Source organism: Eleutherodactylus coqui, chromosome 5 (genome assembly GCF_035609145.1).
Source record: "Eleutherodactylus coqui strain aEleCoq1 chromosome 5, aEleCoq1.hap1, whole genome shotgun sequence".
Taxonomy (NCBI): Eukaryota; Metazoa; Chordata; class Amphibia; order Anura; family Eleutherodactylidae; genus Eleutherodactylus; species Eleutherodactylus coqui.
Genome location: NC_089841.1, coordinates 4,636,823 through 4,708,911, shown reverse-complemented (window position 1 = coordinate 4,708,911; position 72,089 = coordinate 4,636,823). Strand labels below are relative to the sequence as shown.

The 72,089-nt window shown below is 45.2% G+C and overlaps 1 protein-coding gene across 1 annotated transcript; it reads right to left on the bottom strand.

Moving 5' to 3' along the window:
• Positions 1 to 20,035: 20,035 nt before the first annotated feature.
• On the bottom strand, positions 20,036 to 48,189 carry LOC136627219 (B-cell differentiation antigen CD72-like). Its single transcript, XM_066602149.1, has 7 exons — positions 48,129 to 48,189; positions 42,484 to 42,612; positions 31,650 to 31,739; positions 30,023 to 30,442; positions 27,456 to 27,601; positions 25,693 to 25,790; positions 20,036 to 20,231 (listed from the first exon to the last, which is right to left on the bottom strand). Exons 1-7 carry the CDS (start codon positions 48,187 to 48,189, stop codon positions 20,036 to 20,038), a joined length of 1,140 nt encoding a protein of 379 aa, XP_066458246.1.
• Between the last annotated feature and the right edge of the window lie 23,900 nt (positions 48,190 to 72,089).

The following is a 72,089-nucleotide window of genomic DNA, read 5'->3' as shown; positions in this document are numbered from 1 at the left end:
TGTCCTGGAGTAGAGTCATACAGATAACTAGGACTGTAGGCCCGGTGTCATCCTGTGTCCTGGAGTGTGTGTGTCCAGGAGCGGAGTCATATAGACAACCTTGACTGCAGCCCTGGTGTCATCCTGTGTCCCGGAGTGTGTGTCCAGGAGTGGAGTCATACAGATAACTAGGACTGTAGGCCCAGTATCATCCTGTGGCCCGAAGTGTGTGTGCAGGAGTAGAGTCATACAGACAACCTTGACTGTAGGCCTGGTGTCATCCTGTGTTCCGGAGTGTGTGTCCAGGAGTGGAGTCTTACAGATAACTAAAACTGTAGGCACAGTGTCATCCTGTGTCCTGGAGTGTGTGTCCAGATGTGGAGTCATACAGATAACTAGGACTGTAGGCCCGGTGCCACCCTATGTCCTGGAGTGTGTGTGTCCAGGAATGGAGTCATACAGATAGCATGGACTGTAGGCCACGGTGTCATCCTGTGGCCAAGAGTGTGTGTGTCCAGGAGCAGCGTCATAGAGATACCTAGGACTGTAGGCCCGGTGTCATCCTGTGTCCAGGAGCAGAGTCATACAGACAATCTAGACTGTAGGACAAGGGTCGTCCTGTGTCCCAGTGTGTGTGTGTCCAGGAGTGGAGTCATACAGATAACTAAAACTGTAGGCCTAGTGTCATTCTGTGTCCCGGAGTGTGTGTGTCCAGGAGCGAAGTCATACAGATAACTAGGACTGTAGCCCCAGTGTCATCCTGTGTCCTGGAGTGTGTTTGTCCAGGAATGGAGTCATACAGATAATATGGACTGTAAGCCTGGTGTCATCCTGTGTCCTGGAGTGTGTGTCCAGATGTGGAGTCTTACAGATGACTAGGACTGTAGCCCCAGTATCATCCTGTGTCCCGGAGCAGAGTCATACAGATAACCTAGACTGTAGGTCCGGTGCCATCCTGGGTCCCAGAATGTGTGTGTCCAGGATCGGACTCATACAGATAACTAGGACTGTAGGCCCAGTGCCATCCTGGGTCCCAGAGTGTGTGTGTCCAGGAGCGGACTCATACAGATAACTAGGACTGTAGGCCCGATGTAATCCTGTGTCCTGGAGTGTGTGTGTCTAGGAGCGGAGTAATACAGATAACTAGGTCTGTAGGCCCAATGTCATCCTGTGTCCCAGAGTACGTGTGTCTAGGAGCGGAGCCTTACAGATAACTAGGACTGTAGGCCCAGTGTCATCCTGTGTCCTGGAATGTGTGTGTCCTGGAGCGGAGTCATACAGATAACTAGGACTGTAGGCCCGGTCTCATCCTGTGTCCCGCATTGTGTGTCCAGGAGTGGAGTCATACTGATAAGTAAGACTGTAGGCCTGGTGTCATCTTATGTTTTCTCCCTGACCCCCTTCATTGTTTTTCCTGCACTGATGTGTGAAATTACTTACAGAGAGTTGTAAGCCCGTGTCAAGAAATTTATTTCAAGTAAATCTCCAGTTGTTGACCGTTCCCAGCAACTGAGTGTTATGAAGTTTACCCATGTGTGGACTTTCTTATTTCCCGTCGGATACCCGCGGAGCAATGAACGGTGGCGTTCATTGCTGCACCAGTGTTGCCTGGAGAGGCCTGTCAGTGCCTTGGCTAGGGGGTCACACGTGTCCCTCAGGGGAGGAGTTGGTAGTGCCACCGTGACAACCCTAACAGCTACCCTGTCATCTCCTCAGTGGTGTGCCTTAGGCCTTGGTCACTGCAGTTCTGTCACAGATCCAGTGCCCAATAACGGAAGAAATAGTGCTGCATGCAGAGCTTTTTCTTCAGGCAAAATGCTGGACTGCCGAGTGGAAACCGAACGGACACCATAATAGTCAACAGGGTCCGTCCGGCGCTGTTCAGTTTTGTCATAAGATGGAGCCATTAGGCCATGAAGATTCCCCTTTTCTGCTCCCCGAACAGAGCAGGAAACCGAAAAACCCCCATGCAGGTGTGACAGCGCCTCATAGAGTGTAGAATACCCTGACTATACAATCTGTAGCTGTTGGCAATGCAGACTCTGGACTCCCAGCAACACCGTATCGGCTGCCGGACTCTGTAGAATCAAGGACACAGCAGTCTCTTTGTAGAAACACAGTCTCATAGAACCCTAGAAGGGAGGAGATGGAAGGACAGCGGCTCTTTCACTAAACACTGGGGGCCGATAAAACCTTGGATTCGCAGTGTTTAACCCTTTATGCGCAGCCGTTAATGCAACCACAGCATGTAAAAGGCTGACAGGGTGGGGGCTCCCTCTGTCACCCATTGAACCCCCACAATGTAATTGCAGGATCCTGATGGGCTGCGATGTCACCTGGACACTTGACTATAGCCTCCAGGTCTGCCAGCTACGTTGGCCTCTGATGTGCAGCTTCTGGCTGAGCTTCAAAGTCTTACTAATGTACTACTGTTAAAGGAATGGTATATGGTGATAATCAAGTCCCCCTAGTGGGACTAAAACATTTAAAAAAGTAAAAAAAAAAAAAGTGCCAAAACCCCACATTTCCAATGAAAGAAAAATCACATCTTGTATTGTTGCTCTCGAAATGACCAAGGCAAAAAAGTTAGTACATAATTTAATGCCCACAGCACACAACATGAAAAAAATAGCACACATTTTTTTAAAAATCCAAAACTGTGGTGAAAGTAGCTAGTTTTGCCTGTTTCACCTTACAAAAAACGGAATAGAAAGTGATCATAAAGTCACATGGATGAACGAAAGGTCCCTTTAAAAAGTACAACTTATCCCACAAAAAAGCACATTCACAGAGCTGTTGACAAAAAAACAAAAACTGTTAAGGGGCCGGAATAGGGGGCAGCGATCACCAAAAAATACATCTAAAAAATAGTCTGAAGAAAAAAATCTATATACAGATGCTCCCCTACTGGCGAACGTTCGAGTTACAAACTTTGCTAAATATGAACAAGCCTGTCCTGCAGTATGATGTAATGCCATAGCGCAGCACTGTACATAACTGAGACTACAGGCCTGGCGTCAGTCTGACTTTGCCTCCCTGACCCATTTCTGTCAAGTTGTTCTTCTTCTGCATGTGCGAGGAAACTGTACTAACTGCACTCTCCTTTAAAGCTTCCTCAGTAAAGTTGTAAAGTTTCTACTGTGTGTGGGGTTCATTTATCCGCCGAGGATCATATCGGTGTGGAGGAATGGTGGCGTCACACGTGACAAATCTAAAGTCTTCCACACTTGTACAAGTAACCGCTGTCTTAGCGGTGCCTGGAAGAGGCCTAGCGGTACTCGGGCCGGGGTCCCATGGGTCCCTCGGGGGAGGAGTCTGGTAGAGCCACCATAACCAGTACCAACTCTACCCCGCCAGCTCCTCAGCGTGGGCCTTGTATCTAGATGGCCGCTGGGACACAGCATTGTCTTTACAAAAAAAATGGGCTAAGGCTACCTTAAAAATTAGATAAGTGAAGACGAGAGCTCATCCGCAAACCCAAGCCCCCGTAGCGCTCCGAGGATGGAAAAATAAAACCGTTATGGCTCCTGGGATCACACGATAAAAAACTGAAAAATTAATAGGGTTAATAGCCCTTTCCGTCACTTACCTCCCACCGCTGCTTGCCGCACTCCGGTCTGCTGTTTACAAGGGGATTGTTTATCCACATGACTACTGCAGCCAATAGAAGTCACTGATGACGTCCCGCAGACCTGCCGGGGCTTCTGCATCAGATGGGGTTTACAGGACGGCATCGGTCTTTTTGCCCAGTGACGTTACCTGTCAGATGCTTCAGTGCAGACGGCCAAAGCAGCGGGGAGTAGATTTATATTATACAGCTCTGGCCGAGGGATCCCCAAACCATATGAAATAAATACCTTGGACGACGCCTTTAACTTTATTATATTGCATCATCTACAGTGCAGCTACTTCCAGTGATAGTGATTACAGTGCAGCTACCTCCATGATAGTGATTACAGTGCAGCTACCTCCAGTGATAGTGATTACAGTGCACCTACCTCCAGTGATAGTGATTACAGTGCAGCTACTTCCATGATAGTGATTACAGTGCAGCTACCTCCATGATAGTGATTACAGTGCACCTACCTCCAGTGATAGTGATTACAGTGCAGCTACTTCCATGATAGTGATTACAGTGCAGTTACCTCCAGTGATAGTGATTACAGTGCAGTTACCTCCAGTGATCCCTGGTAAGGTATCTTCTAATCGTCATTCACTTTCCTTTTTCTTATCCATCTGGACCCAGACCACCATAAGGTCTTCTTCCAGCCACATAGTGTCCCTACACACTATTCCCATGCTACTGCTACCCCCCTAATGCTCCTGTCAGCACCCCATACACTGGGGTGTTCATGTATTTTGTGGCCCCCACAATGCTCATGGTAAACCAGGTTTGGGGACATTTGTAGATGAGGGACTGGAAGAAGGGGGACTAGGTGGTAGAACCTAGCACTGTGTACACTATGTCTGATATTGCTAGCAGACATAATGGTAACAGGTGGGAAGGAGACTTAGTAGGGAGAAGCGCCCAGTGAGACTACGCTGCTGGCCAGCATTCTGCATTCCATGACTGGCTGCCTGCGGCCATAAACGGTCGCAAATAACTGATGAGAACTTCCATCTGGGATGGGGAACGTGTTCTAGATTTTAAATGGAACCTGTCAGCACAAAACACTGTGGGGTAGAATAGAACATCCCCGGGCGCACAGTACACCCGTCTGGGGTTCGTGCTGCACATGGCTCAGGCAGCATGAAACTGGTGAATGGTTCACTTAAAAGGAAAGGAGGACGAACATTCTATCCGGCCTCTGCTCCGAGCCATCGGATACATTGTGGTGGACAAGGACAGATGGCCAACTGCACAGCCACACTCAGATACAGCTACTCCAGTGAGCTGTATACACCTGTATACAGTGAGCTCCATCTATTGGGGGAAACAGGCAGCTACAATTCTATCATGGTATGCTCTATGGCTGAAGGGAGGGGGAGGATTTGGGGTTCAGTAAACTAGAATTGCAAGATCGGCACCACCTGCACCATTTTTGATCTGATTGGGGTAGACTCGTATAATCAGTAAACAGCGCCAGCAGTGACTCTCCATGACCTCGCCACTGGAGATAAAGACCTGCAGACCCAACAGTGACCACTGCAGCATGCAAGCGGGGTGCGCCAATGTGGGGGAGACCACAGGGAAGCAAGATGGATGTCATGGGTGGCTCTGCAATCTCTCCCAGCAATGGTGGCAAAGGTGCGTGACTCGGTCACTGCACAGTGGTAAAAATGTTACAGTCTATGAATACTAATGGTGGTTTGTCACGTGACATACATAGTAACATGGTATGGGACATCTGGGACTTCAAGGATACCGGAGAAATAACTGAAACAAGTCCTGGTAGCTTTCATTAGTAAACTGGGGGCACGCAGTTTTACTTCAGCTTAATTTTGCAATTACAACGATAACAATGACAGTCTTGCATAATGACAGGAAAATGACTTTGCAGTAAATGAACTCCGTAGAATTCCCACAGTCCTAGTTATCTGTTGGAGTTTCTCTGGAAGATTATAAGGCAGATAGTGAAGTTGATTTGAATATTCTCTGTATGTTTTCAATGTGTCCATTCATGCATAGCTAAGCGCTGGCTATAATTGGCTGAGCGCTCAGCCAATCAGCACAGCCCTTTCAGGAGGCGGGGATTTTTAAATCCCCGCCTGCTGAAAGTGCTGGACAGCAGTGCAGGAGAGCCAGCCGGAGGACGTGCCTGAGCGGCGGAGAGGTGAGTAAACTTTTTTAGTTTTTTTTTTACCAGTCAATGATGATTTTTCAGGGAAAGGCTTATATTTCAATCCCTTCCCCGAAAATCATACTGTGGGGGCTGCCACAAACCACTGTTTTCAATGGGACCGGCAGCAGCGCTGAGCCTATTGAAAGCAAGGGGATAGCATGCTGGACTTCTGCCACAGCTGTGACATCTGTGGCAGAGGATTCCTTGGTCCCCGCGGTGATGAAGGAAACTCCTGTCACAGCTGTAGCAGAAGGCCGTGGTATTCTCCCTATGGCTAGCACTGCTGCCGCTGGCCCCATTGAAAACACTGGCGATATTACAGCGCTTTTCTTGCACTGCGAGGCGAGTGTTTCCACTTGCTCTCGCAGCGCAAGAGACAATAAATCGCCAGTGGGTGTGAACCCATACTCCGATGTACGGCACCTCCTATGCCTCCTCGAAGCACATAGGCAGCCGTGACAGGTGTGGTGCACTAAGTTTAGCGTCTCTGAAAGAACAGAGTAAAGGTGAGCATATAACCAAAACATAAATGTATTGACCCAGAACAACATCCTGGGCCCCTCCATAAATGGCATACATGTTGGTCCTATGTAGATGCACTGTGCAAAGCTTGTCTTGACATACCAAGTGTGTGTGTTGCACAGCTGCGGCGCTTGGAAGGTTAACTGTAATAAAATCATTGCCTGCATGTGAATGTATCACTTTGTCGTGCCATGTTGTATAGGTGAGGAGATAAATAGGAGTGTTTGAGAGTGGGAAAGGAGCTTCCATCTTGTGTTCACAGAGAGTTCTAGCACAGAGCCACATGGAAGCACCTTCAGCTTCCATGTAGGTTAAGATGGAGGAGGAGAAGAGATTTCTCGTAGCGACTGAGATTTGGATGTGAGTGGAGTGAGCCCCAAAACGTAAATCGAGAGAGCCTTTGTAAGTAATTCTGTATAGAGAGACCCAGTGCAGAGGTACTAATTCAGACACAAGTTGTTCCTATGCAGCCGTCCAAGGTCAGGATCACTGTATAGATGTACTCTACTCAGTCACACCCACGTGTCTCCAGTGCAGGGTGCTTATCCTTAAAGTAAATAATTAATGGCAGAGTGTCTGTGAAGTAACCCCTACCCCCATCCTCCTCCAGAGTGCTCCCAGTCCAGGAGCGGCACCTGACAGATAATGCAGACTGTAGGACCAGTGTCATCCTGTGTTTCCTCCCTGACCTCTGATCTTTCTACCTGCACTGCAAAGAATCGTACCTGAATTACTGTAAATAACTGTTTTTGCCAAAGTTATATCAAGTAAAGTTTATATCGGACCCTAACCATTCCTGGGGACGCTAGGTACGATACACCAGTGTCCGTGTTTATTATCCGCCATGTATCATACTGGTGAATAGGAATGGTTGCATCACCTGTGACAACTACTACCCCATCATCCTGTTTATTGGCATTCCCTATCCTAGGGGTGTTGAAGGTGGCCTACAATCCTGCTCTGGCTGTGTGTTATCCCTCTGGGAAGAAAGCCTGGTAAGTTCCACTGTGACAAGCCCTCACTTTACCCTCCCAGCTCTCCATGTTTGTCAAGTGTCCGGGGTAAACCCCTCTGGGGTGTTGCATAAACAGCAACAATAACTTTTAGGATCATCAAGTAGTCTCTTGAGGCACATTACTTAAACATTGTTTGGTCGCCTCCAGGCTTCTTGTCCAACAATGGGACTGAGACAAAAGGCAGGATGGCTATTTAAGCCGTCACTTGCGAATGGAGGACCAAGTTTTAGGGTTTCGATTTGTCTCTGGCATATTTGGCTGATAGCACTGGTCAACAAAATTGAAAAAATGTTTGGGTGCCGGGAATGTTACAACTGATTTAGTGTATATTTGGCCTATTATTTACGAATATGCAAACAGTTTCTCTCCATCAGCTATAGTTTCGGTGCATGCGCATGGCCAGCCACGCCGAGTCACATCACCAATCTTATTCATACATTTAGTTTGTCCCGACTGGTAGTGAGGAACGGATGTGTACATTTGTCACCCGAGGTGTTGTAGATATACAATCGTTGTGTTCAGGGGCGTACCTAAAGGCTGAGGGTGCAAAAGTTCACTTTGGGCCCCCCTCCTTCCTAAATCGTGCTGCATACAGCTGTAAAACAAATTTCCATACATGATCCGCCCCTTGGTGTAATCTTTGCAAATATGACGCATTTCCTGTGCTATATGAAAATTTGTTGGTAGCCCCTTAGGCCGCTCTCAAGGCCGCTCTCAAGCCCATAGTACTACTAGGGTACTATGTGATCGCTGACTCCTCCCACACTGGTGACATCATCAGAGCTCCTCGAAGCTGCTGTCAGCTCTGCCACTGGGGGTCTGTGTGAGACAGCTGTAAGTGATAGCAGGGGCTGTCCTCTCCTCTCCAGGATGACTGCGGTGATCTTCTGTTGGCATCCCTTCCTCCTCTCCTGCAACAGCTACACACTGCTGACCAGCCAGCCAAGCACTCAGCGTGTGATCTCTATACTGTGGGGACCGCTGGGCCTCCTGACTGCAAGGGCCAGGTAGGAATCATTCCCCCTGCTCCCCCTAGCGGTATGCCTGTGGTTGTGTTGTTTGAATGTTTATACACAGGATGGCCTCCAGTCGGAGAAGTTGTTTAAATCACCCAAATGTATTTTGCTGCAACTGTGGAGAATATACCCGACAAGAAGATAGAAAACCTATATCAGACTTCGTGAAACAGGTCTGCCATGCATACTTTGGTGTAAAGGTTGGTGATCAAGACAAAAGTTGGCCTCCACATGTTGTATGCAAACTGTGTGTTGAACACTTAAGACAGTGGAGTTATAGGAAAAGAGGCAGCTTAAAATTGGGTGTGCCGATAGTGTGGAGGGAACAAGCAGACCCCACTGATGACTGGTATTTTTGTAAATTAAGAATTACTGGACTGAAGTGTAGGAATCGTAACAAGTGGACACATCCTGATGTACCCTCTGCTAGACGCCCGCTCCCAATCTCAGATGATGTACTAATTCCTACTTTTCATGAGTTACCAGATCTTTCAAAGGATGGACTGACTTCAGCTGGTCACTACGATACAGAACCTAGAAGTGACGGTGACTATGTGAACCTTCGGCATGTCCCCAATGTTTTAATCAAAGTGAGTTGAGTGACTTAATCAGAGACCTTAGCCTTTCAGAAGAAGCTGCTGAATTACTTGCTTCTTGATTGAATGACAAGAATGTACTGTGGAACGTGGAACAAACATAACATTCTACCGGATGAGGGGAACAGATTTGCTACCATTTTTCTTCAAAGAAAACATCTAGTATTTTGTAAAGATATTAAAAGACTCATGATAAACGTGAGACCTCCTCAATATGTTCCTGACAATCATGATAACCATGAGACCTCCTCAATATGTTCCTGACAATCATGATAACCATGAGACCTCCTCAATATGTTCCTGACTATCATGATAACCATGAGACCTCCTCAATATGTTCCTGACGATCATGATAACCATGAGACCTCCTCAATATGTTCCTGACGATCATGATAGCCATGAGACCTCCTCAATATGTTCCTGACGCTCATGATAGCCATGAGACCTCCTCAATATGTTCCTGACGATCATGATAACCATGAGACCTCCTCAATAGGTTCCTGACGATCATGATAACCATGAGACCTCCTTAATAGGTTCCTGACGAACACGATAACCATGAGACCTCCTCAATATGTTCCTGACGATCATGATAACCATGAGACCTCCTTAATAGGTTCCTGACGCTCACGATAACCATGAGACCTCCTCAATATGTTCCTGACGCTCATGATAACCATGAGACCTCCTCAATATGTTCCTGACGATCATGATAACCATGAGACCTCCTTAATAGGTTCCTGACGCTCACGATAACCATGAGACCTCCTCAATATGTTCCTGATGCTCATGATAACCATGAGACCTCCTCAATATGTTCCTGACGATCATGATAACCATGAGACCTCCTCAATATGTTCCTGACGATCATGATAACCATGAGACCTCCTCAATATGTTCCTGACGATCGGCGTCTATTTATTTATTTTTTTGTCATTCAATTTTTATTAGCATCGTAAAAGAAATGAAACATACATTTTACAATATAGTAAGATTTTTGCAAAATCTAATACAATTCTTACAGTAACACAGATGATTTTTATTTGTAGTTCTAATCTTGTATGTTTGCTTTATTAATCTAAAAGTCTTTTAATTTTTTGTTTCAGCAAGTAGTAACTTAATAGTAGCTGTATACTAAAACGACAGTCTCCAAACTACATAGAGACTGAAGTGGAAAATAAAACCTGTGGGGCTTTACCAGTTTAATAACAGAGAGAAGACATCATGCTGAGTGGTTTTTAAGCCACATATTCCATACCGAATCGTACTTTTCTATGGTGTTATTTCTAAGGGCTAGAACTCTTTCATAAATGCTGTGTTCAGAAACCAAGTGGATTAGGTCTTTGATTGCTGGCACTTCGTTTGATCTCCAACGTCTTGCTATAAGCAGTTTTGCTGCTAAGAGAATATGGGCCACCAATTGCCTGACTGGGGGGCTTAGGTGTGTTAATTTCAAGAGCAGGAGAGCCGTACCTGGGAGTTTTGGTATACTTATCTTTGTTGTATTTTTGAGGAGAATAAAGACATCTCTCCAGAAGGAGGAAATCCGGGGACATAACCAAAATATATGTAGAAGAGAGCCTTCTTCCCCGCAGTCCCTCCAACATAATGCCTCTCTAGATATGCGAAGGGTCTTCAGTTTAAGTGGTGTAAAGTACCATCTTGTTATTAGTTTTATGTGTGTTTCCAGCATGTTTGCACCCCTGGTAGCTCTATTTGCCCATTTAAAGGCGTCTGTCCAGTCTTCGATTGATATTTCGTTTCCCAGATCTTTCTCCCAACTCAAGAGATGGCATCTCTTTCCTGTTTTTAAATTTCCCGCTATGTGGTCGTAGAAGAATCTGGTTTTTGAAGTTTTTGTTTGCCAGGTTCCTTCAAGGCCTCTCAAAATCACCCAGGGTACAGCTATATTTTGTACTTGGTACGTTTGGAGGAATGACCTAATTTGGAGGTATTTGAGTGCATCTTCCTCAGGTATATTGAATTCTTACATTAAGGATCCAAAGGGTTTTATAGTGCTCCTAATATATACATCTGAGATGTGTTTTATTCCCTTTTTGATCCATGGAAGCATCTGGAGGTCTGCGATGAATTATCCCAAACAGTCGATAGGGATCTTTTTCAAGTTTAAGGATTTTGATTTATCTGAAGATATGAGTAATTCACTCCATGCTTGTAATGTTGCCGACATGGTTAGAGGTAAGGGAGGAAGATTTACCCTTGAACGTAATTGGGGGGAGGAGGTGGCGAGGATATTTGTATATACCAATGAGTTTAAGGGTTTAGGGCTAATCTCTTCTGCTTCTAAGTTTGGCCAACTGATCACTGTTGGTCTCGTTAGCCATGCTGTTGATTGGTTTAAGATAATAGCGTTTCTGTATGCACTGAGGTTTGGAAGGCCAGCCCCTCCTTGTAAGTTGTGGAGAGCTAGGGTTGATAGGGAGACTCTTGGCGGTTTATTGTCCCAAATGTAGTTGGCCAATTGTTTTTGAAGTTTTTGGATTACCATTTTTGGGATAGGGATAGGCAGAGTTCTGAAATAATACATGAGTTTTGGGAGAATCATCATCTTATAAAGTACGATTCGTCCCAGCCACGTGGTCTGTTGTTTTTTAAAGTTGTCCAAGTCACCTTGTATGGATTTCAAAATAGAGAGGTAGTTTATAGACACTAGTTCCTTCAGGGGAAAGCATAGCTGTATCCCCAGATAAGGAATACTTTTGGGCTGCCACTGGAATGGGAATTCTTGCTGTAGTTCCGCTTTTAATTTTTCATTTACATGGATGCTTAGGATCTGTGATTTGTCAATATTTAGTTTATAAAAAGAGACTTTTGAGAATTGAGATAGAATCGAGTATGCTGCCCGTAGGGAGGTTGTTGGTTTTGTTAATGTTAGTAGGACGTCATCTGCAAATAAATTTATTTTATGTTGTCGGGTTTTTGTGTGTATGCCATGGATGTGAGGGTTTATCCTAATATGTTCTGCAAGAGGTTCCATCATTAGTGTAAAGATTAGTGGGGATAGTGGACACCCTTGACGGGTACCATTTGTAATATCAAAGGGGTCAGACAGTGTACCATCAATTAAAATTCTGGCTTTGGGCGTCGAATATAAGGCTTTAATTGCTTGTATTATATGACCTGTAAATCAAAATTTTTCGAGGACTGAGAAAAGATAGCCCCAATGGAGTCTATCAAAGGCCTTTTCGGCGTCTAAGGCTAACAGTAAAGATGGGGAATGGGAAGAGTCTATTCTGTTAAGGAGATTTAATACTCCTCGGGTGCCGTCAGGGGCTTGTCTTCCTTTGGTGAATCCGACTTGGTCGGAGTGTATTAGCTCGGGGAGGATCTTTAGTAATCTATGGGCTATTATTTTTGCATATATCTTCGTGTCAGAGTTTAGAAGTGAAATTGGTCGGAAATTAGCTGGTGACGTGGGGTCTTTGCCCGGTTTAGGTATGGTGACAACTGTGGCTTCCAACATTTCTTCTGGGAGTTTACTATGTAATATTGCTAAGTTGAAGGCGGGGACCATGTGGGGCACAAGATGGGTTGAGAATTGTTTATAATATTCATTTGAATATCCATCCGGGCCTGGGGATTTTTGAGACTTTAACATTGTGATTGCTTCAGATGTTTCTGCTATAGGTTTGTTTAGTTGGTCTATTTGATCTTTAGAGAGAGTAGGGAGATTGAGGTCTCGGAGGAAGGACGCAATTTTTTGAGGAGTCGGTTGGGGGGTGGATATGTCGTCTTTAAGGTTGTAAAGTTTTGCATAATATAGTCGAAAAATTTCAGCTATCTGTTTTGGGTGGGAGATTTTTTATACAAATGGGATTTTGGCCTTTCGGGTTTTCTTTTTAACTAAATTTGCCATTATTCTGGATGGTTTGTTTATTGAGGCATAGTAATTTATGCGATAAGTTTTTATTGCTTTATCGTAGTTTTCCATAAGAAGCTTGCGCAGTTTTTGTCTAAGTGAGAAAAGTTTTTCATGGGCCTCATTTGTGGGGTAGTCGCGAATATATTGTTCAGCTAGCGAGATTTGTGAGAGGGTTTCGTTAACTTGTGTTGTTTTTTCTCTCTTTTGTTTGGCACTCATTTTAATAAGGATTCCCCTAATAAATGCCTTGTGGGCATTCCAAACAGATAGCGGTGATATGTCTGGGGTTGCGTTAATTTGGAAAAATTCTTCTAAGGCTTTCGCTATGTCTTTGGAGTTTTGGGGGTCTCTCATCAGAAAGATAATATTTCTCCAGGTCCTTGGTCCCACTCTGCATCCATTCCATTGGAACTTGGCAGAGATTGAGGCATGATCTGACCAGGTTGCTTGGTTGATTTTTGCCTCAGTGACATATGGTAAAGTCCATCTGTCCACGAGAATCAAGTCTATTCTCGAGAAGGTTTTATGACGGGGGGAATAGAATGTGTACTCCCTGGCGGAGGCGTTCAAGCACCGAAATGTATTGTAAAATGCCTCTTTTTGGATCCAGGGCTGTAGGGAAGGAGCGTTCCTGACTGAGTGTGATGATGAGTCTATAAGTCTATCTGGAATAACATTAAAATCACCGCATAAAATCATTTTACCCATCCCCTGCCTCCTCAGCCTTTTTACGGTTTTGTTTAAGAAGCGAATTTGAGCATTATTGGGTGCGTAAACATTTAAAATTGTGAAGGGAGTGGAGTTTAATTTTCCAGATAGGATTACATATCTCCCTTTAGGATCAAGTTCTGAATATGAAACTTCTAAGGACACAGTGTCTCTGAAGGCGATTAGTACACCTGCTTTTTTATTGGGTGCACAGGCCATATAGATATTAGGGTATTTTTTGTGCGAGATTTTTGGAGAAGCTGAGGAAGCAGAGTGGGTCTCTTGGACACAAAGTATGTCCGCATGGTTGGACAAGACCTCCCTCCACAGGGATGAAAGTTTAAATGGGGAGTTCAGCCCATTAGCATTAATGGAGAGGAGTTCAAGCTCCATGCGGAATACTTGTTTTGTTGGGATATGGCATGGAATACAGTACGTGTCTTCTCAAAACAGTGGGGACAAAAATAACATGCATCAACTTATGCAATAACATTAGCATGTGTATCACACGAAAGAAGTAAAGAAACAAGTCCTTACAGATTTTGGTCTTGTTCATCTGTGGGGGGTGGAAAGTTCACTTAGGTGGAGCCTTCTCCCAGACTCTCATCGCTGGCAGTAAGTGCTTTCGTCGTTTCAGCGGTTCGGGTTGTGTAGAGGTCGATTCCTCTCCACTTCTCTGGTTTTCCTGACGGGAAGTGTGGTTGCGATTTCAAGAAGTTGAATATTCCACGATTTCAGGAGAGCAGCCGCATCTTCTGGTTTCAAAAGGGTATGGTTTACGCCTTCTCTTTGGATTATCAATTTCGGGGGGAAACCCCATTTGTATGGGATTTTTTCTTGTCGAAGTGTGCTGGTTACAGCCGAGAATTTCTTTCTGGCTTGTAGGGTGACTTGCGATAAGTCCATATATAGGTGGATATTAGAGTATGGAGCTGGTAGTTGATTAAGTTTTCGGGCCGCTTGCATAACCGCTTCTTTGATATGGAAAAAATGAATACGTGCTAGTATGTCTCTTGGTGCTGTATCCGGAATAAATTTGGGCTTAGGCAGTCTGTGGGCTCTGTCGATAATCAGATCTATAGGCGAAGCGTCAGGTAGCAGAGCTTGTATTAGTTGTTGAAGATATTTGGTGATTTCTGATGGGGGTACAGATTCCGGTATACCTCTAAACTTAATATTATTGCGGCGATTTCTGTCTTCCGCGTCTGCCAATTTGGTTTTGAGCAATTCTACCTCCTCTGCTAGGGCATAGTGGGAGTCGATGAGGTCGTTGTGCGAGTGCGTGAGCTCTCCCATTTTGTTTTCTGTGTGGGTGACCCTTTCATCAAACTCCGTTAGGCTTGTTTTCAATGTAGAGGATAGAAGATCAAAATTAGACTGTAAGGAGTCCCTTAGTGCAACTATCATCTCTTTTATAAAGGCTTCTGTTGCTGGCTGTTCTTTTGTAAGCATTGTAGAGAGTCATTTACAGGAGGCATACTTGTTCTTTCTTCCTGATCTCCTGCTAGTTTTGGGCGCTGCTTAAGAGGACTAGCAGAAGGGGAGACATAGAGTGGACTTCTACTCTATGAACCCGGGGCTATTTTGTGAGCTCCGTGTGTCCGTCTGTCGGGGGGTCTCTCTTTTGATGTCTGTGATATCAGAGAGGTCTCATTTCCCGGGTGTCTGTGTGTCTTGCTTACCTCGGGATCGCCCTCACGGTCGGGCGACAAGTCTCGGGGTGAAGAGGAGCGGGAGGTTGGAGATTCTCCTTCTTCATGGAGAGAACACATCAGCGCAGGAGTCGCAGTTGCCGCTTCTCGCGGGCCGGCATTCCGCGCAGCAAAGAAATCCTCCAATCGCCCCGCATGAGCTCTGGAGGACTTGCGTCGGGACATCGGGGCACAGCCGGAGTGGGCTCACTTTATCACTTGTGGGCAACGAGGGGTTAATAGCCTTTATTCTTTCACCTCTGTTCTTTGCCAAGCTGGGGAAGTCAAACTGGCTCTGCAATATGATGTTAGTTAGCAGTGGGGGTTTATCAGATGTTGCAGGCTTCCCCTCTCCCCCTGACACAGTGGGGTGCTGGCTAGGAGTCTCCGATGCAGGTGCGGGTTATATGCGAGTGACAGGCACTTCGCCCAGCTCCACCACAGTAATGGGATCGTTGTGTGCTTTCGGGACGACAGCCGCCGGTAATACAGAGCTTATATGCGATAGTTACTTCGCTTCCCTCCGGCACCACAGGGCTCCCAGCGGGACCTTCGGAGCGCCAGCGGACGGCAGTGCAGAGTTTTCAGATGGGGCACACCTCTCTCCTGCCTACAGCACAGCAGGGAGTGCGTTTGTACCCACCAGGACAGCGCCGGGCGGTGGCGCGGGATGTACCGGGACGTACCGCCGGGCCAGGCTCCTCAATCGCTTCCTGTGGAGGGGAGAGACCGCCGGGGACATCAAGCGCGCCGGCGGATCCCAGCAGACAGCGAGCGGGTGTAGCGTTCTCGCCTCCGCTAGCTTCACCTGCCGGCACCAACGGTAAGTCCTACAGGTGGTCGCAGGTCGCTTTAGAGTAGTCAGTGGGCTACGAGAGGCTCCAGTCCACCTCGGCTAAGCGGGCCGTCTGTTCCGGTAGCTCGGTTAGTGGAGAGGGATCCAAGGTTCGTAGTAGGGTATGTAAGATGCTTCCTTTGTAGCTTTAGGTTGCTTTGGTGGGAGAAGGTTCGAGGAGCTCCAAGATCAAGCGGCCATCTTGGTGCTCAGTTAGGCCACGCCCCCGATCAGCGTCTATTTATTGACAGTTCAAAGCACAGTTTGAAATGTGTTGTTTTGAATAATAGAAACATATATGGGTCAATACCAATTGCCCACACCACCAAAATGAAAGAATACGAAACCATAGCTATCATGATCATCGATGGGATATGTGTTCATGTAAAAATGGTCAATTTCCTATTAGGCCAACAGAGTGGGTACACAAAATATCCGTGTTTTATGTGCCTCTGGAACTCTAGAGCCAAACAAGACCACTGGGTGAGACGACAGCGGCCTGTGAGGGAGAACATGGTTGTCGGGGAAAAGACTTTGATTTGAGAACCATTGGTTGGAAGAGACAAAATAATCCTGCCCCACTTCACAAAAAGCTAGGCCTGATGAAGCAGGTTGTGAAGGCTCTTGATTATGATGGACGATGCTTTATATATATATATATATATATATATATATATATATATGTAGGAAAATGCCTGGCCTAAGTACAGAAACAATAAAAGCCGGCATTTTCGATGGTCCACAGATCAGACAATTATAAATGCTAGTGGCTTCGTCGACTCCATGAGTAATGCAGAGCACAGCGCATGGATGTCATTCATTCAGGCTGTTAAAAACATTTTGGGCAACCACAAAGCACCAAATGATGCTGAGCTAGTAACAATATGCTTAATGATTCCAGAGATCTGGGATGTGATATGAGCAGTGAGGGTCACTGCCTTCACAGCCATTTGGGCTGTTTCCAGATAATTTGGGTGACTTCAGCGAAGAACAAGGTGAAAGATTTCACCAAGACATCAGGACCATGGAAGATCGTTATCAGGGGCGATGGGATAAACATGATGGCTGATTACTGCCGGAGTCAGCAAAGAGACTCTCCGACCAAAGTTCATTCACCAACGTCCCATGAAAGACGTTTCCTGAACTAATGTCCGTCTCATTAAGGTTTAATGCTCACTATTTGGGATCCATTGTTACATCATCCACTCTGCTGTTCCTTGCCTCACAATATGGTAGACAATAACACTAATTTGTACGGTGTTTAATTATATTCATCATATGTGTAATATGGAGCAGGGTAATAACATTCACTCCGTGCCTAGATCACAGAAATAGAGCTGATAGGGGAAATGGACGGCACATCTGAAATCAGCACACGGAATATACCGTATATCAGCTAGCAAACGCTCCGCACCAATACGTGTTGGCCAGAGTAATATTTACTGATACGAGAAGTTACAGAAAAGGACGACACGTTTAAAGGGATGTTCCCAGAATCCACACTCATCACAGCAGAAGGGATAAATATGAGAACGCCGGGACCCAATGTGGGAGTTGTATATTACATTAATTGGTGGGGGGAGGGGTGCAGCCGATGGAGGTCAACCGAACCCTGTAACGCCATATGATGTAAGTTTATGTCCCGGGAGGCTGGTAATTATCATCCACGGTCTAGAAGCTGGCTGTGACCTACAAATAACTTGCTGCTACAATAGTGGGGATTGGTGGGAGCACTGATCTCTTCTGTTAACCCCTTACATCTCGCGATCAATGTTGATTGCGGCATATAAATGGTTCACAGAGGGAATACACTCCCCCTGTATGACGTTATCAAGGAGTGATGATGGATTGCCATGGCAACCAGACACAGCTTCCTGGTTCGAATCTGCGATAGCATGAGATCGTTAGTAATTGCCATAATGCATTGCAGTACAGAGGTCGCTGGTTCAAGTCTCCCACAGCGACATAAAAAATATGTAAAAGAACAAAGCAACGTTCATTACATGCCAAGTTCCTAGCTACTCGAACGTTTCTAAATCTGCCTGTTTATGGTTCAATGACCGGATCCAGGCGGTGTTTGTCTTTCTTTTATCTTCATTTATTCTTTGACCCTGTTCAAGTTACACAATTTATGTTTTTTTTTTATTTTACGCTGACGACCACATCAGTTTGTGAACGCTTCATTATATATCTTAGAAACCTTTGGAAAATGTTTCAAGAAAAATTGAATGTTCAGAAAAAAAAAGATGCTTGTATCGTATAGCTGCGCCCGAAACAACCCGAACAATGAACTAAACACAATCCATGTCCTACAGAGCAGAAGACATGAAAAGCACAAGGCCTCCTGTCCACGGGCCAAATGTCACTGCGGTGTCTGAGGCGATAATCCGGCCCCGGGGAACGCAGCGAGTGCTTTCCATAGGCTAAGTATGGAAGCGCAGCCCAACGTCCACGAGCGGAAGATCATCGCGATTCTCCGCTCATGGGATTCACATGGCAGCATGCCGCGATTCTCTGCGGTGAGTCTATCAGATAGGCTCACCATGGACACCTCTCAGTTCTCTCCCCTGCGGCAGAATATCGTTAGTGATATTCCGCCTCGGCCGTGGACAGGCGGCCTCAAAAAAATGGAGCCAAAACGATTATTTTGTTCATTTTGCGTCACAAAAAAACATAATAAAAGTGATCAAAAAGGCCGGATGTACCTCAAAATGGTGCGATGAAAACCACAGCTGTACAACCAAAACCACCCTCAGGGAGCTGCGTCCATGGCAACATAAGGCAGCCCGGGGACTTTAATGCAGCGATGCAATGAAAAGGAAGAAGAAAAGAATAAGAGTTTTTATTGTGCAAAAGTAGAAAAACCCAACAAAAAGTTCTAGTAATTTTGGTATCGTCATAATGGCCCCCCCCTGTGGAAACAATGTGTCATACAGCATAAATGAGCAACACTGGGAAACCACAGAGCACAACGGCAGAAGTGATGCATTCTCTCCTGATGTAAAAAAAAAATGTATAAAAGTTCCCCAACCCGTTATATGGACCCAAAAAGAAAACCAATACAATCTGCAGCTCACTGCGCAAAAACATCCCTCATCCGGCCGTGTCAGCGGAAAAATAAAAAAGTTATGGTTTTTGACAAATTGAGATGAAAATCCAAAAAAAAACAAAAAACAGGACATCCACATGGCCAGAGTTGGCGGCATCACTGAAGGGGTTAAAGGGGTTGTCTGACTTGTAGCCACCTACTCCCCTCTCCAGGGCCCCCGCTGTGTCCAGCGCTGCCGCAGCTCTTGGTCTCCGTGTGAGGTCATGCTTCCAGGCTGCAGCAGCAGTGACAGGTGGACAGCTCTTTGGCTCCCCCTGGTGGTGGCTGCAGGTGACTGATATCTGAAGGTCTCTGTATGTCTCCATGTTCATCACTTACACCGTATTCGCAGTCTGTATTATGCGTACGTTTTGCACATTGGCGCATGACCCACCTACTCGCTCCGGGGTGTTCAGACGTGCGTTTTACATGTTTTACGAGTGTGATATAAATAGCAGCTGGTCCGATTCTGGTGCGTGATACACCTCTAGTCCGTGGGGTGTAAAATACGCAGCCAATGTCCGTGTTCCATGCGTGTTGCTGCATATTTTGCGCAGCTTGCAGGCAGACCTGAGCCGGGCGGTTCGGACATCCTTTGGGCTTTTTGAAAAATAATTTCCTTTGTATGTTAAGTTATATAGGGAATCTGTGCGCAAAAACCAAAGATATGCAGCAAATATTCAGGGCTCATTCACACGGGCGTAGGCGTATTTTCTGCACACATTTGCGCAGGGTTTTTGTTCCTGTGTGCCAGCGAGCTCCCGCTGATTCCTACGGGTGATTCAGTTTAGTTTACTACCCGCTGTCTTCATGTAATAGACGCGGACAGAGCGGTAACACAGGAGGGTCTCTACAGACACGGTGGGCGGTATACAGTCCGCAGCGCCGGCCCCGGGTCACATGACAGCGGTTTCATCACTAAACGATTTTACATTTATAGTTCATGTCCCACAGGCTGAAGCTGAAGTAATTATAATAATCTGTATAACTGTATGGCTTCTCCAGAGACGGCACCACGAGGTTCTTCTCACAGATAAAGCGTTGTTCAGACCGCTGACAGTAGTCCTGGCGGAAGCTCCCCTCGCTGATCATCCAGCACAAAAATGACTCCCGCCTGTAAGAGACAAAGAGGGAAGACGTCAGAGGATCACAGGGGGCAGTTATTTTATCAGCATTACTGATAACCTTGTAACCTAGTAATAGTATGGCGGTATTATTCCATCACTATGTGGCAGTGGTATGTGATCATCGCATGGCGGTATTATTCCATCACTATCCGGTAGTGCTATATGATCACGCTGTGGCGGTATTATTCCATCACTCTGTGTTGGTGATATGTGATCGCGGTGTGGCGGTATTATTCCATCACTATGTGATGGTATGTGATCGTGGTGTGGCGGTATTATTCCTTTACTATGTAGCTGTGGTATGTGATCATGGTGTAGTGGTATTATTCCATAACTATGTGGTGGTGGTATGTGATGACAGTGTGGTGGTATTATTCCTTTACTACATGGCGGGTATGTGATCACAGTGTGGCGGTATTTTCCCTTCACTATGTGGCGGTGGTATGTGATCATGGCATGGTGGTATTATTCCATCACTCTGTGTTGGTGATATGTGATCACAGTGTGGTAGTATTATTACATCACTCTGTGTTGGTGATATGTGATCATGGTGTATTATTCCATCACTATGTTGCGGTGGTATATGATCACGGTGTGGTGGTATTATTCCATCACTATGTTGCGGTGGTATGTGATCATGCTGTGGCGGTATTATTTCATCACTATGGGCGGTGGTATGTGATCATGGCAGGGCAGTATTATTCCTTTACTATGTGGTGGTGGCATGTGATCACGGTGTGGCAGTTTTATCCTATCACTATGTGCCAGTGATATGTGATCACAGTGTGGTGGTATTATTCCATCACTATATGGCGGTGGTATGTGATCACGATGTGGCGGTGGTATGTGATAATGGTGTGGCGGTATTATTCCTTTACTATATGGCAGTGGTATGTGATCACTATTAGGCGGTATTATTCCATCGCTTTGTGGCAGTGGTATATGATCATGGTGTCGCGGTAGTATTCTTTTACTATACATCACAGAAGGGGAAATAAAAAATTAAAAACAATCACAGAAAATGGCCGTTACTTACTGGGTGAGGAGTGCATATAGATGCATCCTCCTCTCACCATGCAGGTAGCTGACTACCAAATGGGGGAGCCAATAACACCTGTGAGGACACCGATGAGACAGTCGCTCACACTGCCTCTTGATAATGAGGAGGGTGGGTGCTTGGTGTATACTCCCATACATAGTGGATACAGGGTGCCAGACCATTCTGATATCTGTAGTTCACCATGCAGACCAGCAACCTATTAATGACGCCATGATAATTCGGCGGGTTGCCCTGCATTTCAGTGAACCACATTGGTACTGCCACCCTGGGCTCCCCCTGGAGTCTTAATGCCACACTGCATGTGAATGATAGATAGTAAATGCAAGGCATTGGTTGGATGTTGGGCAAGACACTTGAGTTCACTAACCACTTCCCGGTTCCTTGCGTTGGCGTCATTAATAGGTTGCTGGTCTGCATGCTGAACTACATATATCAGAATGGTCTGGCACCCTGTATCCACTATGTGTGGGAGTGTACACCAAGCAGCCACCCCCTCATTATCAGGAGGCAGTGTGAGTGTTTGTTTTATCGGTGTCCTGCACAGGTGTTATTGGCTCCTCCATTTGGTAGTCAGCTACCTGCATGGTGAGAGGAGGATGCATCTATATGCACTCCTCAGTCAGTAAGTAACGGCCATTTTTTGTGATTATTCTTTTACTATGTGGCGGTGGTATGTAATCACAGTGTGGCAGTACAATTCCATCACTATGTGGCGATGGTATGTGATAATGGTGTGGCAATACTATTCCATCACTATGTGGCTGTGGTATGTGATCACGGTGTGGCTGTATTATTCCATTGCTATGTGTTCGTGATATGTGATCACAGTGTGGTAGTATTATTCCATCACTATGTGGCGGTGGTATGTGATCATGTCAGTGCAGTATTATTCCTTTAATATGTGGTGGTGGTATGTGATCGTGGTGTGGCGGTACTATTCCTTTATTACGTGACGGTGGTATGTGATCACGGTGTGGTGGTATTATTCCATCACTATGTGCCAGTGATATGTGATCACAGTGTGGTGGTATTATTTCATCACTATGTGGCGGTAGTATGTGATCACGGTGTGGTGGTATTATTCCATCACTATGTGCCAGTGATATGTGATCACAGTGTGGTGGTATTATTTCATCACTATGTGGCGGTAGTATGTGATCACGGTGTGGCGGTGTTATTCCTTTACTATGTGGCGGTGGTATGTGATCACTATGTGGCAGTGGTATATGATCATGGTGTGGCGGTATTCTTCTTATACTATGTGCCAGTAATATCTGATCACAGTGTGGTGGTATTATTTCCATCACTATGTGGGGGTACTGTTCCATCACTATGTGGTAGTGGTGTGTGATCATTGTGTGGTGGTATTATTCCATCACAGTGTGGTTGTGGTATGTAATCATGGTGTGGCGGTATTATTCCTTTACTATGTGGTGGTGGTATGTAATCACAGTGTGGTGGTAATATTCCATCCCTATGTGTCGCTGGTATGTGATCATGGCGTGGCGGTATTATTCCATTGCTATGTGGCGGTAGTATGTGATAGTGTGGCGGTACTATTCCATCACTATGTGGTGGCTTGTGATCATGGTGTTGCGGTTTTATTCCATCACTATGTGGTGGTTTGTGATCATGGTGTTGCGGTTTTATTCCATCACTATGTGACGGTGATATGCGATCATGGCGTGGCGGTATTATTCCATCACTATGTGGTGGTATGTGATCATGGTGTGGCGGTATTATTCCATCACTATGTGGTGGTTTGTGATCATGGTGTTGCGGTTTTATTCCATCACTATGTGACGGTGATATGTGATCATGGCGTAGCAGTATTATTCCATCACTATGTGGTGGTATGTGATCATGGTGTGGCGGTATTATTCCATCACTATGTGGTGGTTTGTGATCATGGTGTTGCGGTTTTATTCCATCACTATGTGACGGTGATATGTGATCATGGCGTAGCAGTATTATTCCATCACTATGTGGTGGTATGTGATCATGCGTGGTGGCATTATTTCTTTACTACATGGCGGTGGGATGTGATCGTGGTGTGGCGGTACTATTCCTTTACTACGTGACAGTGGTATGTGATCACAGTGTGGTGGTATTCTTCCATCCCTATGTGGCAGTGTTATGTGATCACAGTGTGGTGGTATTATTCCATCACTATGTGGTGGTAATATAGATGAAGAGGTCCTGCAGCACCACTTTTAGTACCCAATCATGGGGAAGAACTTCTGCACAGCCGATCAATAAGGGTGAACCAACCTTTATATATTGCAGTCCAAATAAATAAAGAAGATCCGCAGCAGACCAGAGGATGAAGTAAAACAAAGTTCTTTTATTCCAAATCCATAAACGGTACAAGCAGCGACGTTTCGACCGTCTCCGGTCTTTATCAAGCATCTATGTGGTGGTGGTATGTAATCATGGCGTGGTGGTACTATTCCTTTACTACGTGACGGTGGTGTGTGATCATGGTGTGGCGGTATTATTCCATCCCTATGTGGCGGTGGTATGTGATCATGCTGTGGCGGTATTATTCCATCCCTATGTGGCGGTGGTATGTGATCATGGCGTGGCAGTATTATTCATTTACTATGTGGCGTTGTATGTGATCATGGTGTGGCGGTGGTATTATATGCCCCTTATATAGTGTCATTCTGATTCCTCGCAGCTTCTAAGGGTTAGTTGTTGCTCTGTGCTTCCTTCCCTGAACTTCTACATGGGGCAGGTGAACGCTCCGCGGGGGCGGCACTCACACTCTTGCCATGTGGTCCAGCCTTTCCTTGTTACACCCATGTGAGTGAGGGGGTATATTGGTGCAGAATACGCGGTACACAGCGGACACGCATGTAACATTCTAGACTCTCATAGCCTGTGGTAGGCGTATTATGTAAGGTGACCAGATTATCAAAGTCAAAGTGGGACAGAGGGGTGTGGTCAGGGGCGGAGCTTATCACAATGTATCATTTTTACCCCTATGGTTATAAAAATTATACAGCCGGTTCAAAAAGACGGGCAGCAAATAGCGCAGAACGTCTGCAGCCAAAAACCAATAAAGTATGTACCATTAGTGCGGATTATGACTGGAGATCAGCCGTGTCCCCGCAGCTGATGTCATACTGTGCGGCGCTCCCCTCACCTCCTCCGAAGGCTTCCCGCTGTCGCCGCTCCCGGCGGCCTGTAGGGGCCTCACCTGACCAGCATCAGAGGAGGTGGTACAGGGGAGCGCCACATAGCATTAGATCAGCTGCGGGGACTGGCCTAATGGCCGGTAGAGATCCCACCGATGGTGCAGAATCCGCCTGTCTGCTGGATGCAGAACGTTCTGCTGTGGGCATTCTGCAGCACTCCCACCACACCGGCGTGTATTCAGTCCGTATTATGCGTACGTCTTGCACATTGGCGCATGACCCCATCGGCTCGCTCCGGGGTGGTCACACGTGTGTTTCAAGCACATATTTACGTGTGATATAAATAGCAGCTGGTCCGATTCTGGTGCGCGATACACCTCTAGTCCGTGGGGTGTAAAATACGCAGCCAATGTCCGTGTTCCATGCGTGTTGCTGCATATTTTGCGCAGCCTGCAGGCAGACCTGAGCCGGCCGGTTCGGACATCCTTTGGGCTTTTTGAAAAGCAATTTCCTTTGTATGGTAAGTTCTATAGGCAATATGTGCGCAAAAACCAAAGATATGCAGCAAATATTCAGGGCTCATTCGCACGGGCGTAAGCGTATTTTCTGCACACATTTGCGCAGGGTTTTTGTTCCTGTGTGCCAGCGAGCTCCCGCTGATTTCTGCTGTGGACTTTCTGCAGCATTTCCATCACATGTAAACATACCGTACGTAAGCTTAAGGTATGCTGCCTCAGTAGTAATGGTGTCCCCTATGACATCCCTAGTAATAATAGTGTGCCCCACAGTGGCCCCAGTAGTAATGCTGACCCCCAGAGTGGATCCAGTAGTAATAATGCCCCCCGCAGTGACCTCAGTAGTAATAATGTCCCCCGCAGTGGCCTCAGTAGTAATGGTGTCCCCTATGTCGTCCCTCGTCATACTAGTGTGCCCCACAGTGGCCCCAGTAGTAATGCGGACCCCCACAGTGACCCCAGTAGTAATAATGTCCCCGTAGTGACCCCAGTAGTCATAGTGTCCCCTATGTCATCCCTAGTAATAATTTATCATTTGTTACAATGTATCGGTGCAGGTAACGTGTCAGTTTGCACCCCCCTGTATGAATGTTGGGGGCCGATTAGTCACTGAAGCAATAAATCCCCTGTGTGTATGTGAGTGAGGGACGGACGGAGCTCCACACTCATCGTGCGGCGATCCTACTGAGGATCCCAGACAAAACAGCTGATAACAGAGAGCAATGTTACTCACATTTCAAGGCTGTTCGGCCATTCCCAACTTTTCTTGTTTAAGCCCCGTTTTAACATTTTGCCGACCCAAAAATTGACTTTATTATTAATAGAAAAAGCCTAGAATCAAAGAAAAAGAGTTCAAGGACCAACAAACACACGAGCGCTGCTAGAAGAGACACAACCAGGGGCATTAATGAGCGGGGGAGGGGAGGGGGCTACGGGTTATATGGGAGGGGGACACAACACAAACAGTGACCGCTGTAATATACTTCTGTCTCGTCACACAGAGCAGCCAGAGGGAACAAGAGGCAATCAGCTCATCTGCTGCCCCGTTCAGACACTGAACCAGCAGGGGGCGCTGACCTACAGGGGTAGAAGAAAGCCCCATTTACACTCATAGATGATCGATCAAAACTTGCTGAGTGACAGTTTTGAGCGATCATCTTTACATACTTTATAGTCACTAATTAGCTACCATAGACTATGCAGGCGGAGCGGGACACCACTGCGGCCAGTAATAGAACACTGTGAATTTACTGCAGGACACAGGCACAGAGAATCTTATCAGCGCAGTCGGCTGATAACAGCACACTAAATTTCAGCAATCAGCGACTCGTGCGCAAACACTGCACGCTGTCCCTGCAGTTAGACAGAACGAGAATCACTCAAAAGACGGCTTTGAGTGATTCTCGTTGCGTCTAAAAGGGCCTTAAGTCTTCCCCTGGATCGCCCGGATAACGGGTCAGACGGAGGGGAGAGATCTGAAGTGTTTCATCTTGGTTGGATTTTCTAACCGGACGTTATAACACGGGTGCGGCGTAGACTTATTATATCCCCTGTATACAGCCCGATCCCTGAGAGGCAAGGTCACAGCAAAGACTAAGGCTAATTACACACGGGCGAGTGCCACATCGCTCCCAACATCACACTCCCCAACGTGTGACGTCCCCGCAGATGCCAGGCGCTACATCACTTCAGGAAGTAGCGATCCTCCAACGCGGCATATAATGGGTAAACCGTGCATCGCGCTCGTGGGCACCTCGCACACCGTGTGATGCTTTACTGGCCCCATTGTAAACAATGGGCGATGCCATGTGAGGCGTTCCAAGGGCGCCCAAAGATCGGGCATGCCGCGATTTATTCCAGCCTGCGATGAAAAATAGTGAATTGATATTGTGCAACGATTTCATTGGTCGTGTGAGAACAGCCTAAAGGTACGGCTACACAGGATGACTGACGGGCGCAGCGGGCCCAGCAGCCGCCCCCCGGTAACTATCAGCCCGGTGCTATCACATATGAGCAAGAGTCATGCAGATAATGGAGGCGCAGTGGGCGGAGCTTCTCACCGCCATTCACTGCAGACAGGCATTGTCATAGATGAAGGACTGGCCGCTTACAAGGCCAATGGGCGAGCTGTGAACCAAGCAACACCGACAAGAGAGCGACTTCTGGCGCGGTGCCTGGCCGGCGGCCGCACGTACACGGGCCGACTATCACTGAAGGTCACCGCTTCTACGGATTATTCAGGCAATAACCGCCCCGTGTTAAGGAACCTTGAGATGCAGACAATGTTAGTGCGCATGTTCCTGGCACGGCGCACCACTAATATACCGCGGCTAGGTCGGACAGATAGCGGAGAGCTGGGCGGCGCTCTACAGCAAGTGCTGACATAGCGCCAAAGACATCCACAGTGACGATGTGTCATGCATCAATTCAATGGAGAGCTTATATAGATGGGCGCATCAGCGCCGGACAACCACAACACCCATCATCCTTCCGTACCTTCATCACAGCGTCGTCCCGCTCCGCCACCAGCAGGTTGGCACCCTCCACTTCACAATAACCCTGACTTCCTTCCCAGGACTTCATCTCTTCGGATATAAATAAACATTTCCTTCCGAACAATATCCAACCATCCGGACAAAGGTCTACGGAAATAGAAGGGCGTGTGTTCAGTTACAGCGCTGCCTGGTGCCCCGAGCCACGTGAGGGCGACTCGATGACTGAATATTAGAGATGGCCCACGTGAGGGCGACTCGATGGCTGAATATTAGAGATGGCCCACGTGAGGGCGACTCCGTGAGTGATTACTACACACGGTACACGTGAGGGCGACTCGGTGACTATTACAGAAAGCCTTCAGTGACGGAGGTTCTAGTTCTTAAATGTAATAATTAATTTTGAAGAGAAACCGTTAAGTGGTAAGTGTGATCCTCAGACACAGACAGCAATTATACAAGGACCGCAAAACCTGAAGCTCCGGCACTGAGAGAGAGACGGCATCATGTCTGTTATCAGTCCACATAAAGGACGTGTGACATCACTTTCCACTTCACTGCGAGCAAATATACCCTCAGAACTAATGCTGTGCAGGATGTGGATGATGTGGATGGTGATCTGGGCAGGAAAAACTCCACATGGTAGCACCGCAGCGGGCAGAAATCAAGAGGCAGCTGTTATTACAGGCTCTCATTGGTGCAAAACAGCATCTGTAGCTTTAAGTGATCTTGTTCTCATCCTGAGATACAGCCTCCATATCATGCTCCAGAGCTGAATTAACTGTTCTGCTTGTGGAGTTACTGAGTACACCCATTACTTATCCTGTACTGATTCTGAGTTACATCCTATATTATACTCCAGAGCTGCACTCACTATTCTGCTGGTGGAGTCACTGTGTGCATACATTACTTATCCTGTACTGACCCTGAGTTACATCCTGTATTATACTCCAGAGCTGCACTCACTATTCTGCTGGTGGAGTCACTGTGTACATACATTACTTATCCTGTACTGATCCTGAGTTACATCCTATATTATACTCCAGAGCTGCACTCACTATTCTGCTGGTAGAGTCACTGTATACATACATTACTTATCCTGTACTGATCCTGAGTTACATCCTGTATTATACTCCAGAGCTGCACTCACTATTCTGCTGGTGGAGTCACTGTGTACATACATTACTTATCCTGTACTGCTCCTGAGTTACATCCTGTATTATACCCCAGAGATGCACTCACTATTCTGCTGATGGAGTCACTGTGTACATACATTACTTATCCTGTACTGATGAGGAGTTACATCCTGTATTATACTCCAGAGCTGCACTCACTATTCTGCTGGTGGAGTCACTGTGTACATACATTACTTATGCTGTACTGATCCTGAGTTACATCCTGTATTATACTCCAGAGCTGCACTCACTATTCTGCTGGTGGAGTCACTGTGTACATACATTACTTATCCTGTACTGCTCCTGAGTTACATCCTGTATTATACCCCAGAGATGCACTCACTATTCTGCTGGTGGAGTCACTGTGTACATACATTACTTATCCTGTACTGATGAGGAGTTACATCCTGTATTATACTCCAGAGCTGCACTCACTATTCTGCTGGTGGAGTCACTGTGTACATACATTACTTATCCTGTACTGATGCTGAGTTACATCCTGTATTATACTCCAGAGCTGCACTCACTATTCTGCTGGTGGAGTCACTGTGTACATACATTACTTATCCTGTACTGCTCCTGAGTTACATCCTGTATTATACCCCAGAGCTGCACTCACTATTCTGCTTGTGGAGTCACTGTGTACATACATTACTTATCCTGTACTGCTCCTGAGTTACATCCTGTATTATACCCCAGAGCTGCACTCACTATTCTGCTGGTGGAGTCACTGTGTACATACATTACTTATCCTGTACTGATCCTGGGTTTCATGCTGTATTATACTCCAGAACTGCACTCACTATTCTGCTGGTGGAGTCACTGTATACCTACATTACTTATCCTGTACTGATCCTGAGTTACATCCAGTATTAGGCTGCCTGTGCACGGGCAACACATCATAGCGAGATCCGCAGCGATAACTTGCATGACACACTTTTCATAGGGCAACTACGAAAAGCGCAGCCCGACGTCCACGAGCGGAAAATCATAGCAGTTCTCCGCTCGCGTGATTAAAATCTGGGAATGCCGTGATTTGCCCCATTCTCAGCTGGGAGCCTATCATTTAGATAGACTCATTGTGGGACCTTGTGGGACTCCCGCCACTGAATATCGCTAACGATATTCCATCCCGGCCGTGGACAGGCAGCCTTATACTTCAGAGCTGCACTCATTAGTCAGCTTATTCTCCCCAACATCCTCGTCCCCACCTCCCTGTCTTATCCTTCTCTACTCTGGCTTTCCTCTTCCTTATTCTCTGCTTTTGCCCCTCTTCTCCTCCTTTTCTCCCCATGTAGCTCTGATCCCCGCCAGATGCCGATACCGGCTTCCATCCACAATCCTTCGTGTCGTGAGCTGTTTTATTCATGGTGACAACCGGTTAATTATTTCGTACCTTTCTGCAGTTTTTCCATCTGTGCCGTTACGTTTTGCAGACGTCTCTCCATCTCATGAGTAGATTCCCTGGCGGTCCGCTGACACTGCAGTAAAGACGTATTAAGGACTTCATTGTCCCTGACCAACTGCACCTTCTCATCAGTAGACTCCTTGGCGGTCCGCTGACACTGCAGTAAAGACGTATTAAGGACCTCCTTGTCCCTGACCAACTGCACCTTCTCATCAGTAGACTCCTTGGAGGTCCACTGATATGCCAGTAATGATGTATTAAGATGCCAAACCATCTCTTTTGTCTCCCCCCGGATACTTTCCAGAATGTTCTCTGCGGCTGCTAAATCCTTCTCCTTCCTCTGAAGCCTCTGGGTGACCTCTGTGTGACTTACAGAAAGATGGTGGAACTGATGGGACACATCCATATCTGGAAATGAAGGAATCGTTGATATGTAAATGACATGATGACATCATCTATGACCCTCCCACCTATCCACAGGAATAGGACATGTGAATGGCATGATGACATCATCTATGACCCTCCCACAAGAATCTGACATAAATGAAATGATGACATCATCTATGATCCTCCCACAAGAATAGAACATGTAAATGACATGACGACATCATCTATGGCCCCCTCGCTTATATATTGGAATCTAATAAGTTCTGGTTCACCTGTCAGTAAATATCATTAATAAGACTGGAGGGTATTACTAGTAATCAACCAGACTGAATGGGTGCTGAGCCGCTGCACTGGGCATGAAAGTGACCCGAGGGGCGCACAGGTCATTCTCACACTGAGTAATACGTTGTTCTAATTTCCTCTATTCTCAGACTGGTAAATCTAAAAGTTCAAAGGTTGCGGGGGTTTATCACTACAGGCAGGTGCCAGCTGAGTTCCAAAACAGAGGCTGAGGGCAACTCATGTCATCCCATCACCCCCTACAACACAATCATGGGGGTGCCAAGAGGATATCATGGCAATTCTACGCATCCAGGTCTGCCATGTTTAGTACTCCTAATGACAGAGGCAAGTTGTATTGTGGTAGCATAATATACTGTAGTACAGGGGATTGCAGTGTATTGTAGGAGTGATGAGGTGAAGTCCCTATTGGAACAAAAACAAAAAGGAGAAAAGTTTACTGACATGTTCATAAATATTTACAAAGCCTCCATTTCCTCATTAATATCATTAAAAATTCTAAACAATTAAAAAAAATATTGCATGCAGCAAAATGCATAATGTAGCTGCAAGGGACTGGGGGGCAGGGATCAAAAGGGTTAAGTGGGAGTGAGTAGTGGGAAATGGGTGGAGTTAAGAGAGGAAGTGGGAGGCGAGTCAGACGAGAGGAAGAAGAAGGAAGAGAGATGACTTCAGCAAAGGAGCACCATGTGGAAGACGGAGGAAGAAGTCTTTTAGCGGTGACCCAGCGTGGAGCCCGGAGGGAGGAGAACAAGTCAGGTTTGTTTCTCATCCTTTCCTGGGTTAGATCACAAAAAATTTCCTTATAATGCAAGTGTGAGCTGATCCCCAAAGTACCAGTACACCAGAGTCCTATGTACTATTCCTACCTCATGATGTGCTCAACCCTGAAGATTACCCACAATGCATCATTCCCGGCATCACTTACACTTCACCACCAGTCCAATAGTGGAGGCCACTAACATGAGAGAAAGCAGTAAATGTAGCAGCGACAGGAGGGAAGTCCGGGCCCAAAGTCCTAAGGAGACAAAGAACAGTCAATGATACTCAACGATGTACGGATGTTTATAGGTAACCTTATAGTATGTACGGATAATACCCTATAATATACCAGAGTCCAGGAGAGACTACATCACCATCACTATCTCCATCACCCTCCACATCTCCATCACCTTCCACATCTCCATCACCCTCCACATCTCCATCACCCTGAATATGCTGGGGGGCTGAGCGAAAGTGGATGGACCCTATTATGGTCAGTGGAGTCTGCCTGGTACCATATAGATCTGTCTTGGTGTAGTGACCCAGAAGGGTCCAATATAAAGCTGTTGCTGTGGTGAGGTGGTTCAAGCAGTCACCTGCATCTCACAGTGAAGGGAAATCTGAATAGCAACAGGGTCCAATAAACCCTTACTATTGGTTGCTGGCAGACCCATTTCTCGTTGGCCAGTCTGCCCTGTGTGAAGGTTTTGGGGATTGGCTGATAGACAGTGGTGTGACAGAGAGTGCGCCAGAGATTGGTCAGTAGAGGGAGAGAAGAAAGGGCCCCGTACAGGAAGATGAGAAGTGTGCAGTGACTGCGGGAAATCAGGCAGAGCAAAGGTATGTGCAGTGCGGGATGTGGTGGGGGAGAAGCTAGGAAGTGAAGCATGGAGAAGGTCTGCTACAGGTGAGCCATTGTGAGGAAGGAGTCTTGAAAGGTCCTTCTTCCTGCCACAGCCATGAGCAGAATTATATAATAATTCCTTATATTCAGTTTATTCCATGTATTTGCCCTGTCATAAGTATGTATAAATATTCATGCCTCTTCAGATCTATTCCATTTTGGTGAAGAACAACCCGAGAAGTTCGCAAGCTCGTTACATCATGTATTTTTGTTAGCCATTAAAAGGTCTCATATCTACAAGATTACTTGGTTTCTCTTGCTCGTAATGAAATAGGAGCCGACATCCAATACGATACCCAGGGACATAGGAAATGAACAAACATTTATTCAGTGTCGACACTAATGAGTCTAGGAGACATAAAGGTTCTCAAATCTAGACGGACTTGTGACATCATAACAGAGCCTTAAATACTATGTAGGCAGTTTTATTAAAAGCTAATACTTATTGGTTCATCTTATCTCTTATACCAGTTACATATACAGAAAGTAGTGGTAGGCTGAGCTAGGGGGCAGCATCGCTGCCACCCAGCATCCAATTTACACTCTCCATATAGGAGACTTGTTACCTACAGAGTTGTCAAAGTGAATTCCTGTGCCTGCTCCTAGTAGAGCATTGCATGGTCTCCCTGACTACCACCAACGTCACACAGCAAGAGCCCAGACATTACAATAGTATCTGCTGTATCCCGCTGTGAATTCCTGATAAGGCTCATTGTCAGCAGCCTGAGAGACAAGGATGAGCGACGGGAGAACGAAAACTGCAGGATGTCAGTGCAGCTACATACAACGATTATCGCTCAAAAGACGGCTGATGAGCAAATTTTGAGCAATAATCGTTGTGTCTAAATGGGCCTCAGCACACCTTCCTCTAGACATTTATTCACATTAGACTAAATCCCATTGGAACAATACCCCCGGTCTGCACTATAAGGCTCTCCTAACTCCACTCCTGTACTTTTACTTATAACATTACTATAACTCTCTCATACATTTTCATTCAAAAATATTCATTAAGCGCTCCCCACACTATAACATAAGAATGATACTAAATATTATTAGGCAAATGAAGCAAACAATGCGCAGAAAAACACATTTGGAACTTAGTGCAATAACAGACCATGTGGAGTTTAACTTTAAAGCCCCATATTACCAAGTGGAAGAAAAAAAATAAGGAAACCATGCTATATTACTGCAAAAAATCTGAAGAAAAATATCAAATTATACCTGTAGCTGAGAAGTCCAACAACATAAAAATAAAATGTCCAAGTGTCCTTCTTAGTCCTCCACACCGCTAGGTCACAACGGGTGCGTGGGATCTTCCTTTTCTGATTCCATTGTGAAACCAGTGGGAGGGGTTCATATCCAACTTCAAAGTTAAGGTTTCAAAATCCACGGTCCTAAATGTATCCATTCCTGCAGCCCGCTGTAGAGCTCTGAAGGCCAGTTCTCCTTTCTCTTGGGCAGAGACGTCATTGAACTACTTGGGAGTCAGGCTTACCAAGAAAGCAGAAGACCTATTCCTACCCAACTTCCCGCCCCTTTTAGCTCAGGTAAAGAGCCTCCTGCGGCAGTATCATCCGCCTTTCATATCCTGGTTTGGCAGGATAGATATATTGAAATCGTACGTGCTTTAGTTCTTTATAAGAGTCGGATGCTCCCCATTCATCTTCATGTGAGGTTTTTTCAATCTCTTTGTTCGGCTTTCTCAGGGTTTGTCTGGAGAGAGAGAGGACACCCAGACTGGCCTATAGCCTAATGGTTAGGACGGGCTTAGAGATGGGCATCGACCTCCCTAGTATCTACGATTACTACAGGGCCATCCAGATTGGTTATTGGATGGACCTGGCCCTACCGGTCAGGGATCAGGTTGTCACGTCCATGCGGCACACGAGCACCACGCTCCACACGGACGCAGGGTGATGTTCACAACACTGCAGTTGCTAATACTATGTACTGAAGAACAGTGCTCACCACAGCAGAAATACGTAAACCAGATGAAAATAGAGGCACACCACGCTATGCTAATCAGTAGCACCACTCCAAGGAGAAGGAGGCCTAGCCCTAGCCTAGCAGGCAGGGTGAAGGGTCCCTGCCCAGGAGCGGAGTCATTGCCTCGATAAAGACGGCCCCACAGTCTTCTTCCTGGGCCCTGATTATCCCTATAGGAGCCCGTGAAGTGATGACCTGACACAGCACGCAATAGAAATGGAACCAGAAATACAACTGAAAAGGTAACCACAACACTTGTCTGGAAATAGAAGCGGGCTCATACGGAGATACCCTGATAGCCGACTTTGGGTTCCCTTCAAAGAGCAAATACAGATCTAAGGGCTTCAATTGCTTCATCAGGGGACCCTGCGAGACCTTGGACGGACTAAAAGAGGTGCTGGCTCCTAGGCCTTCACCAATCACCCCATTGGGGGTATTTATAAGCTTCTAGACACTGTCTATACCTTGTGCACCACTAGCATTTGGAAGAAATGACTGGGTATTAATATAGGTGACCTGCAGGTACTTTCTCATAAACCTCCTACAAATCCTTGTGCCTGACCAGACCCTCTCCTTACCCTCTCCTTCCTGCAGAAGGCTTATGTGACTAGAGTGTTTGGGGACTTTCTCAAGCAGTACAAAACAACCAGACCTCAGACGCACATCGAAAGGGCTTTGAGGGAGAACAATATTAAGTCTAGGAAAATTGTGAATTTACCCCTCCACTGCTTTCTAAGCCTTCCTTTCTCACCTCCTGGGAGGAGTTCGGTATCTCTTGTTCTATGAGGGACACCAACCTAATTTTGAAAATGGCCTTTGGTCCCCCCCCCCCCCCCCCCCGCTGCATTTTATCACAGGAGAGCTACTATAAATTACTATAGAGATGGTACAGGACTCCGCAGGGGCTCTATGCATACAAATCGGCTTCTTCTGGCAGATGCTGGAGGTGTAATACATAAGAAAGCTCATATCTACATATTTAGTGGGAATGTCCGATACTGTCACCTTTTTGGAAGGGGGCAAAGGGAGTATTGAGGACAATTTCCCAAACCTAATGGTTACACCTGAGATGTTGTTCCTATGGAAACCCTCCGCTACCTGTCATCCGGTAAAGCACAAACTAATTGCCTTCCTGCTAGATGTGGCTGCCTCTTCATTGACTCCAAAAAAACTCCCCCGTCACTGACACAATGGAGAGAGAAGGGTGACCTTATCTTCAACCTCGAAGAACTATCTAGTTGGTCTAAGAGTGAAGAACTATCTAGTTGGTCTAAGAGCGACCATGGTAAATTTACACAGATATGGAGCCCTTGGCACTATTTGAGGAATGAGGGTGTTTTGATGAGAGGGGATGCTGATTCTGTCTGATGGACGGTTTTCCCTGCCTGTCTACGATGAAGGGCAAAAGGTTCTGTATCTCCTTCTCTTCCCCAAAGTACTATGGATGTTTGCAGGTGCATAGCCGGATGGCACACCTTGCATATCTTCCGAGTTCTCACTGCCAACCATTTGAGTTTCCTCTAACTCCAACGCACTGTTCTGAGTCCTCTGAGCGCACTGCTGACTCCGCCTCAGGGTGGCTCCTGGCTCCTCCCTCTTGCAGCTCCAGAGTGGGGGTTTCCCTCCCCTCTACTTTTCTCTCACAACTCACGGGCTTTTTGTGGCAGGTAAGAAGGGTTGGCTGGGTGGCATCTTAAACCTCCCTTTTTGTATCTGCATCCTCGGTCATAACAGGAATGTCCAGTAAGTCCCCTTTCTAGGCAACACTACACATTCCTATCTCAGCTTGTAGCGCATTCTCTGAACATACTTTGTGTCCCAAGTGAAGTTGCTAGCATAATCAAGAAGTGAGGGCAAAGAAAGTCCTTTACTGGCCCTTCCAACCTGTGCGGCACAGAGGCATCATCCTGTTCATGACGCCAAGGCTTTTGGGGTGTCCAAACGGAAGGCCGGCTAATACGGAGGAGACAAAGGGGTTCTCAAGATGGCTGTCACAGGTGGCTCTGATCTCTCCCCGACATCGGCAGAACGTGGCCCAGCTCGGTGGCGTGCAGTGCAAAAAGAACATGCAGATGTAAACGATGGTAATTAGTACTAACAGTGTTGTCACGTGACGCCAGTACCATGCATATACTATACACACTATACATAACACGTGTACAGCCACTATACTATACACCCTGTATATAACACACACGTAGCAACCCTATACTATACACACTGTATATAATACACATGTACCATGCATATACTATACTCTGTATATAACACACACGTACCATGCATATACTATACAGACTGTATATAACACCCATGTATTGCCTCTATACTACACAGACTGTATATAACACCCATGTACACCCCTATACTATACACACTGTATATAATACACATGTAGCACCCCTATACTATACACACTGTATATAATACACATGCACCATGCATATACTATACACTGTACATAACACCCATGTACCACCCCTATACTATACAGACTGTATATAAGACACATGTACTGCCCTTATACTATACGGACAGGATATAGCACACGTACCATCCCTATACTATACGGACAGTACATAACACCCATGTACCACCCCTATACTATACAGACTGTATATAACACCATGTACCGCCCCTATACTATACAGTCTGTATATAACACACATGTACCGCCCCTATACTATACAGTCTGTATATAACACACATGTACCACCCCTATACTATACAGACTGTATATAACACACATGTACCGCCCCTATACTATACAGACTGTATATAACACACATGTACCGCCCCTATACTATACAGTCTGTATATAACACCCATGTACACCCTTATACTATACACACTGTATATAATACACATGCAGCACCCCTATACTATACAGACTGTATATAACACCCATGTACACCCTTATACTATACAGACTGTAAATAACACATGTACCACCCCCTATACTATATGGACAGTATATAACACCCATGTACCACCCCTATAGTTTACGGACAGTATATAACACCCATGTACCACCCCTATACTATACAAACTGTATATAACACCCATGTACCACCCTATACTATACAGACTGTATATAACACACATGTACCGCCCCTATACTATCCGGACAGTATATAACACCCATGTACCGCCACTATAGTATACGGATAGTATATAACACCCATGTACCGCCACTATACTATACGGACAATATATAACACCCATGTACCACCCTATACTATACAGACTGTATATAACACCCATGTACCACCCCTATACTATACAGACTGTATATAACACCCATGTACCACCACTATACTATACAGACTGTATATAACACACATGTACTGCCCTTATACTATACGGACAGTATATAGCACACGTACCACCCCTATACTATACAGACTGTAAATAACACCCATGTACCACCCCTATACTATCCGGACAGTATCTAACACCCATGTACCACCCCTATACTATATAGAATGTAAATAACACCCATGTACCACCCCTATACTATACAGACAGTATATGACACCCATGTACCGCCCCTATACTATACAGACTGTATATAACACCCATGTACACCCTTATACTATACACACTGTATATAATACACATGCAGCACCCCTATACTATACAGACTGTATATAACACCCATGTACACCCTTATACTATACAGACTGTAAATAACACATGTACCACCCCCTATACTATATGGACAGTATATAACACCCATGTACCACCCCTATAGTTTACGGACAGTATATAACACCCATGTACCACCCCTATACTATACAAACTGTATATAACACCCATGTACTACCCTATACTATACAGACTGTATATAACACACATGTACCGCCCCTATACTATCCGGACAGTATATAACACCCATGTACCGCCACTATAGTATACGGATAGTATATAACACCCATGTACCGCCACTATACTATACGGACAATATATAACACCCATGTACCACCCTATACTATACAGACTGTATATAACACCCATGTACCACCCCTATACTATACAGACTGTATATAACACCCATGTACCACCACTATACTATACAGACTGTATATAACACACATGTACTGCCCTTATACTATACGGACAGTATATAGCACACGTACCACCCCTATACTATACAGACTGTAAATAACACCCATGTACCACCCCTATACTATACAGACTGTATATAACACACATGTACTGCCCCTATACTATATAGAATGTAAATAACACCCATGTACCACCCCTATACTATACAGACAGTATATGACACCCATGTACCGCCCCTATACTATACAGCCTGTATATAACACACATGTACCGCCCCTATACTATACAGACTGTATATAACACCATGTACCGCCCCTGTATTGTACAGACTGTATATCATACCCATATACCGACCCTATACTATACAGACAGTATATAACACCCATGTACCGCCCCTGCATTGTACAGACTGTATATAACACCCATGTACCCCCCTGTAGCAAGCGGGCTACACTTGCCTCGGAAGACCTCTCTTATATAGAAATGGCGCACCACGTGTGTAATAACTGCTCAGGAGATGTGGATTTCTTCATCTGGCTCCTGCCAGCCTTTATTCATCACAGCACATCATATAACAAGGAACTACACAGTCCATATGAGCACCCCACCAGGGTGTAGAGTTTAGGGTCGTCTTCCCGGTCAGACTCCTGGTCTGCCCTAGACCCTGGGCTAGCAGCCCTTGCAGCTCCACGAATCTGGCTCTCTCAGCCAACATCTCTCTCAACTTGGGTGTGAGTCCAGGGTTGTCGTCCCTGTTGGGCTTTGGGCTCTGGGCTCTGGGCTCTGGGCTCTGCTAGGCCACCAGCCTGCAGCACCTCCCTCTGCTGCACTGGTCTTCTCCCTCTCTAACCTGATTCTGGCAGGAACTGGCCCTTTTCTAGTTCCTGCTTCACCCCTTTGTGTTAACCCTCGAACCAGAAGTCCTATCTGCAGCCCTCTACAGGCCCTTCTGTGTACAGCACTACTACACCCCCTATACTATACAGACTGTATATAACACCCATGTACGGCCCTATACTATACAGACTGTATATAACACACATGTATCGCCCTATACTATACAGACTGTATATAACACATATGTACGGCCATATACTATACAGACTGTATATAACACCCATGTACTGCCCTTATACAACACAGACTGTATATTACACACATGAACCGCCCCTATACTATACAGACTGTATATAACACACATGTACCGCCCCTATACTATACAGACTGTATATAACACACATGTACCGCCCTATACTATACAGACTGTATATAACACCTATGTACGGCCATATACTATACAGACTGTATATAACACCCATGTACTGCCCTTATACAACACAGACTATATATAACACCCATGTACTGCCCTTATACAACACAGACTATATATAACACCCATGTACCAGTGCTACACTATACAGACTGTATATAATACCCATGTGCCGTCGTTATACAACACAGACTATATATAACACCCATGTACCGGGCTTATACAACACAGACTATATATAACACCCATGTACCGGCCCTATACTATACAGACTGTATATAACACCCATGTACCGGCCCTATACTATACAGACTGTATATAACACACATGCACTGCCCCTATACTATACAGACTGTATATAACACACATGTACTGCCCCTATACTATAGAGACTGTATATAACACCCATGTACTGCCCCTATACTGTACAGACTGTATATAACACACATGTACCGCCCTTATACTATATACACTGTATATAACACACATGTACTGCCCCTATACTATACAGACTGTATATAACACACATGTACTGCCCCTATACTGTACACACTGTATATAACACCCATATACTGCCCCTATACTATACAGACTGTATATAACACACATGTACTGCCCCTATACTGTACACACTGTATATAACACCCATATACTGCCCCTATACTATACAGACTGTATATAACACCCATGTACCGCCCCTATATTATACATACTGTATATAACACACATGTACCGCCCCTATACTATAGAGACTGTATATAACACACATGTACTGCCCGTTTACTATAGAGATTGTATATAACACACATGTACCACCCCTATACTATACAGACTGTATATAACACACATGTATCGCCCCTATACTATACAGACTGTATATAACACACATGTACCGCCCCTATACTATAGAGACTGTATATAACACACATGTACTGCCCGTTTACTATACAGACTGTATATAACACACATGTACACTCATATAATCTACAGACTGTATATAACCCACATGTACTGCCCCTATACTATACAGACTGTATATAACACACATGTATGGCACTATACTATACAGACTGTATATAACACACATGTACCGCCCCTATACTATACAGACTGTATATAACACCATGTACCGCCCCTATACTATACAGACTGTATATAACACACATGTACACCCCTATACTATACAGACTGTATATAACACACATGTACCGCCCCTATACTATACAGACTGTATATAACACCATGTACCGCCCCTATACTATACAGACTGTATATAACACACATGTACCGCTCCTATACTGCACAGACTGTATATAACACACATGTGCTCCCCTATACTATACAGACTGTATATAACACACATGTACTGCCCCTATACTGTACAGACTGTATGTAACACACATGTACCGCCCCTATACTATACAGACTGTAAATAACACACATGTACCGCCCCTATACTATACAGACTGTATATAACACACATGTACTGCCCCTATACTGTACAGACTGTATATAACACACATGTACCACCCCTATACTATACAGACTGTATATAACACACATGTACCGCCCCTATACTGTACAGACTGTATATAACACACATGTACCGCCCCTATACTGTACAGACTGTATATAACACACATGTACCGCCCCTATACTGTACAGACTGTATATAACACACATGTACCGCCCCTATACTGTACAGACTGTATATAACACACATGTACCGCCCCTATACTATACAGACTGTATATAACAACATGTACCGCCCATATACTATACAGACTGTAAATGACAGACATGTACCGCCCCTATACTGTACAGACTGTATATAACACACATGTACCGCCCCTATACTGTACAGACTGTATATAACACACATGTGCTCCCCTATACTGTACAGACTGTATATAACACACATGTACCGCCCCTATACTGTACAGACTGTATATAACACACATGTACTGCCCCTATACTGTACAGACTGTATATAACACACATGTGCTCCCCTATACTGTACAGACTGTATATAACACACATGTGCTCCCCTATACTGTACAGACTGTATATAACACACATGTACCGCCCCTATACTGTACAGACTGTATATAACACACATTTACCGCCCCTATACTGTACAGACTGTATATAACACACATGTACCGCCCCTATACTGTAAAGACTGTATATAACACACATGTACCGCCCCTATACTATACAGACTGTATATAACACACATGTACCGCCCCTATACTGTACAGACTGTATATAACACACATGTGCTTCCCTATACTGTACAGACTGTATATAACACACATGTACCGCCCCTATACTGTACAGACTGTATATAACACACATGTACTGCCCCTATACTATACAGACTGTATATAATACCTATGTACCAGGCCTATACTGTACAGACTGTATATAACACTCATGTACCGCCCCTATACTATACACACTGTATATAACACACATGTACCACCCCTATACTATACAGACTGTATATAACACACATGTAGCACCCCTATACTATACACACTGTATATAACACACATGTACCACCCCTATACTATACAGACTGTATATAACACACATGTACCGCCCCTATACTGTACAGACTGTATATAACACACATGTACTGCCCTATACTGTACAGACTGTATATAACACCCATGTACGGCACTATACTGTACAGACTGTATATAACACACATGTACCACCCCTATACTGTACTGTACAGACAGATCCCGCCATGCCGTCTACTACCTGTCCGGAGCGGCTCCTCTGGCGCAGCGGGTCGCTCCGGGGGTTTGGTTCTGGATCTTGGTGGTGCTGCACCGCTTACGTTCTCGTACATAGCTTCGCCATCTTCCACGTCCGTCTCCACCAAGTCATCTGTAAGAGAGCAGTAATGGTTATACGGGCTGCTATATACTACCCATAAAATATACACACACGATGTGCGGACAATAGCACCGATCACGTCTGCGGGGGTTTTGCGCACAATCTTCTCTTGTGCGAAAAAATATGACCTGCTCTGTTTCCCTGCGTATTTGTGCACTAATGGCCCATAGAAGTCTATAGGAGGTGCGCAAATACTCAGTCATTATGTACGCAACCGCTTAGTGCGCCACGCAATTCATTGAAAGGCAGAACACAGCTGGCCCCCATTAGACTAAGTAGCCTTTAATCCACGAATCGGGTGTGTCTGCGCCCGTGTGAACTGGCAGAACCGACAGTGCTAAGCGCAGACACGCGTGTAAATGTACCCCATTCACTGCGCAAATATGCTGTGCCGAGGCGAGTGTACTTACTAGAGATGAGCGAGCATGCTCGTTTAAGCCTGATGCTCGATCGAGCATTGATATTTTTGAGTAACTGATTACTTGACCATGCTCCATCTCTCTCTCACTCTCATTATGGAGGACATTCATAAAAATCTTCACATCAGTTTCTGGCATTACAAAGTCATGAACTGGGGATGTCTGCAAAAATGTGCAAGTTTTGGGCTTTTGTTTTAAAGTAGGCGAGGTTTGTTGGAGGGGGTGTGGCTGACCCCAGACAGACAAATGTATGAAACTGGCAAAAATATTACCAGAAATGTAAGATAAGTCGGATGTAGAGTACATTTTATAGATGCAGAGATGTGACTAATATATGCTGGCTGCCCGAGGTGTAACTTTATACTCCATGGTCACAATGCATAGTTTGTACTGAGACCCCACCCAATGTCAGACTAGCCCACCTGTTTTGCCAACTAGAAAACCACAAGTTTGGCTACGGCTTTAAAGAAGGACAAGGGGGCGGATCCAACACAATGTATTAATACAAGTGGATAAATGATAAAAATGAAACAAAGTTACATAAAAACAGGTGATTTTGTATAAACATATTGTAACCAATTCTTAACCAATAGTTACATCAACGCTCCCATCACCAAGAGCCTGAGGTATACTTATCTGCTTTATGCGTCAGCCGGAGAAGCAACGGTGAAAAGTCAGGGAACAGGGGGCTCCTGGGAACCCCAATATGAGAGGACGTTCCCCATCACAGGTCCAACATGCTTCTGACTCCACAGAACCCTTCCCTGTACTTTATACCTGATATGACCAAGAACAGGGGGCTCCTGGGAACCCCAATATTAGAGGGCATCCCCCATCACAGGTCTAACATGCTTCTGACTCCCCCGAGCCCTCCCCTGTCCTTATACCTGATATGACAGAGAACAGGGGGCTCCTGGGAACCCCAATATGAGAGGACGTTCCCCATCCCAGGTCCCAATGCTTCTGACTCCACAGAACCCTTCCCTGTCCTTTATACCTGATATGACCAAGAACAGAAGGCTCCTGGGAACCCCAATATGAGAGGACATTCCCCGTCACAGGTCCCAATGCTTCTGACTCCCCCGAACCCTCTCCTGTCCTTTATACCTGATATGACAGAGAACAGGGGGCTCCTGGGAACCCCAATATGAGAGGACGTTCCCCATCCCAGGTCCCAATGCTTCTGACTAACCAGAATCCTCTTTAGACTTTATACTTTTTATGATTTTTGGCTTGAATAGTTATAACACAACAGGGGCGTAACTAAAGGCTCAGGGGCCCTGATGCAAAAGGTGAGCTGCCCCCCCCCCCCTCTATCTGTATCTGTACCCGTACCCATACCTAAACCATGCTGCACAGAGGCATAACTTGAAGCTTCTGGGCCCCAATGCAAAACCTGTAACAGGGCCCCCAACTATAATGCTTTATTCATAGTACTGGACCTATATGGAGAAGAGAGGCCTTATGGGCCCCCTAAGACTCCTGTTGTTTGTACTGAGTTTGTACTGAGACCCCACCCAAACTCAGACTAGCCCATCTGTTTTGCCAACTTGAAAACTACAAGTTTGGCTACGGCTTTAAAGAAGGACAAGTGGGCGGATCCAACACAATGTATTAATACAAGTGGATAAATGATAAAAATGAAACAAAGTTACATAAAAACAGGTGATTTTGTATAAACATATTGTAACCAATTCTTAAACAATGGTTACATCAGCGCTCCCATCACCAAGAGCCTGAGGTATACTTATCTGCTTTATGCGTCAGCCGGAGAAGCAATGGTGAAAAGTCAGGGAACAGGGGGCTCCTGGGAACCCCAATATGAGAGGACATCCCCCATCACAGGTCCCAATGCTTCTGACTCCCCCGAACCCTCCCCTGTCCTTTATACCTGATATGACAGAGAACAGGGGGCTCCTGGGAACCCCAATATGAGAGGATGTTCCCCATCACAGGTCCCAATGCTTCTGACTCCCCACCACCCTCCCCTGTCCTTTATACCTGATATGATTTATGGCTTGGATATCTGTATCACAAACATCGATGCATGGAGCTGTTTATTCTGAGAAGGTCCCAATCTGAGTGACCAGTAACCAGGTTGGACAAACAAGACTGATTCTAAAACCATGGCAGCACCCAGCTCCAAATATACATGACGCCCCAGTTCAGTCCTTAGACAATGACAATAGATCACCGTCAAGAAATAACTTCCCAATCCCAGACTAGCCCTGACCTTAGTCTTGTCAGCACTGCATCTAGCTCCTGCTCACTGTCTGTACTCAGACCAGCAACAGAGGAAGAAGTCTCCAAACTGCTCTTCTCTGCTCGCCCCACCACCTGCACTAGCGACCCTCTCCCCTCACATCTCCTCCGATCCCTCTCCCCAGTGGTCATCTCCCATCTCACCACTATATTCAACCTCTCTCTGGCCTCTGGCATCTTTCCCTCTTCTTTCAAACACGCCATCATATCCCCACTGCTAAAGAAGCCGACTCTGGATGCGACAGATGCTGCCAACTACCGACCCATCTCAAACCTCCCCTTCATCTCCAAATTACTAGAACGGCTGGTTTACTCCCGCCTTGTAAGCTATCTATCAGAGAACTCTCTCCTCGACCCCCTACAGTCTGGCTTCCGACCCCAACACTCTACAGAAACTGCCCTTACAAGGGTATCAAACGACCTACTATCAGCCAAATCGAGGGGTGACTACTCCCTACTGATCCTCCTCGACCTCTCCGCAGCATTTGACACTGTTGACCACAAACTCCTCATCAGTATGCTTCGCTCCATCGGCCTAAAGGACACTGCTCTCTCCTGGTTCTCCTCCTACCTATCTAACCGCTCTTTCAGTGTCTCCTTTGCTGGCTCTACCTCTCCTTCTCTTCCCCTTGCTGTTGGGGTCCCCCAAGGCTCGGTCCTTGGCCCCCTCCTTTTCTCTATCTACACAGCCCCTGTTGGACAAACCATCAGGAGCTTTGGCCTCCATTACCACCTCTATGCTGATGACACCCAGCTATACACCTCTTCCCGTGACATCTCTGCACCTTTCCTCCAAAACATCACCAACTGTCTGTCTGCTGTCTCTAACACGATGTCCTCTCTCTACCTAAAACTAAACCTCTCTAAAACTGACTTACTGGTGTTTCCTCCTTCCACCAACCGACCTCATCCTGACATCTCCATCTCAGTGTGTGGCGCCACCATAACTCCCAAACAACATGCACGCTGCCTTGGGGTCATATTCGACTCAGATCTCTCATTTACCGCCTACATCCAATCAGTGGCCCGAACCTGTCAGCTGCACCTCAAGAACATCTCAAGAATCCGCTCTTTTCTCACCATAGACACGCTGAAAACGCTTATTGTTGCCCTCATCCACTCACGGCTCGACTATTGCAACTCGTTGCTGATCGGCCTCCCCTGCACCAGACTCTACCCTCTCCAATCCATCCTGAATGCGGCAGCCAGGCTCATATTCCTGTCCAGCCGCTACTCAGATGCCTCTGCCCTGTGCCAGTCACTGCACTGGCTGCCCGTTAAATACAGAATTCAATTTAAACTTATTACCTTAATCCACAAAGCCCTCCCCAGCACAGCGCCCCCCTATATTGCCTCCCTCATCTCCATCCATCACCCAGCCCGGGCTCTCCGCTCTGCTAACGAAACCAGACTGCACACCCCTCTAATTCGAACTTCTCACTCCCGCCTCCAAGACTTCTCCAGAGCAGCACCAGTCCTCTGGAATGCACTACCAAAGAACATCCGGGCAATCCAGGACTCGAAAAACTTCAGGCGTGCTCTAAAAACGCACCTCTTCAGGGAGGCATACCGAATTCCCTAAACAAACTCCTCTATACACTGCCTGATAACATGTTCCCTGACCTACTGACCGCAATCCCTGCTAGCCATCATAAACCGCTCCTGTAGTCATATTGATTCTGCCGTCGCATAGCTAAATGTCTGACTGTTGTCTGTATATAGCATCCCTCACTCTCCATCACGCGATACTGTGCACACCTCCAGCCATTTTACCTTCTGTATCACCCCATTACTTGTAGTATGTAAGCTCGTTGGAGCAGGACCCGCACCCCTATTGTTTCCACCAACTGATTACGATTGTAACCGTGGTTCTGTAATTTTTTGTACTTTTGTCTTTCTGTATCCCCCGTCTATGTAAGCGCTGCGGAATATGTTGGCGCTATACAAATAAAGATTATTATTATTATTATTATTATCACCAGACTCTATAGACAATGGTGGTAGAACTACAAGACAATGGTGACCCTATGTGCAGATACTAACATCGTCTCCAGCAGGTCTATAAGACTCAGTTCTACAATCCATATAATGTATACAGTGAACATTCATGGCTCTATGGATACAAGATGCAGGGCTACAAATAGCCCATTATATTTGCATCACACCCACCAGAGGATCCTCCGAAGGGCTCAGGCTCTAACACCATAATGGACCCCTAATAAAACAGCCTGCAGGTCCAGCAGAAGACAATTTCACATGGAGCTGCCTTTAGGGCCAATAAGATCTCCTGTTATGTCTTATTGATGAGAAGTCCTCTGTGCACCATGAGGAAAATACTCAACAGTAGACAAGCACATTTATTGCACACAGAGGGGGCGGAGCCTTATAATAATCTCTTCTTGTGGCCCAAGGAATGCTGTGATCCCCATTAAAATCATCCTATAAGTCAATCATAAAACACAATGTTGCCTGTAGGCCCCACTACAAGTCACTATGGATGGCCCATTTATGTGATGGGAGCTCAGAAGCCTCCTGTATATACAAAGATCGCCATAATAACAGTATACAGTGAGCTCCCCCTAGTGGTGGCTGCAGGGACAAAGAATCTGCAGGGTCTATGCAGGGGATTTGGAGTTCTGTATCAGGGAAGTAGAGCTCTGACCCCTATAAGGTATGTAAAGTTCCACAATCATAGTATATAGCAGAGATGCAACAGGTGTCATCCCTCTGGCACAGGTGAAGGTGGCACCTGATAGAAGGGTCTGCAGAAATACACCCCCCACCCCCACACAGACACCCAAAGAAAGGAAGACAATAAGATGTTACCAAAAGACTTCATCTCCAGCTCAACAAATCTCAGGTCCGCATAAGTCACAGCCTCCGACATCTCCGTACCGATCACCAGCAGACAGCGCTGAACTCAGCAGTGAAGTACTGTAGAGAGCCGAAAAGGGAAGTGAATGGACTAAAAATGATACTGAGTGTTTTACATACAGATGTGTACATTATATACATCACCACCTGTAGGCTGAGAATAATACTGACTATATTATAATCCACAGGCAGAAAAGGGAGAAGAGAAAACAAGGGGGTCTGCTATCTTGGACCTAATTCTTACCAACAGGGAAGAAATGGTTGAGGAAGTAAGGGTGGCTGGGACCTTAGGAGGCCGTGATCATGATATCCTTGGATGTTGGATAACAAGGGGAGGAAGACCTGAGAAGACTCAGACCTCAAGGTTGGATTTCAGAAAGGCAGATTTTACTGGACTCAGAAAGAGGAAGAATCCAATGGCTGGATGTTCTTAACTCATTAAGGACCAGGCATGGTAAATATACGGTTCCTGGTCCTGGGCTTAAATCAATCAGAGGCAGGACAGGTTAGTGACAGCTGATAACCTGGAGGTGAAGGCAGGAGGGGATGTTAACCCTTTCTGCCTTTTCCTTTGCAGAGTACACAGCGCTCAATGAGTGTCTTTCACTGCGGCAGACGGAGGGTCATGTGACCGCCGGGGTTCCCTGACACAGCAGAGCTGAAGAGTCATACTAGAGCTTGGGCAGCTCTGCCAGTGACTAATGTCACTACAGGGATTGTTTTCCCCTATAACTGGGGCTCCTATGGACGCCCCAGCAGCAGTTGGAAAGTGTCAAATTAAAAAAAACTGAATGTCCCCCAAGGTCTTATATGATGTCATGGGGGCCATAGATAGTAAAAAACATGATTACATACACACATAAAACAAAATTACAGAATAAAACAACAATATATACATAAGAAAGAAAATAACACAAAGCTGACGCCAACCAAAACTGTCGCTATAAGCACCCTGTAAACCCAAACCCTACATATTGTATATAAAAGCATCCAAAACAAATAGAGGAATCTGTTCCCATACTTTATTTTAGCATAAATGTACTAAATTTACAAAAAAAAACTATACATGTTAAAAAAAATCTTTTTTATTTAGCATTTTACCCCCAATAAAACTAAAAATTGGAAAATATAAAAGATATTTTAAAATCGCCCTAGATGTCACGGGGAAAAAAAACGCAGCAAAAATAATTTGGTAGCTAAAGGAAACAAAATAGGGCAGTAAAACCGCCACATGGGTAAAATCCCTAAAGCTGTCTGGTCCTTAAGGGGTTAAAGACAGACCTGTCCAAAAAGGTTGGGAAATATTGTGAAATGAGATTCTCAAAGCACAATCGTTACCAATCCCTAGAAGAAGGGAGAATGGGAAGCATTTAAAGAGACCAGGATGGATGAACACAGAACTTGTCCACATGTTATAGAGGGAGAAAAATATGTTTATCAAATGGGAAGAGGGGGAAATATCTAAAGAAGAAGATAATGGGGTCTGCAGAAACTGTAGGGCAAATGTCAGAAAAGCTAAAGCTGATAATGAATTGAGGCTTGCAACAGAGGCCAAAAGCAATAAAAAGGATTTGGGAGGTATATCAAAAGCAAAAGAAAAGTCAGAGATGCTATTGGATGTTTACAAGATGAAAATGGTGAATTGGTTAAGAATGATGGTGAGAAGGACAAACTTTTAAATTCCTGTTTTGTATCTGTTTTTTCTCAGAAAGTAGATGTAACATCAGCTGATCTTCCCTGTGCTATTGGGGGAATAAAAGAATGCAGGCTATCTGTAAGCAGAGAGATGGTGGGGGAACACTTAGCTAAGGGCTCACTCACATGGGTGTAAGCATGCAAAGCTGCGAGTCTCCCACAGCATTGTACGCATTACAGCCCATATGCTCTGCTGGTAGAGGTTGCATATGGGCTGCGATTGGCACTGCGCATGCCTGGGAATCTGATGTCATAGACATGTCCAGTGTGATTTTCTGATTTCTTTTCAAATTACCCATTCTGTTTAGTTCATGATGCGTATCAAAATGCTGCCCATATGCAATGAACGTGTATATACGTAGCCCGTTTAATGGCTGTATATGTTATGCAAAGAAATAGAGCATGCTGCGATTTATTTATCCTGCTTATCGATACGCAGTGCCCACACACAGGTGTGAATGGAAGAATGAAAGTCCATTGACTTTAATTGCCTCCATTGACTGTGTATTATGCACAGGAAATACACATGTGTAATATATAGTGACAATACGCCTGTGTGAACCCTAACTTACATGAATTCAAGTGTCCAGGTTCAGATGAATTACATCCTAGGATACTGAAGGAAGCAGCAGAATTGCTGAACCACTTGCCGAAATCTGTGAAAATTCTTAGAGAAGTCCCAGAAGATTGGAGAAGGGCAAAAAAGGGTAAATAAGTGAAGAAAGTAGATCCAGGAAACTACCAGCCTGTGAGCCTGACCTCTATACCACGAAAGATCTTTGATAGAGATGAGCGAATATACTCGCTAAAGGCAATTGCTAGAGCGAGCATTGCCTTTAGCGAGTATCTCCCCTGCTCGAGACAGAAGGTTAGGGTGCTGGCACGGGGAGCGGTGAGTAGCGGCTGTCAGCAGGAGGGAGCAGGGGGGAGAGAGGGAGAGAGAGATCTCCCCTCAGTTCCGCCCCGCTCTCCCCCGCAGCTCCGTGCCCGCTGCCGGGACCCGAACCTTCAGTCTCGAGCGGGGGAGATACTCACTAAAGGCAATGCTCGTTCGAGCAATTGCCTTTAGCGAGTATACTCGCTCATCTATAATCTTTGAGCAAATTATTAATCAGCATGTACGCAAGTACTTGGATGAGAATGGAGTAATTAACCAGAGCCAGCATGGGTTTGTAACAAACAAGTCATGCCAGACTAATCTAATTTCCTTCTATGATAGTATCACCGACTGGGTTGATCAGGAAAATGCGGTGGATATAGTATATCTTGGCTTTAGTAAAGCATTTCACAAAGTATCTCATACCATACTTATTGAAAAAATGACCAAATCTGGGATTGACAAGGCAACTGTTAGGTGGATTCACAACTGGCTGAGTGATCGTACTCAAAGAGGGGTGATAAATGGCTGCACATCCAAGTGGAAGAATGTATCAAGTGGTGACCACAAGGCTCTGTCCTAGGCCCAGTGTTGGTCAACATTGTTATAAATGATCTGGAGGAGGGAATTGATGGAAAACTGATCAAATGTGCCGACAACACAAAGCTAGGAGGGATAGCTAATACTAGGGAAGAGAGAGAGTATTTAGAAAGATCTAGAAAAGCTTGCACAGTGGGCGGCGACTAACAGAATGGTATTTAAACTTGGGTATACTAATGCAGCGTCCGAGTAGTGGGCCCCAGCCTAAGAGAATGGGGGGTAGAGTTTGGGCTTTGTCACGTTGGCTCTACCGTCTCCCACCTGGAGGGTAACCAGGAACACGTCCAAGGGGCTGAGGAAGACTATTAAATAATAGGGGAAACCCAATGATGGATTACCTTAGTTCTTTTTGTCACGGGTGACGCCACCGTTCCATCCTCTGCAGCGAATCCAGTTGTTGGTAATAAAGAGTCCACGCACAGGGAATTAACTTTCTGAGCCAAACCGGGAATGGTTGGTGTGAGGGTTATGAACATATTAATTTATATATGTATGTATCTTTGATATACGTTTCCGGAGGCTTTAGGCCTAAATTGTACACTCTATTCTGTGTCCTATGAAAAGCTCTGATAAATGCTTGTACATTTATGTTAGTACTTAATTACATTAAGTAGAGGTGTAATCTTAATTGTCCATCATGTCTCCAAGATCTTGTTAATCTCGTTACAATGATCAAAGGATAATGGAATGCTTCGATCATTAACTGCTGTCTAGGGCATGTGATTAAAATGTAGATTGTGATAAAGAATCAAGGTACTAGACAGTCAGTCTACATTCCAACAAAAGAAGCCATGTTTATTGAGAAAACGCAATTATTCACCACCTTAGTACTTTGACCTCAGTATAACAGATTGAACTTTGTAACACTAGCCTTTGCACTGATACGCCTACTGATACGCCTACTGATACTCCTATTTTTTGTATAAGAAATGACAATGTACAGAATAAACACAGATTGCTTCTAGACACAGGCCTGATCTCTGTGTTTCATTGCTTTCTCACGGCGGCCGCCATAACCACCTCTGATTTGGAGCCTCACAGCATATTGACGGAACATTGAATTCCTTAACAGTAATTGGCGCCCAACGTGGGGCTTGAAGGAACAAGAGGACCACCTGCACCTCAAACCCCCCCGGACCCAGATGGGATAAGGAGCCACTCGGAACCACGGATTTACAAAAACTGCGCAGTAAGGTAAGGCTTTATCTTGCCACAATCTATCCGTGCTTCTTGGCTGCTCCTTTCCTGTCCGAGGGGTAAGAAGTGCATGCCTCTTATAAATCTTCAAGCTTTTTAAGAATTCATATGGTGGGCTGAATATGCTGTGCGGGTGTTCTTTAACTGTTATTGTCTTTATTTGTTACTTTGCATGGTCAGTGTACAGAATATGAAACCCTCTTGCCGATCTCTGGAAGGCATGGTATAAATTGTACCAGGGAAGCCTAAAATTTTCAGGGGATAAAATCCCTGATGGGAGCCTCTTACAGGTATAAGAGAAGTAGTTGAGACGGGGGAAAAATAAGCAGGGTTGGGAGGTACCGACACTTACAGACAAGTGAGAAAGTACTGACACTTAAAAAAAAGTAGTAACTGACATTCAAATGTTTTTGTCTTTATGTGTGCCTGTTTATGCACGAGTGAGTGATTGATGAGTTGACCTGATCGACGGAACCTGACCTCCGGGGTGCAAATATAAATCTCTGTGTCCCGTGTTAACAGGAACCTGATCAGTGACGCTGAAAGGAGTCCCTAACAAGGCCACGATTCTGGACAGGGCCCCCTGCAGTTCCGTTTGTATATTTCAACGGTCAGGGGATTGTTTTATGTGTATAAAAGAATAAAAATAATAAGCCTCTTGGTGTACATAAACCGCCAGCCATGGGCAATACTGCTGGTAAAGAGGATAAGGTATGGAAGACAGCTAAAGAAATTGTACAAGAAAGAGAAGGCAGAGCTGCAGTTGGTAGAGGATGTGATAAATTGTTTAAGCACATAGGATATAAAGGGACAGGAGTATTAGATCTCCAGCAGTGGGAAAGGTTTTCAGACAGTCATGCTGGGTGGGCAAAAGATAATGGATTACAGGAAATGTTGAATAGTTGGAAAAAGGCAAGTAGAGATATAGAAGATGCAGGATATCAGAGAAAAGAATTCAAAGGACAGATATATTATGCTCCCCCATTGCCAGGTCAGTTCCCTCTTCCACCTTCACCCCCTCCTTCATCTCAATTCCAACAGTCTCCCCCACCCTATGCCAAGCCATCCACTCCAAGGTCAAACACTGGACAGGAGGGATGGACCTGCTGGCATTGTGGACAACAAAACCCGGATTGGAGAGAGAGCTGCCCTGCTTGCGGAGCTCCTCGGCACAAACCGGTTATGCCTATGCTCACTAGATCCAAGGCTAGTGAGTGGAAGCATGGAGAAGAGGACAAGGAGGAGATGCAGGGAGCGGAGAGTGGTATAGGAGCTGATGTAACACAGGGGGAAGGCAGAAGGAGCCAATATGATATGACCTCACAAAAAGTTAAATATAGACCATGGACACCTCAAGAGCATATGTCACTTATACAGCAATTACCAGACCCCATGACCAGACCTATGCCTTTCTTTAGACAGATATCACAAATACAAGACACATACTCTGCAACATAGACTGATCTGGGTCCTTTGATTATGTTAAAAACAGGGGAGGCAGTGGGAACTATAATTTTAAATTATGTGACAGACTATTGTGGCACAGATTGGGATAAAATTAAACATAGAGAATTAAAAAGTGGTAAGATATTTTTAATGGGTCTAGAACGTTGGGCAAAAGAAAAATTAAAAGAATCCTCCCTGTCTCTTTCTAATGTCACACAAGAGAAGGATGAAAGTGTAGAGCAATTTTATGCCCACCTTCAACAACGTTGGTCAGATCTGGGGTATACGGGCATACAAGAATTGGGTGACCATGTACTTAGCATGGCCTTTGTAGAGGGGTTGCGAGAACCCTTGAGGTCTAAACTCATGGATAACAAGCCTGAGTGGAGACAATATGAAGCAGCAGGCCTGGTGCAAGCAGCCAAGGGCATTGAACTAAATTTAAAAATCAAAAAAGGACATAGCTCTGTTATGATAGCACAATACAGCACAGGAGAGAACAAAATAAAACGGGGCACCCATCCCAAACATAACCTTAAGTGCCATTTCTGTGGTAAGCCTGGGCACTTTAAACGGGAGTGTAGAAAATTCCTCCAGCAGAGGGGTAGTGAACAACCCACAAAAGCACGAGTCGCCAAGGGAGAAATAGAAAACCAAGATTGAATAGTCGGCGACCCTCTGCCCTTCTTCCCCATGAGCAATGTAAAAGAGGGTGTGGCCATTTTTCTTAAAGGGGAAGTACTCAATAAGGAAATTCCTTTCCTTGTTGATACAGGGGCAGCAACCTCAGTCATCCAAAGCCACCTAATTCCTCCAGCATACCGGCAAAATACAGCTCAAACTGTTGTAGGTCTTGAAGGAGTTCCTAAGAAACTTCAGGAAACAGACCCTCTCCCCATAAAATTCAGAGACCAGACAGTTTTAACAAAACTATTGGTGAGTGATGATATTCCACTGTCAGTTATGGGCACAGACATACTCTCTGCCCTGTCAGCTTCCATTCAGTTTACTGAAGAAGGAACAGTGCAGATTGATTTTGCAAAAACAAACGCAGAACAATTTTGCCAGATGGTGGCTTCTCTAGATGATCCACAGCCAATTTTCCTCTTAAATACAGAAGAGGAAATAATATTACAGGAAGTTCCACAGGAACTCTGGGCCAAGTCTAAAACAGATATTGGTCATATGAATGTGACACCCATGGTAGTCACACTAAAACCAGGATGCGTAGCCCCCCAAGTAAAACAATATCCATAGGGTAGGGCCCAAGAGGATTCTATAGGCCCACAAATTACAGATTTAATTCAAATGGGGGCACTACAGGAAATAACATCACCAGCCAATACTCCCCTCTTCCCACTTAAAAAGAAAACACAAAAGGGACAACCAGATGTTTATCGCATGGTACATGATCTTCGGGAAATTAATAAAGTAACTGTACTCGACACCCCAGTAGTGCCAAATCCACATACGCTTTTAGCACAAGTCCCGCCCACTGCGATATTTTTTACAGTGATAGATCTTGCAAATGCGTTTTTCAGTGTACCGATCCATCCGGATTGCCAGTACCTTTTTGCTTTTACCTTCAAGGGTAAACAATACGCTTGGACCGTCCAGCCACAAGGTGCGCAGAATTCTCCAAACATGTACACCCAGGCACTCCAGTCTGTTTTGCAGGCCTGGACTCCGCCTGATGGAACTGTGCTGTTGCAATATGTTGATGACCTTCTGCTTTGTGCTGAGGATCTGAAAACATGTCAATCTGCATCCATTTCTCTTCTAAAATTTTTTGCAGAAAATGGCTGCAAGGCTTCAAAGGAAAAATTACAGCTTTGTAAACAAAAGGTTGTGTTTCTAGGCCATTGCCTAGCTCAAGGAACCAAACATCTCACAGAAGAACGAAAAGCTGCAGTTCAAGCCATTTCTGTACCTTCTTCTGCTGCCAAACTCCGCACCTTTTTGGGGCTTGTGTCATACTGCCGTCCTTGGATCCGTTCTGCCTCATCCCTGATGCAACCACTCTATGATTGTCTTCCAAGTGTTCCTTTCTCTCTCACTCCTGAAGCAACTGACAATTTCCATACACTAAAACTCTCTATTCTCAGTTCTCCAGCACTGGGAATTCCTAATTACACTCTACCTTTCACTCTCTTCTGCACTGAACTTTCTGGTCATGCGACGGCAGTGTTGACACAAAAACATGGAGGACGTCCACGGCCACTTGGGTATTACTCCATGAGATTGGATCCGGTGGCCCGAGGAGCCCCCTCCTGTGTCCGTGCGGTAGCAGCAGTACAAGCAATGGTTGACAAATCTTCTGAGTTGGTCCTGGACTACCCCCTAGTGGTTCTCACCCCTCATGACATCCAGAGTATACTCACTCAAGTACAACCTAAACACCTGTCTCTAGCTCGTCAAATAAGGTTACAATGTGCCTTGCTCATGCCTCCTAACATCTCCTTCCAACGGTGCACTACCTTGAACCCGGCTACTCTTCTTCCAATCGAGTATCCCGATTCAAATGGGGGGGTGGGGGATTTGGGTACTGCAGATCAGTTATTTTTAAATTCTGTACAGCATGATTCTGATTTATTTGATTCAAAACACCAGCATGATTGTCTAGAATTGATGCAGCAAGAAACTGCAGGTTTTGAATCAGTTACTGAAACGCCTATTGACAATGCACATTTTGAGCTTTTTGTAGATGGTTCACGGTACCAAGGTGAGGATGGCCGATTCCATACCGGGTATGCAGTAGTCACACAACATGATGTCCTAAAAGCAGAAGCTCTGCCTTCGCATGTCTCAGCACAAGAAGCGGAATTGAAGGCCCTCACTGAGGCGTGTAGAGTGGCAGAAGGTAAAACAGCAAACGTTTACACTGATTCCAGGTATGCATTTGGCATAGCTCATGATTACGGCCCAATATGGAAGGCCAGACAATTTTTAACTTCTGTAGGACATCCCATTAAGAATGGTGCAGCAGTACAGAACCTTATGAAAGCCCTACTCCTACCAGATAAAGTAGCAATCCTAAAGGTGAAAGCTCATACTAAAGCCGACACTGCAGAAGCAAAAGGCAACGCCCTCGCAGACTTCACAGCAAAGGCAGCGGCCCTCAAACCATGGAAGAAAGAAGAAAAGAAGATACTGACCGCACAAGTCTGAGACTATGATTTGGACTTTGATAAAAATATGGACATTGATGTACTAAAGACATTACAGTCACAAGCCAGCAAAGAAGAAAAAGATAAATGGACTAATATGGGAGCAGTAGAACAGGGTGGCGTCTGGCAAACAGTCAGTAGAACTTGCCTACCACGATCCCTGTACCCCATGATGGCCCAGCTGATCCATGGAAAAACTCACCTATCGAAGGCAGCTATGCTACTGACGCTTGAGAGAGAATGGGTGGCCCCTGGGTTCTCTGTAACTGCTGCATCATTTGTCCAATCTTGTATGATCTGTGCCGTGAGCAACCCAGGACAGAAAGTAAAGGTCCCGCAAAAACACTTGCCTAGGCCACTCTACCCATTTCAGAGATTGCAAATTGACTATATTCAGCTCCCACGTGTGGGGAAATATGAATATGTGCTTGTTGTTGTTGATATCTTCTCAGGTTGGGTTGAGGCCTACACCATCACCAAGGCAACTGCTCAGGCAACAGCAAAGAAGCTCATGAATGAGGTAGTCTGCAGGTATGGGGTACCAGAGGTTATCGAGTCAGACAGGGGTACACATTTCACAGGTGAAATAATGCAACACATCATGTCTGCCCTGGGTATTTCCCAAGCATTCCACACCCCTTATCATCCACAAAGTAGTGGGAAGGTAGAAAGGATGAATGGTACCCTAAAACTAAAAATACAGAAAGCAATGAAAGAAACAGGCAAACCATGGACTGAGTGCCTCCCATTGGCCCTTTTCTCAGTCAGATATGTGCCTAACAGAAAAACAGGATTATCACCATATGAAATCTTGTTTGGGTGTGCACCCAGGTTGGGTCTGTACTTTCCACAGGTACTGCAGGCCCAGTATGGTACTCTAACTGACTATGTTATGTCCTTAAATGCACGCCTAAAGGCAACACACAATCAAGTGTTTTCTTCAATTCCAGATCCAAATTCTCTTGAAGGAACGCATGATCTGCAGCCCGGAGATTGGGTAGTGACAAAGAGACACGTGAGGAGGACATTGGAACCAAGGTTTGACGGCCCGTATCAAGTGCTGCTCACAACCAGTACTGCCGTCAAACTAGAGGGTAAAACCAATTGGGTACATGCCTCACATTGCAAAAAGGTTAAGAAACCACAATATGAGAGAAATGAGACTATTCCTGGTGCTTGGAATTCTCCTGCTTATCGCCAGGGCCTGGACCCTGACGCCAGCGGGAAAGTTGAAATTGGCACAAACTAAGGAAGGAGGTGTTGTTAGAAGCTACTGGGGTTGGGCAAATAAAACTAAAGCCAGACAGCAAGACGAGTTCATATGTGAAGGCAATCATAGGTGCATAATAGCCAATTTTACACTAGGAGAGACCAGTGGCTTATATGTCCCCTCCAATAAATTTAAAGGTCGTTCATATGTCATACAGGAAGGAGAGCATCCTTGGATAAACATTATCAGTAGAGTAAATATCTCATGCTATAAACTAACCCAAGGATGTGTGGCTCATATAGATAAGCAGTTCACATATGAGCATCTTTCAAAAACGTTAATGTGTAAGGGTGACCAAGTTGGAAGAGGAGGCACAAACCAGACAATATCTTTAAAAGATACATATACTCTCCTGTGCATTAATGGTACTCCTATAGCTAACTCTCTAATGTGGTTAAACCTTTTGACCGTCCTGGAAACAACCCCTGTGGTACACACTGACAATTTAGTTAGGCTCCCCCATACATGTAAAAATGTCTCAACCAAACAACAGAGGACCGTAGTGCAGTTTAATATATCTTTCCCTGTAATGAAATCATGCTCTAGAATGAAGAGAGAATGGTACGATACTCTTCTTGGAGGAATAGGAGCAGGCACAGGGGTTTTAAATTCAATAGATTTAGAAGTAATGAAAAATAAGATGGCAGGGGAAGGAAGAGATGTGTCTAATCTGGTCAATATTCAGGCACAATGGATGCCCTCCATATTCCTCCCCCAACATCTTGCAGTCGGATATAATAAGGATGTATTAACGCTTTTTAATCTGAGTTTTGGGGTTCAAAATGATTTGTTTGTAAATATGAGTAAATTCATAAACTATACACAATGTAGCCTGCAATATGTATATATGATTCACGAGAAGGATAAAGCACAGTCAGATCTGATGACAAATAATGAAAAATTGTGGAGAAATATTTTCAAGAATGTAATTCCAGTAGCATCCTGGATACGGCCCGGGGCTGATGGTGTAGGATGCTCTGATGAGTATAGCACTGGAGAAATGATTTTATGATGTAAAGGACACAAGCCTGATGTGTAAGTCTGTAGTACTACCTGTGGTGTTCGGACCGCCTCTATATGCTTTACAATATTGGTTGCCCAAGTTCACAGGTACTATGATTGATAGTGAAAATAAAACTCATGGCATAGAGAACTGTGAAGAAACACTGGATGGCCTAGTATGCGGACGGAGTACAGCCGCATATGAGCCATGTTTCCTGCAGCCTTCAGTCAGCATATGTGATTGGACGGTGTTACCTGCTTCATCTATATGCTGATAGAAGTTGGCCCCCAATATATATGCTTTGTTACCAACCAAACTAAAACCACCAGTATGTATAATCTCACCACTCCATTTTCTGGATGTTTACAGAACATATCGGTGATACATTGGTTTACAGAAACTTACACCTTTTTGCCAAATGCTGAAGCTGCAATAAAGTATTACTGGCACCCAGATGCTATCCCTATGTCAAATCTGACTATATCCTTGGGTAGAATTGTAAGACTAATGAAAGACACTGAACACCTTCAAAAGCATTTGGATGTTACTAACCTCTCCCTTATGGAATTAGAAAAACAAACGATATGGGTAGGAGATAAGTTGGTCAGCATAGGTAATAAGATCCAGATAGACACAGAATATAACTGGTATGATATTTTTACTGGATGGTCACCTACAGCAGGAAAGATGATGGATTTTATGTTTCACCCATTACTAATACTGTTTCTTTTGTTCATTCTTTTGAGTGTTTGCAACTTATGGACATTCTGTGGGATACGGAGACAAGCAAATTATCTGGAATCGCTCCCTCTACGATATCGTTAAAACATTCAAAAGAGTAAAAGAGCAACAACAGTGGGGATCCGGCGAAGAGGATAGAAAGACCGGCAGGGGTGGCTTAGCACCCTTGATAGTACCACAACAAAGGCTCTTTTCAAGATGGACTGTTTCAAATGGGGGATTGTGAGGGTTATGAACATATTAATTTATATATGTATGTATCTTTGATATACGTTTCCGGAGGCTTTAGGCCTAAATTGTACACTCTATTCTGTGTCCTATGAAAAGCTCTGATAAATGCTTGTACATTTATGTTAGTACTTAATTACATTAAGTAGAGGTGTAATCTTAATTGTCCATCATGTCTCCAAGATCTTGTTAATCTCGTTACAATGATCAAAGGATAATGGAATGCTTCGATCATTAACTGCTGTCTAGGGCATGTGATTAAAATGTAGATTGTGATAAAGAATCAAGGTACTAGACAGTCAGTCTACATTCCAACAAAAGAAGCCATGTTTATTGAGAAAACGCAATTATTCACCACCTTAGTACTTTGACCTCAGTATAACAGATTGAACTTTGTAACACTAGCCTTTGCACTGATGCGCCTACTGATACGCCTACTGATACGCCTACTGATACTCCTTCTATTTTTTGTATAAGAAATGACAATGTACAGAATAAACACAGATTGCTTCTAGACACAGGCCTGATCTCTGTGTTTCATTGCTTTTTCACGGCGGCCGCCATAACCACCTCTGATTTGGAGCCTCACAGCATATTGACGGAACATTGAATTCCTTAACAGTTGGTGAAGCTTGTTTATTTGAAAATAACTTGATTACAGTCCAACAATACACGTCAGTAGTAGAACAGTGCAAAAACTCAACACGGCGGGACAGGCAGGATTCACAGGAGGTCAAGAGAAACCACAGTCCTGGGGGGGCGTGGCCTAACTGAGCACCGTGATGGCCGCTTAAGAACGGAGCTCTGAGAACACAAAATATTAAAGCGACTAAAAATCACCTTCTAGGGCACCTCACCTGCATCACTGGGACCCTGGAGGCCTTCTGCATTGGCTGATGAGACGCCGTGGGTCCGCACGGATCCTCTCGAGATGCCTGGAGGACTTTTTCATCAGACAGAACAGCGCTGCTCCCGAATCCTCGGAATCTCTGCCCGCTTTGGAAGAAGTTGGTGGTGAGGCCGCTGCTCCTGTCAACACTCTGTTCCCATCCACTACTATCTCTGGACCTCTGTCTGCTCCGGTGACAGACGGGAGAGAAAATACTGCAGCTGTGGGATCCCCTCGCCTGACTGCTGCTGCTCCTGTGATCCCGGTTCCCTTGTCTGCTCCGCTGTCGGCCGGTGCATACCTGTGGACAGGGAATAGAGACGAGCCTTGTGTCACTGTCGGCTCCCCGCCACCGATCCCTCCTTCTCTTGCGGTCCTGGTCCCCCTGTCTGCTACACTGTCGGCTGATACATACCTGCCGACAGAGAATAGGAGTGAGCTGTGTACCGCTGTCGGCTCCCCGCCGCCGATCCCTGCTGCTCCTGAGGTCCCGGTCCTCCTGACTGCTGCGCTGAAGAACAGGGAAGAACTGCTTCCACAGCCTATCTCAGCGCTGTCAGCCTGGCCGATGGAGAATAAAAGTGAGCGCCGCGCCGCTGACAGCTCCCTGCCGACGATTTCTGCTGCTCCAGAGGTACCGGTCCTCCTGACTGCTGTGCTGGGGAACGAGGGAGAACTCTCTCCACAGCCTATCTCAGGGCTGTCAGCCCAGTCGACTGAGAGTAAAAGTGAGTGGGCCGCTGGCAGCTCCCTACCGACCGCTGCTGCTCCGGGGGTCCCAAGCCTCTTGACTACTGCTCCAGGGAGTTGGAAAGAATTCTCTTCACAGCTTAGCTCCGCACCATGAACAACCGCTCCGAGAGCAATTCAGACCGCCTTGTGTGGATTGTCAGGGAACGGGGGTGAGTGCCACACATCTATTAACTTTACATAAAAAAAATTTGCCCAAGAGGGTGGACCCCAGGAAAGTGCTTCCCAAACCTCCTCTAGTAGTATCCCTCTGACTACAAAGCAGATAATGGCCTCCAAGGGGAGAAACACACATAAAGGGGCACATGTGTCCAAGATGGCGCCGGCTCCCCGCATGCAGAAACAACCTCGTGTTTCTCCCTCTGCCAGCCCGCTTAAGCAGAAACAGAAGCTTATGCAAGAACCAATAGAAGACTCCATAGCATCTAATATGGAAGATATAATTTCTGATATGCCAACATCTGATAAGCCAGTCACGGAAAATTTTATGAAAGAAATGGTGGTGGCTCTAAAAAATTCCTTGCAAGCAAATTTTGATTCCCTGACATCTACATTAAAGGCTAACCTAGTGGAGTTTGATGAGAGGATTACACATACTGAAAATAAGATGGGTGAATTAACCCACTCACACAATGATCTTATTGACTCACTATGCGTTGTCTGACAAGGTGGACAGAATAAAAACTAAACTAGCTGACATGGAAGATAGAAACCGCCGTAACAATGTCAAATTCAGGGGAATCCCGGAGTCGGGTTCACCAATAGAACTCACTAAATATCTACTGATAAAAGCCATCCTCCCAGACGTGTCATCCACGGAGCTAATTATTGATAGAGCTCACAGGCTACCTAAACCTAAATTCTTACCAGAGAAAGTACCCAGAGATGTGATTGCACGAATTCACTACTTTCACGTGAAGAAGCTGTCATGCAGGCCGTTCGGAAAATAAATCAACTGCCGGCACCTTTTGCAGATGTGCGTCTCTACATAGATCTATCCCAAGCTACTCTGCAGGCGAGACAAAAATTTTCTACTATCACTAATACCCTCAGGCAGGAAAAAATCCTCTATAAGTGGGGTTTTCCTCCTAAGCTAATAATCCAAAGAGATGGAGTCAACCATATTTTCTCTAATCCGGAGGAAGCGACCAACATATTAGCCTCCTGGGGCATACGCATCTCGGAGGCTGTACCCGCAGCCACGTCCAGGCGACCTAGAAGCCACGAGAAAAATCCAGCGTCTGACGATCCAGGCCGCTGACTATCAACAATGGTGTCCAGGAAGGACTTTCCGTTATCTTAATTGTAGTTCTCAAACATGTGGACTTTGCCTACCCCCAAGTACAAGCCCAATTTTGTTCTATGGACTTGTGTGAACTTTCCCACTCCTCACGTTCAAGCCCTATTTTGCGATCTACTAGCTTGTTGCTATGATCTGCTCTAATATGTTTATGTCCCTTTGGAAAAAATATAAGATGACATTTATAGTAATGTTTTTTTTACCGGTTGTTGTCAGACATCCGACTAACTCCACGTCACTCTACAGCAATATATATTTTATACATGGCTATTAACCCCTTCATGACACGGCCTATTTTGAGCTTAAGGATACAACAACTTTTGGCGGATTTTCTTCTCCGTTTATCAAAAGTCATAACTTTTTATTTTTCTGTCGACGCGGCCGTATAAGGGCTTGTTTTTTGCGTGGCGAACTGTAGTTTTTATCGGTGCCACTTTTCGGTACATAGACTATATTGTAAAACTTTTTTTTTTTTTTTAATGATAGCAGGGAGAAAAAACGCATCAATTCTGCCATAGATTTTTTTATTTTTTTTTTACAGCGTTAATCATGCAGCATAAATGAGACATTCCATTTTTTTCTGCGAGTCGGTACGGTTACAACGATACCAAAATTCTTACATTTTTTTTAGGTTTTCCCACTTTTCTGCAATAAAAACCCTTTTTCTTGGAAATCTTTTTTTTTTCTAAATCGCTGCATTCAAAGTCCTGTAACTTTTTTATTTTTTGATGTACGGCACTCTATGAGGGCTTATTTTTTGCGAGACAAGCTGTAGATTTTATTGGTACCATTTTGGGGTACATACGGCTTTTTTGATCACTTTTATTGCGTTTTTAGTGAGGCAAAATGCTAAGAATTAGCATTTTGCCTCAGTTTTTTAGTGTTTTTTTTAGCGTTTTTTTCCGTGCACAGTCAAAAGCATGTGCAACTTATTGTACGCGTCGTTACGGACGCGACAATACCAAATATGTGGGATTTTATTTATTTTTTTACTGTTTTTTATGCTAATCTGAGAAAAAGCATAAAAAAATGTTTTTTTTTACATTTTTTTAATTCATTTTTTTAATCTTTGTTTTTTTTACACTATTTGAGTCCCTCTGAGGGACTTTAATCACTGCCCTGATGATCGCTGTTATAAGGCATGGCAGAGCTACTGCTCTCCCATGCCTTATCGCTTATACAGCGATCCTAGGCATAGGCAATACAGGACGCCAGTGTCTGGCATCATGTTGCCATGGTGACAGGCCGGGCTCTCGCGATGACATCGCGAGTTCTGGCCGGAGACACAGAGGGAGCCGCGCTCCCTCTGTGAACTCTTTCCCTGCCGCGATCTACTTAGATCGCGGCAGGGAAGGGGTTAACAGCGGGGGCGCAACTCCGATGCCCCCCACTGTAGCAGCGGGACGCCGGCTGTGACTGACAGCTGGCTCCGGCTGCGGGATAGCACGAGATCATATGTGATCCCGTGCTATCTCCAGGACGTAAGTTTACGCCCTGTTGCGGGAAGTACCAGGCTGCCAGGACGTAAACTTACGCCCTGCAGCGGGAAGGGGTTAAGCTCCTCTCCATGAATGCCAATGGGCTGAATTCGCCATTTAAAAGGTCGGCAATGTGGAGAGAGGCCCTTGCTAATAATGCTGATATTGTCTGTGTTCAGGAAACCCATTTTGATGCCTCCGCGTGCCCTAAAATGGCCCACAACAAATTCCCCAACATTTATCTAGCCTGTGATCCCGGTGAGTCTGACTGTGGTCCTTCCCCAGTGGAAGTTACCATATCTTGATCCAGCTCTGCCTGTGTCCTGGGTTTTCCTGTCATGTTGGTCTATCTTTTTGGCCTAGCCTAGTAGTACTAGTAGTTGTCTTCTGCACAGGTATGGTGGTTCTCTCCTGTCTTGCCACTAGGCAGCGTAGGGTCAGTGTTGGCGGCCTGGACCTGTCCACCTTTGGGGCCACCTCCAGGAAGGGACATTGGCGTGGGTGAGGGTCAAGGAGTCCCGCGCCGTGCGCACCAGTGCACACTACTAGTATTGTAACAATACCATTGACAACTGCATGCATACTGTTGTGGAGGGGCCCCATTGTTCTGAGCCACTACACCAATAGATCACAGACTGAACATGAGTCAACAATGTGATGCAGCAACCAAAAATGCAAACACAATTCTGGGATGTATTAAGAGAAGCATAGAGTCTAGATCACGGGAGGTCATTACCCCCCTGTACTCTTCCTTAGTCAGACCTCATATGGAATACTATGTCCAGTTCTGGGCACCCCACTTTATAAAAGACATAGACAAACTGGAGCAAGTTCAGAGAAGAGTTACCAAGATGGTGAGCGGTCTGCAAATCATGTCCTTTGAGGAACGGTTAAAGGGTCTGGGAATGTTTAGCAGAAGAGAAGGCTGAGAGGAGACTTAATAGCTGTCTACAAATATCTGAAGGGCCGTCACAGTGCATAGGGATCAGCCCTATTCTCACATGTACAAGGAAAGACTACAAGCAACAAGATGAAACTGAGAAGGAGGAAACACAGATTAGATATTAGACAGTAAAGGGGATCAATGAGTGGAACAGGTTAACACAGGAGGTGGGGAGTTCTCCTTCAATGGAAGTCATCAGAGGCTGGATTAGACATCTGTGTGGGATGATTTAGCGATTCTGCATCGAGGAGGAGGTTGGACCCGATGACCCCCATTATACATGTATATATTTATCTTATTAATATACATGTTATAGTAATAATATGCTTCTCACGTGAGCCTAGTCAAACATGTCATATATATATTATATATACTGGTATATCTTCCTCTTTAGTGGATAACCCGCATCTAAATGGTTAACTCAGTTTGTGTTATACACTGGTATAGAAATGTAGGCTCATCCTCCCACCATATTCTGTCATGGCTTAGGAATGTCTAAAGATAACTAGAGATGTCTAACTCTCCATACATATAGAAAATACTAGAACTGTGTATACTAGGATCCAGTTTATATTCCTGGGAATGACGTATTTAGTAGTGACACGCCTTGAGGTGTAACATATATTAAACCACTAGCACCTAGACCCAATCATGAGTTCTTATGATTACTGGGGGCATGTATTTCTGATTCTACGTAAGAGAATATATATATATATATATATATATATATATATATATATATATATATATATATATATATATATATATACATACATACATACATTATATATATATATATATATATATATATATATATATATATATATATATACATATATATACACACACGTCGTCTGCTTGGTAATAAACGCCGAAGAGCTTTCATTGTCGGATGATACAGACTGTGTCATTTATCAGTGATTCGTGTACACGACTTCTCTTATAATTTGGACCAGGCAATGAAACACTATGAAATCCCTCTATTGATTTTCCTAACAAACATCTCTTATTGTATCTTTATAAATGCATTTTCACCTATATTTGGCTGCACTAATAACCAACCAATAACCTTTCTCTACTTAACTTTAATTTCCATTCAAGGTATAATTTTTGCGTTAGTAAAGTTTGATTGTTTCATTTGAGTGTGTCGCCATGATAGGTGACGGGTAAGCTTTCTGTGCCTCCAACCAATTATGGTCTGTGCAACAGCCCGGCAGGCGGCCACATGTGTCGCTGTCTGGTGACATTCCAGCTTCTTCTTCCCTTCACTATCGCTGTGTGCGCTCCATCACCTAAAATTGTGGTCTGCATACTGGCCTGAGAGGTGGTCATGCGCATCACAAGCTGATGACATGCAGTCCCCCCATCTGCTGCCCAAGATATGTTGTTTCTTGCAGTTCAAGCTGACAGTGGAACACACATCAATGTTCCTCATGCAGCGCAAATGTCCCGCCTTTCATCCTTTTCCTGCTTATTTCCTGCCAACTGTGTGATTCAGAATGTGTTACATATTCGGCTATGCTTGAAAAAGGTGCTATATTGGAACCGAAACGGGTTGCAACATTGTGGAGTTTTGAGTCTTCTGCCACATCAGGTTATTTAGCATCTTGATGTACAACCTCCTCCTCCAGTCAGTGGTGCCATTATTCTGGTACACTATCTTATGAGCACGGGTGTCAAAATGTGAACCGGGAACCTCTTGTAATGCAAACAGTGACCCTTCTTATTGAGCTATCCAGCTTGTGAACACTTTCCCTGCATATGTCTCAGCCTTGTTATCTGATCCCAGTTATCTAGCCCCGCCTCCTGTTCCTGACCCCACCTCTTGCCTTGATTGCATCTCCTATAAAAGCCTGGCTTTGCCACTCCCTTAATGTGTGATTGTTGGGTTCCACTACTCTGATCAAGCTCCTGTTCCTCCTGATCCTCTACTGCATACCGATACCTCCAGCTGCTGACCTCTGGCTTCCACTGACTACGCTTCTGTCTCATTGCCTTTGTACTGCATACCGTGATTTCCCGATAACGACCCCCCGACTATTCTGACTACTCTCCAATGACAGCGTCTCCAATACAGCATCGGTAAAATGCAACAGTGGGACCTTCTTAGTTATACAATTGAAACCTATCAGTTTAGGATTCTATGACCACAGATATTACCAGATATATAAATTATATCACCACTTGTAGACTGAGAAGAACACCAGATATATTAGCTGCTCTATATTATAATCTACAGCCGGCAGATATTACAGGATATGTACAGTATATTACCACTTGTAGGCTGAGAAGAACACCCGGTATATTATAATCTACAGCCAGCAGATATTACAGGGAATATACATTATACCACCACTTGTAGACTGAGAATAACACCACGTATACTATAATCTACAGCCGACAGATATTACAGGATATATACATTATATTAATACTTGTAGACTGAGAATAACCCTACGTATATTATAATCTACAGCCGGCAGATATTACAGGATATGTACATTGTATCACCACTTGTAGACTGATAACACCACGTATATTATACTCTACAGCCGGCAGATGTTACAGAATATATACATTATATCAATACTTGTAGACTGAGAATTCCCCTACGTATATTATAATCTACAGCCGTCAGATATTACAGGATGTGTAGATTATTACATCACCAGACTTTCTACTTTCACATGTAAAAATAAGATGACTTTCCCTTGTGGTTCTTCCTTCCTCCTCAGTTACTGTTACTCTTTACTACCATCTGTGTGTGCAGTGGAGCGACCACTGGTCCTGGGGCCGACGGTAATACATGGAGGTTGGGTACCATACGGTACCAGGACCACCTCACCAACATGACTAGGAGGGGCTGAGAACCTGTAGAGGTCTACACTGACTATATAGAGATGCTCACAGTCCCGTCTTCTTTGCCTCATATTGTGTCCTAGGTGTGTATCTGGGAATAATGTCTGAAATAACACCCAGAACGTCCTTGGGGCGCCCCATCTGTTCTTCTAAGAGCCGTCTCACTCCGTGCAGTCAGGATGACTCTGATGCCGACTGTTATATTGTGGGAGACAGGCCGCATCCACACAGTCTGCAAAATCTCGTTAGAAAATCATTGCTACAAATCACATGTATGTGAGGCTGATGGTGTCCAGCAGGGTCTTTCAGGCTACAAACCATCTCATATGAAAGACCCCATTGGAAACCATCAGCCTCACATACATGCGATTTGTAGCGATGATTTTCTAGTAAGATTTATCAGCCTGTGTGAAATAGGCCAAAGTGTCCATTCCTGGAAGTCTTCAGAGGTGGACAGACAACTGCATGCGATGATTTAGTGATCCTGCACTGAGCAGGGGGTCGGAACCGATGACCCTGGAAGTCCTGATGACCCAAGAGGTTCCTTCCAACTCTACCATTCTGAGTCTAGACCAGTCCGAGGTTTCCATCAGGAGGATTTATGACAGAATCATTGGATGTCACTTAGGCTGCATTGTAGAATAAATGTATACCGCACTATATATATATATATATATATATATATATATATATATATATATATATTACTGGGTGCCTCCCCATGGAATAGCGCAGTGTAATATAGTAAAACATGGAATCCATAGTGGAAACCACCTGGCGGGAGGCAACTCTGCCCTCTGTTGGATGAGCCGGGTGGTTTATGACTTCATTTGCTATATGAGCCGGACATTATAAATGTAGACTAAGGACGCAACGTGAAAGTACCGGACGCCACGCAGGATGATGGAGCTGCCTGTGCGGTTATATATGGAAGCTGCTCAGCTGCACGTCAGGTGATCCAATTTACAACTGATTAATGAATTGTCTGACCAGAATGAACAGTAACAGAAACGTTACGACTAATGGATAGTTACAGACTGTGCGCCGCACGCCACCATACTGCAAGGAACCTTTATAGAGAAACCAAACGTATGGCGCAGTCATCTGTGGCCAACAGACGGTTAGCAGATGTTCGTTCCCAGAATGTGTCCTCCTCGGTCTATGTGATAGGAAGAGTTAACCCAAAGATGGAGGGGACCGACAGCGCTTTCTCTATATTAGGGGGCCTATTGGATTTGGAAGTGTATCCGCATGGGATGAAGTGGAGATGAGATTCATATTATATTCATTAATGTCTAATAAGTGGTTGTGTCGGCGTTTATTTACGGGTTTGTGTAGTGTCGTATCTAATATGGGATGTACTTCTGTATAGCATGTGATTATCATGACCCGGGGAGGCCAGAGTACCCTCTCCTGCAGCTAGCCCCAACCAATGACGACAGAGTCAAACGGCTTTGGATGAAATGGCCACAGCAGCAAATTTATTACATAATGAACATAAAATTATCAAGTCTGGTGCTAACTGTAATTAAACAACGTACCCTGCCCCCAACCATGCCAACAGGCTCAGGGGCACAACAAGCCAACCTTGGGTGGCTAATAAGTGAAACTCATGGCGGGAAGGGATTTACTGCCTCCCCCCCCACTAGCCAAGTCACACAGCACTAGACACCAACCAAATGAAACAAAGGAGGGAGTCTTAGCAGGTGAGACTGTGCCTACCCAACCCCTCTCCTAACCAATTGAAACCGACTCCAAGGACCTGCCACAGCCAGCACAGCCTGCACCTAAGCCTGAGCAGCCACCATCAAACACAACACCCCTTCAACTCCCTCCTGTACTGCTAACACCCACGTGTCAATACCTAACTCATTCAACTGCACTAATCTCCAACCACCAAAATACCACTACCTCCCTCCTAAAACCCAACTGCCTCCCATTTGGACGCACTGTGCTGCAATTGCCCCAAGAACTTACTGTAGCATGTATGGCCAGAAGGCCTAGTTTTGTCATGGTGACTTCAACACTCCGGCTGGACCTTCGGGATGGTATGCCGAAGAAATAACAGAGTCGGGTCCAGCAATAGTTTAGAAATCTGGGAGTGTACAGATTTACTAACTTCGGTATTTGGAATACAAACTGAATTCACAATTCTCTGTAAAAGTATTGGTAACAGGTACATGAAGATGCAGCACAAAGCAGGCAATTGAACACAATGAGGAATACAGTGATATTGAATTGATTGAGACTACAATGCTCTCTCTTTTCCTTTCCTGTGGATTGATTTGCAAGACAATTTCCCCACTAGCTACTTTAGATGAAGGGTTGATTTAGATTTAGTGAAGTGTATATGAAGCAGAGGGCCAAGTGGCTGGAAGGCTAATCCTGGTTTTGAATTCACCGGGTAGCTATGACTCACTATTTATAGAAGGCCGGCCTCGGAAAGGTTTTTCTCTCCTCTGCTGTGGGATGCCAAGGGAATGGGTTTACACCATATCCGACCTTGGAAGAAAACGTACTGCACTGCTGGCTTGCTCATGTACGGGTACCTTCTCCTCTCCAATGCGGCAGAACTGCTCCTATCTCCACCTCCTCTAACTACTCTTTCCCTTAACTGCTCACCGCCTCTGGTGTATATAAACTCTCCCGGTTCCTGCACTTTTTGGACTACTCCTGCATAAGGACTCTTGTAGTTGCTTTCCCCCCTTGGGCTCTGTACTAGTGAAATTGAATCTGACTGTCAACCAATAGGCAACCAGATGACATCAGTGTTAAGCTCTAGGCTTAGAAGAGAAGGGGAGAAACAGGGTCTCTCCTACAGACTGCACCTTCTATATCCATGGATAGCATATAGACAGGTGTGACAGGACAAGTGTGACTGTGAGTGTTCTGTAGAACCTGCTGGGCCACTACACTGGCCTTCTCCATTGCCCAATACACATAAGAGTGGTCCAATAACCACACCAAAGGTGGGGCCTTCTGACCTGTATGAAACAGAAAACCCAGCATCATTCCACATTCAAGCCCCCCCCCCCCCCCCCCCCACAAATTATAACAGCACACATTTTTATTCATTTATTTATTTTTAATAAACATTAGCCCTCCCCTTTACTCGCCCATCCCCTCCGGGCAAACACAACCAATACCGACTCGACTCCCACCTTCCTATTCTTTTGCGACCTCAGGAGCCAAATCCCATTCTGCCACCTCTGTCATGGCCCCAATCAGCGCAAAAACACACCAAAACAAACACTCCTCGAAATTATCCCTAGAAACTATCCCCAAGACCCCACCAATGTGTCCCAACATCACAAATGTCACTGGCCGTCTCCTATCCTTCTCCACCTTTTCCCTCCAGAAACCCTTCAACTCCTGCCGTTCCAAAAATCTTCTGTCGAATCCCGAAACCAATGCAATTTATAGCCCAAGGTCAACCCTAACACGAACCAATTCCCCTTGCCACTGACCAT

Excerpts from the sequence above, each read along its gene's own strand:
- LOC136627219 (XM_066602149.1), bottom strand. The coding sequence starts at position 48,189 with ATGTCGGAGGCTGTGACTTATGCGGACCTGAGATTTGTTGAGCTGGAG. Across the intron at positions 31,740-42,483 it reads AGAGGAGCCGCTCCGGACAG|GACTTTGGGCCCGGACTTCC; the intron begins GTAGTAGACGGC and ends TTGTCTCCTTAG. Across the intron at positions 20,232-25,692 it reads TGGCCGAACAGCCTTGAAAT|GCGGGAGTCATTTTTGTGCT; the intron begins GTGAGTAACATT and ends TGTCTCTTACAG.